The following is a 72,089-nucleotide window of genomic DNA, read 5'->3' as shown; positions in this document are numbered from 1 at the left end:
ATTTAAAGAACTTTAGAAAGAATCAGAATCAAATTGCTAACGCTTTAAGAGAAAATGCTCGTCGATACAACATAAAATTTAATGAAAACTTGAGGTTTAACAGACTTTTCATGCGATGCAGTTTTATTTGTTTCGAAGCAGGAAACGGCATTTACAGTAGAGGCCATGATGAGAGCGACTCCTCCTTAAATAGAGGGAATTTCAATGAAGTGTTGAAACTTCTAGTTTCCAGCAGCTCATTAGAAATGCAACAGAATTACGCTTCTATAAAGAAAGTTTTTAGCGGAGAATCGAAAACTATACAATGTGAGATAATAGACTGCATCTATACCTTCATTAGGGATGCTGTGAAAGAATAAATTTTAGACACCTCTTTTTTTTCAGTTCAGATCGACGATACAACTGATATCAGAAAGAAATCGCAGTGTTCGGTGACACCTCGGTATATTACCCATAAAGGAGCACTAGTTGAACGCTTTCTTCGTTTTTATGTTGTTAGTTCAGACCGTACGTCGATTAATTTATTCAACTTGCTGCAGACTGTTTTGAGTGAATTTTCCTACAAAACTAAATTGATTGACCGGTGTTATGACGGAGCTAGTGTCATGGCAGGTCATCTAAATGGTCTTCAAACCAAGGTCCAGGAAGATGCCCCTCAAGCATTATTTGCACATTGCTGGGCACACCGATTAAAACTAGTGGTAAAGCAAATTATTATCAACATATCCGAGTGCCGAATTTTTTTTACGTGGCTTGGTGGTATTCGTTCATTTTTTCACTAATTAGCCAAAATAACTTTCGTCGCTGATTCAGTAATTGCGAAGCGTATACCATCTGGTGTGGACACACGTTGGTCGTCACATGGGAAACTTCTGAACGTGGTTGTCGAGGAGTGGGATTGGGAGGGATTGAAGGGACTTTTGAAAGACTTATGTACAATCCTCAGTGAGACAAAAAAAAGTATTCGTTTATCAGAGGGCTCGTATAAGAACTTCAATAGCTTCTGGTTCACAGTTTTATCATTAGTAGACTATACAATGATTTTTGAGCTTGATAACATATTATTTAACGTGCTCCAAAAGAAGTCCCTGGATGTTCACTTCTTTCTCACAAAAATAACCACCACACGGTAACTGATAGGCCTACTAGGTAAGAGGAACGAAGAAACATTTAAAACCTATTTTCACATGGCTGAGAGAAAACCTAAATTGAAATGAAATGACATTCTGGTTTATAAAGAGAAAATTACTTTTTTCTTAACTATCGAGTGCTTTATTTTCAGACATTGGATTTAGTCTCCGTAGAAAGTGATACAAGATTTCAAGATATGCAGATGCTCCAATTCCCTTGCTTAGGAGATAGCTCTAAGTTTGAAGTACTATCTAAAATCCTCCCTCTTAATGCTGTAGAGAATTTAAAAATCTCGTATCCCACGATAATTGACAAACACTGGTTAAGAAATGAACGTCAGTATATCTATTCTGATTGTACCTACAAAAATACTAGTTTGGAGGAAATAATTCTGTCGCTCAATAAAAATGAACTCAAGGACGTGTCAAGGAAGCGTATAAATTATTTTGTTGAATACTTACTACACTGTTTACCACCTCCTCAGTAGAAAGAAGCTTTTCGTGCCTTGAGCGGATAAAAACCTACTTAAGGAATTCAACATCCTAGGAGAGGCTGACTGCGCTGGTAACCACATCCCTGTAGAAGTCACTGCTCAACGACTTGATGGATACAATGCCCTTTACGATGGCATCATTGACAAGTTCGCTGCTTCAAAGGACCGAAGAATAGATTTAACGTACAAGCAAGAGACGTTACCGAATATGAGAATTATTTGATTTTTTTAAGTTAATTTTATAGTTACATTGTGCTTTTTAATGTAAGTGCGTGAAAATGATGTAGAGGATGATTTGTAGGCCATTATCTTTCCAAAACATCACCCCAATACCTGATTTCCTCCTAGCCAGATTTTCCAGCACACCTATTCAAAATGTATACGCGCTTGTGTTGGGCTGCACCAAACTTACACCCCACGAGCCGCCACTGCTCAGAATATCACGAGTTGAGAGAATACGTAACAATGAAGTAATCCAATGCCTGAACAAAGAGTTAGAGATCATACGAAACATTTAAAAAATCTTGAGTACTTTGGCCATATCATTGAAAATGATAAAGATGAACTCATTCAGCTTTTCTCACAAGGTAAATTGAAGGAAGGAGAAGTACGGGAAAGGCTACGGAATCTACGAGAACGATATGGGCTCAGTACTCCCATTCCTGTCAGAGTTGCTGAGAACAAGATCCAGATCGCCCTGATGACAGCCGACATTCAATGAGAATATGCCAGAAGAAGAAGAAGAAGAAGAAGAAGAAGAAGCTTCCTTCCTAGTCCTAGCCGTGTCCTATCTCCTCTTCACCATAAGACCTATCTGAGTCAGTGCGACGTAAAAGAGATACAAAAAAGATAATTTTTACCGCTACCAATGATATGTCAGTTATATTATCATCCCATCGGACTAGCGTTAATTTTAACTCATATCCCAGTGTGGCAGGTATTCGAAAACGAGGCTTCAGTTCATATCAACTTTTCCTTCCGCGTTATACTTCACATTACCGTAACCCGTCTGACGTTTGGGAGGAAGCCAATCACGAAGCGGAACAGGCACAGTGTTGAAAGCTTGTTCCGCCCTATGAGAGCAGCATTCACTTCCTGAATGTGATAGGTGTAAGAGAACAATGAACATACTGAAGTAGCGAATTTAAATATTGAAACAAAGTAACTTAAACATTTACACTTCTGAAACATAATCGGCGTCAAACTTTGTGTATATCGTCCCGTACTATTGTCTTTCGTATTAAAATACTGCTTGTCTTAATCTGATCAAATCGTCGCTCCGGAAGAACAAAGACGCAACTACACAATTTGATCAAATGGAGTTACGTGGTCGTCTGGGCTCAGAAATACTTAGCGCGCACGTGTGAATATCGTTCGAACTGTAGTTATGCTCTAGGCCGCTGGAGGGCAATTGCGTCGTTGTAGAAATCTTAGCTGTTTGTGACCACACTTCAGAGCAATATCGCGGTATGTCTCAGTTATGTCTTTAACTTCGCGAGTGATCCTTCATGTCTGTTGGAACAATGACGTAAGTGTGATTCCTAGTCGAAACTTCATTGGTTGAGAAGCTCATTACACTTGACAATTTTGTTGTTTCATTACCAACTTTCAGTGTTTATAGTTTGTATTTCATTCATCCTATTTCGTTAGCAGAACGGTAGCAAGACGCAGCGTCTTTTTCTTCCTGATACTACTGACAAACTTCGTTACATACTGATCACAGTTTCAGAAGAACAATGACGTATCTGCAGAAAAGGGATCATTTTGAGCGAAAATAAAGTAATTAGTTTGAAAACATTTCTGTACCTTGTAGTGCGCTTGTATATGTTACAATTTTCCCTGGTTACAACTTCCTACAAAATTAATTTTTGGCATAATTTGAATCTTAACGAAAGATAAATCGGTTTTTCGCGTCTCGTGTACAATTGCAGTTTTGACAGTTATGTTATTGTTCTTCCGGAGCGACGAAATGTACTCTGGCATCCACTCGAAAATGTCATCTAAGTGTTCCCCGGATACACTGCCCAGTAGTTGACAATAATATGGGGTGGAATATTGGCATTTATTACAGCTTAAACAGCCGGGCTGAGCGGCTCTGGCCTTCTGACCCCAACTTCGCAGGTTCGATTCTGGCTCAGCCCGGTTGTATTTGAAAGCGCTCAAATACGTCAGCCTCGTGTCGTAGATTTACTGGCACGTAAAAGAACTCCTGCGGGAAAAATTTCTGACACTTCGGCGTCCCCGAAAACCATAAAAGGTATAATCATTTAGACTTGAATGGCCCGGGTATCTATTCATGATGTAATATTTTTGGGATTATGCCGTGTAATAAACTATATAAACGCACTCGACGTGCTTCATCAAGTGAAAACAGAAAACGGAGACACGAAAGCAACAAAGAACTTAAAATGGTGCCCTGAGATATAATAGGTGCGCCATTTTAGCCCAATGCTAGGGACTACGAATGGCAGCACTAAAGCATCACTTTCTGAAGGTTTCGTTAATAGGTAGCCATGATTCACTGAGGTTGTAGCCTGTATCGAGGTTGAAATTATCTGGGTGTTTACGTATTTTAACGGCCTCCCTGATGGGCAATATTGTGTTATACATCCAGATATACTGAACCGCGATACAGGCAACAACTTCAGTGAATCATGGCTACCTATTATCTGAACCATTGCTGTCATTCGTTGTCCCTAGAATGGGGATAAAATGACGTCCCTCTTACGTTTTAGGGCAACATTTTAAGTTCTTTATTACTTTCTCTTAGCAACCAGAGATGCGACGTGTTTCCGTTTTTTGTTTTCTCCTGACGAAGAAAGGCAGGTTAATTTTCGAAACGTGCGTTGAGGATGTTTATATAGTTTATTACACGGCATAATCCCAAAAATATTACATAATTAAAAATTAGTTTGGGGGACGTAAAAAGCAATACTTTTATTATTACACAGCTAGAATTCTGCCCGTAAGGCCACCTATCAGGTGTCGGAACGTCTCCTGGGGAGTGGTGGACCATTCTTCCTGCAGCGCTGTGGCAAGTTTAGTTTGTGATGTGGGTCTCCAAAAAATGAGTCGGAACAATAGTATTTTAGCCATATACCATTTTTCTTCGGTATTCGGGATAAATAAATGATCTTATTAAAATAAACTTTTCGTCGCCATAAGACCTATCTGTGTCGGTGCGACGTAAAGCCCCTAGCAAAAAAAAAAAAAACTTTATTTAGGCCTTCACTTAAACCTTACACATTACAGACATTACATCTTTTTGTTAACAAGACTAAAGCATAATGGATCAATACTTAAACCTTCCAACCAGTGGACGAATCTGTCTAAAAGTCGAGTCGACTATTTATAAACAGATTCTAATAATTTAAAAAATTACTGTCGCTAAAAAGAGAGCACATGGCATTGTGCAAGTTCCTCGCAGGTATACCTACTTTACTAAAACATTTGAACCTATAGACTGAATGTTTGTTGTTTACATGTTTTGATTATAATTAATATTAAGTGTGATAAAATATTGAACGCGAGGGACATACAATGCACTCATTCTTATCTTGAGTGACATAAGTAAGAAAAATGTGACCTTCCATTTAGGCATTTAGAACAGCTCGGTTTCTACGTAAAAATCAACAAGTGTATTAACGCTCTCTCGGTACAGAGGGCTACGATTAGCGACTGTAATTTGCTGGAGCATAGAAGCAATCTCACAGAGAAAACTTAACCATGCGTGTCGCCGGGAATACACGCAAGCACTGATACTACGTATAACGGGAATGTGGCTATCTGGGTTTTCGATTATCCGAACCCGGTGTAACGGATACTCGGGTATTTTCACTTCGGGTAACCGTTGTGACATTTAGTGCGCGATTGAGGAGTTCGAAAGGTAATATTTCCACTTCAATATTTCTTTTATTATTTCTTCCGCATGCATTGAAGTAGTTGAATAATGTCGGAAGCCATGAGCAATCTAGACCAGAAAGATATAGCCTACAACCTGTGAAAATAAAGTTCGGTGCATAGCCCTGTGCTATCAACAGAGATGAACAATGCACAACAATGACATTACTGACCTTCGCAATATTCCCCTCCCATAACTATGCACTGCTGAGATCGACGATACATGTCCTGGAAACTTTGCAAGAAGGCTTCCTTTTGCATGGTGTTCAAAAGCCTCTTCACGTTTCGACAGATGTCAGGAATATCGTCAAAAAAGCGAGTTTGAGTCGTGGGAATAGGAAGAAGTCTGGAGGATTGAGATCTGGCGAGTATGGGGGATGTTCAAGTTGCACCACCCCCTTTATTTACCTGAGACACCATGTTTCATCCTCAGTGACAATACAGACCAAGAAATTTGGTGTCGCATCCGCCGTTTCGACAAAATCCTGTGAAGCTTCTAAATGTGCCTGCTTCTGATTGTCAGTCAAGGGATGTGGCACAAGACGAGAACCCGTTTTCCTATTCCCTAGCTTCTGGGTAACGATTTGTCGCACGGATTCACGGTTAATCAGCAGTTCATCCGTTATCATGCGCACAGTTAATCGCCGATCATTTGTGATTAATGTCCTCACCTTCTCAATGTTTCCGTCACTGACGGCAGTCGCCGGTCTTCCGCTACGGGGGTATGCAGAAACACTTTCCCGGCCTCCTCGTAAACGGGCGTACCACTCGTACACATACTTCAAGGACAGTGCTTGATCTTCGTAAACACGCACCAGCATCGCATGCGTTTTTTTTCGGTGTCTTTCCGAGCTTAAAACAAAACTGTACATTGATATTTAGGTCTTTCATGTTCCTGTTCGCAGTTCAGAACCAACGCACAATAAACACGCATTGTGTCAAACAGGTCTTACACGGAAAACATACAATGCTCAACTGAACAACGTTGGGAGCAGGTGGTCAAAACCTGCTGCTGCGCATGTGCAGCGTTGTGTGTCGTTAGTGTTGCCGGATCGACCCTTCTCATTTCAGTCACCGAACATGATTGTCACAGGTTGCACTTCCTTAAGAGTAGTACCATGCCCGATCGTGGATACGTTCCCTTGCGTTTTTCCACAACTTTCTTAGGGTAGAAGTAGCGACTTTTGAAGAGACACTCATCGGTTATTATCTGATGACACAAAATCTTAGCTGCGCCCTAAATAAGTTTTGTTTGCGGACGAGTCAACGTGCTGCACCGTAAGTGAGAAGCGATGTACGTTCGCTTCGTTAGTGCTACGGTGGTGTTCATATCGACTGCTGGTAATTGAAATTCCTTGTCCGCCCCTCCCCTTCTGCTGTCAGCAGGCCATCCGGCGACTACGGTAGTGAGACAGGTTTAATTTCGCTCCCAGTAGCACAGCAGTAGTTACCCCTCCACTAACTTCCTTCGCCTCCTTTCCCCTCGAAGCTCGTGGCTTCGCGCAGGTTTATGCCATCCGATTGTACTCGCACTCTATCCGGATATCTGGATACTCAGTTAACCGAGTCTTTTCATCAACTCTACTTCAGACGGAAACTTGCCTAATTGAAGGGTCTGGTGAAAAAACGGGGTGGCTCCACTTTTTGGTCCAATTTATGTTTTGATTGTTTTATACCGTATTAAAGTTACCGGACCTGTTGGTACAAGAAGGGTGTCGCTCCGACCATCAGTTAGTGCGTTACGGCCCGCTGTTTGATTGCGTGCTAAAAGGATGTGGCTCCTGCTGGAACAACCTCGTTTTTGCTTCCAAGTATATGGTGAAATTGTTGGTCGTAAAAGACAAAATGAAGTAATAAGCATGTTACATTATTATTTTGAAAGCATTCTGGATAAAAGGAGCCAGGGACATATTCGTGTTTAGTGATAACTGTGCTGCACAGAATAAGAATAATGTGATGGTACAGTTTCTGTATTCATTGGTGAAGGTAGGGCGATTTGATATGACCACACATTGATTTCTTGAACCAGGACACAGTTTCCTCCCATTTGCTCGAATTTTTGGCATGGTAGAGAAGGATAAAAGGAAACGGGAACGTATGTACTTGCTTTGAGTGGCAAAACTTGGTAGCTAACACTTCAGGATATTCAACATAATCGATGCTACTAAAGATATGTTTCGCAACTTTAATGAGCATTTTACTGCAAAGTTCTTGAAAGTAGTTACGAACAAGTCCAAAGAGCGATTCAAAGTAAAAAGAAACAACATACCATATCTTTGAATACAATGTAAGCCACAAGGATGAAGTGCAATGAAGTCCAACCGCACCACGCCTTGTCAACCAACCATTCTATTTGGAACAACCAGGCAACAATGAGCTTACCCTTCCGAAAGAGGGACATTACATAGGACCACCTGCCAATAGATTCTGATAAACTTAGAGATGTCCTGAAGATGGCAACAAATATTTATCGACAAAGGAACTTCCTTTGCAGGGCCCTTGTTCCATTGGTGAACATTGTGTTTGTAAGTGAAGAACTTCTTCGTGTAAGATTGCCAGTTGGGGTATGTAGAATGACATCATTATCATTGCTGTTTTATGACACTAAACTATGCTGTGTGGGGTATTAGGTGAATTTTTGCTAAATTCTAGTCCCTCTCTGTGCAAAAATGGGACAGCTCAAAAATTTATTTACATTTAAATCATTAAATTTATGATAAAAAAATTAGTATTATGCTGAAATAAAAGGTCTTCATAGGTAGTATGTGTTGTAAACAAGAAAATATTTAGTCAACATTCTGATTTTCTGGGAAGTTTTTAGTTGTTCCCCACAATTTTATAAAAATGGAGCCACCCTTTATTTTTTCTTTTTTTTTTTTGCTATTTTGTTTTACGTCGTACCGACACAGATATGTCTTATGGCGACGATGGGAGAGGAAAGGCCTAGGAAGTGGAAGGAAGCGGCCGTGGCCTTAATTAAGGTACAGCCCCGGCATTTGCCTGGTGTGAAAATGGGAAACCACGGAAAACCATCTTCAGGGCTGTCGATAGTGGGGTTCGAACCCACTATCTTCCGATTACTGGATACTGGCTGCACTTAAGCGACTGCAGCTATCGAGCTCGGTCCCTTTTTCTTTCTTTTTTTTCACCGGAGCCTTCAATTGAGGGTTGAGCGATATATTACAAATTCTTTGATGCGATCAAGAAACATAAGGGGACCAGACGAGTTAAAAATTATCGTTCCTTTTGAATTGCGAAGAAACTCTTTCCCTTTAACACTTGATTCACCTGGAACTTGAATAGTTTTGTCTCGCGCACAGGATTAATACGCACTGAAGTCCACTGGAGAAGTGAAGGCTGAGCAAATGAAAATCTCATCTAAATGACTCGACTTATTGATGGGGGATCGAGCCCATTTCCCTCTGGGTAAACTGGGAGCGCGCTTCTACCGCCTCGCCTACCTAATCATATACGTATGATTCATTGTAATGAAATCTAGCTCCCTAATAGTTGCCACATCCGTCAGGATAATAGTCTTCCCTGTCATTCTTTCTTACTTCTGTCTTCAGCTTCCTTGTAAGCTTTGTTGATTGTAATGGTAACTTAATATCACACGTAATCTGATTCGAGATATCTGCGTTAGAGCCACATGCTCATCTAGCCCACCTACGTGCAATGAGTCCAATGAACTGCAGTTTTGGTTGTAGATAAACTGAAGAGCCCCACCTCAACTTCATCTTAAGGTTCCAAATCAGATAATTCATCTATGTGTCTATTTTCTCCTTTTCAGATGCATAGATGACGCCGCTTCTTGAAGAAAGGAGGAGTCGAACGGACTGTTTCTTTCTCGTTTTCAGGCGCGAGCGTCCTCTCGAGATGAAATAAACAGCGACATTTCCTTATTCCCTATTTAAATTATACGTTTGAGCTCCTAGCCACAGCTTTCATTGCGTGTAACAGCAGAGCCGAGGTATATAATATTCTAGAGGCCTCCAGGGAATCGCCTTCCTAAGGTTGGTTATATTTTTCAATTGAATTATTTTGTTTGCTGGCAGTTATTTCAAGAACCAGGCTGCTACGTTCTTAGACATCACTTGTCTACTTAATATTCATCTCCAGAGATGAAACTAGGATGGCTTGGTTGTATGATTTACTCTAGTTGTCATGGTGGTCTTAAGTGGTTACTACGATACGTTCCAATCGAGCTAATTGGGTATGCGGTGCGAGTCGTATAGCTGTAAGTATATATGCGGGGGATAGTGGGTTCAAACCTCACTGTCTGCAACTCTGAAGATTGTATACCGTGGTTTCTCATTTTCACACCAGGCAAATGCAGGGGCTGTACCTTAATTATGGCCATGGCCGCTTTCTTTCTACTCCTAGCTCTTTCCTCGTCGCCATAAGACCTATATGTGTCGGTGCGACGTACCCTTTGAGTCCCAAAAGTACAGAAAATGAAAAAATGAAATGTATGTCCTTAAAGGCTTTAAATAACACTCAAATAAGACACACAAGTAATATTTTAAAAATGCAACAATTCTAAATATCCATTTTTTTTCATGGTAATCTGAAGTACCCTCAGTCCACTAGTGACTGGGAACACAACCTAGCAGTTGAACTTTTAAGTACCGTCAGTCCACTAGTCACCCCTTCCACGTAAGTACATCAAAACTGCTGAAGTTCAAACATTTTTATTAACAATATTCTCAAAATGAATGAGAATCAATATTAGTGGTATACAATTCATAAACCATTATAAAATGAACATTTGAAAGAAGAAGTAAAATGAAAGCAATCAATTTGTCTGATGAAAATACCAAATGGGAACATTTATTGTGTTCTACACGTCTGTTTGGTGGTATTCCACAAAGCAGTACTTCTTCTCGTTGACACAAATACCTCGTTGACACATTGTAGTGACTGCACTGAGAATGTGAACGTGACTGGACCTATTTCTTACTGCACACCTCATATCGCCCATAAACCTCTACAAATTTAGGCCAACGAATGCCCATTTCCCATTCTTACATCTTTTGGGACAGAGTGCTCCGTCTTCTTTCCTCTTGCAGGCAGGGATAGAGGTGACCCAGGGTTGTCAAGGAATTCCTCTTGTTTTTGGAGTTTTACTTTGACAAATGTTGTTTTTCCACCATCCTTCGAAACTGGAGGACCGTTGTCTTACCGAACATTTCACAGCATAGTCATTTACACACATGTCAAGAAAACACCAGAAGAGCCTCAGCCATCATTTCTTCGACTTCCTGTCAACATCATACAGGGTTCTAAAATGGTCGGCATGGTCACCTCTTCCCATGTGCAGATTGTAGTCATATACAACTACGGAACATGCTGCACTCTGTTTGGATCCATCTTTCTGAGTTCGTTGCAGTGTTAGGTACAATTTTTGAAAGTGTCATGAAGTTACACACAGTGGCCTGAGCTTGCCAATCCCCTTTTAGAAGAGATCAAAAATGAAAGGTCGATTCCACTATATCGCCGAGCGTTAATAGAAACGGCTTTCGCAAGTATCAACTCAATATCGATGCGTAAGAGGAGGAATGCTCCAGTAGATAAGTTCTGACTCACAAGGCAATAAACTCAGCAGAGTGGAGCGCAGAGGAAGGTAATATACACAAAGCCGTACTTCGGAACTTTCAAAAAACAAAAACAAAAAAAACAAACATTAATGGTGGGCCATACCCAAGAGGAGTTATCGTGGTAAGTGCATGTTAAATCGTAGGAAAGGAATACCAGAAAATAGAACTCCCAAAACACAGAATTCGTTTTTAAAAGATAACATATATATCGAATAAAGTTTCCAAAACAACAAGATATAAATCCACAAAAGAGAGATAAACAAATCACGGGGGACTATTACAATGGTCAATAATCTAGTTTAGATAGGCACACACAGTTACAACAAAGGGTAAAAATGACCCGTAAAAATCAACATTATCTTTGGTTATGAGGTACAACCAAAGGGGTAAATGCCCCGTGAATTACAAATATCTTGACTCGTACAAATTCGAGTGAAAAGGTTAAACCTGAGCAAATCGATGTTCTTGTTTACATACAAGCTCCCATAAGAGGGCCATTTGATGAACTGGAATAAGATAGTTCAAAAAACAATTGGTAGTAATCTTAATTGAAAAAGAGGTTTACAATACAAAAAAGGAGCACTTTGCAAGATACTACCACAATCCCCCCAGATTCGTGGTTCGGCTTAGAGAATATAGGACCGAGCTCGATAGCTGCAGTCGCTTAAGTGCGGCCAGTATCCAGTATTCGGGAGATAGTAGGTTCGAACCCCACTGTCGGCAGCCCTGAAAATGGTTTTCCGTGGTTTCCCATTTTCACACCAGGCAAATGCTGGGGCTGTACCTTAATTAAGGCCACGGCCACTTCCTTCCCACTCCTAGCCCTTTCCTATCCCTTCGTCGCCATAAGACCTATCTGTGTCGGTGCGACGTAAAGCAACTAGCAAAAAAAAAAAAAAAAAAGAGAATATAGGGAAACATATGAACATCGAACATACCTAGAGTAGATACATCATAAAAGGGTTAGCAGACCACGATACACCATCTTAAATAACAAAGGAAAAACAAAGGATAAAAGTAATAAAGGAAGGGAAAGGCAAAGGAGGGCAATGAGGCGAGGAAAGAAGAAAAATCAGTAGGGATAAGGAGACAAAGTGCTGATCAGGCCGCGAAGCTTCCAGATCACATGAATGGAAGGCAAAGATCACACATCACACATGGCGAGTTCAATCCACATTCTCAATTCACCTTTCTATCTCGAGTTCGGAGTTTGAATTTTAGCACAGTGTCAATTTTGTAATGCCCTTAATAAAAAGGACTAAAGTTCGGATTACAATAAACAAGCCGAAGAAAAAGGGCAAAATAGAATGAAAGTTAATATGAGGAGAAATATAAAGTCTGCTCACCCAGTACGTAGAACGGAGAAATTTAAAACCAGTATGTACACGGGTCAGCCGTGCACACTTCCAGAGCTTCCACTGCCTATTACAACATTTGATTCACACCTGAACATCGAACAAGCACACGCAGCCCGTATATATACGGAACCGAGGTCGCTGTGGAACATGCTAGAAGCGATGACGTCACAAGGCCTCGCGTGGAGCGATGAAACAGTCCATGCAGTCAAGCGGCAGGCGTGAAGGCAGACAGTTCGTGTAGCGAGACGGTGCGTTGGGTTTGAGCGAAGAAGAAAAATAAGGTAAGCGATTTGAAGACGTTACATATTCCGCCCACCCGAAGAAATCCGAAGGATTAGAGATACTGATGACGAAACGGCGATGAGGAGTAGAGATGAGGAAGGCGGTCCAGGAGATGCCAAGCGATGTGGGAGTAGATGAAGAGTAGAGAATCCGATGACAGCATAGGCGACGGCAGGCGGAAAAGCCGATCCGAAGAATGATGAAAGGGCAGACAGAGAGCTGCAGGTCCCACGAAGACGCAGCGCGGCGCCAACTCGAGGATAGGGCAGGCAGAAGCAGCAGGGCGAAAAGAAAAGAAAACGGAGAGCATGAGTGACCAGATAAAAGATAAAAGAAGGAAAAAGAAAGGGGGAAGGACGGGGGGGGGGGGCAACGGGAGAAGGGCAAGGGAACGATCCGGATCGACAGAGTAAAGGAACATAATTAATTAAAAGTTCTGCATAACACGTTTAGCATAGAAACGTACAGATTATAAAAACAAATACACAAAAAAGACCACATGAAATATAAAAAGGGGGAGGATCAGGCATGAAAATATAATTTTAGGCAGTGGGAGATGGACCTGGGTGAGCAGAGACAAAAGAAGAGAAAAAAAGGGGGTAAGGGAGAACAAGAAATGTGAGGGGAAGAAGGTGATGGCAAAAGAACAAGCCAAAAAAGAGAATAATAACTAACCTGATCAATACTCATCTCCCCCTCTGGGAGAAAAAGAGAATGAGTAAGGGAAAAAAGGGGGGGGGGGAAAGGAAGGGGGAAGGTATTAAGTATGAAACGGCTTTAGAAGAGAAAAATGAGCCTTTCGGAGGTCAGTAGGGGATTCCACAGACTGGAGCTGAGCGGTATTAGGCGAGGGAAAAGAAAGAATACGGAAGGGACCCAACCAACGAGGGGAGAGTTTAGCAGAAATATTCTGAGGTGCAGAGCTGAGGGGGTTGTTTTTAAGAAGAACTAAATCAAACAATTTAAATTTAGAAGGTAAGACACGAGAATTACAGTTTCGTGTGAACTTCCCTGGCCTGAAGGAGCTTTTGATAAGCGGAATGCAATTGGGAATGATTAAGACGATCAGAGGGGGTGTCCAAAAGCGAGGGCAGATCCCACGTTAGAGCAAGAGGGGTATTCAACTCACGGCCGAGAAAGAGTTTAGCCGGAGTGCAACCGGTAGAGGAATTAATGGTGGAATTGAGGGCCAGAACAAAAGAAGGAAGTTCGGTGTCCCATGATTTCTGGTTTTGGGAGTGGAAAATAGATAGAAACGTTTTCAGGTTACGGTGGTAGCGTTCAATGGTATTTGCCTGAGGGTGATACGGGGAAGTGCAAACTTCTTTTATGCCGAGAGAAAAACTAAAATTATAGAACTGTCTAGAGGTGAAAATCGAAGCATTATCAGAAATGAGAACTTTAGGGAGACCATTGATAGGAAAGATGTAATTAAACAAAAGATTGATAACAATTTGTGAGGAGATATTTCTCAAGAGACGAACAATAAGAAATTTAGAAAAACTATCTAACAGAGTGAAAATATATGAATTGGATTTAGAAGATTTGACAATAGGCCCAACAATGTCAATGTAAAACTTTTCAGACGAATAAGTAGCAGGAGAAGCAGCATAGGAGCCGTAAGGAAGGTGATTTAACGGTTTATGTCTCTGACAAGAAGGGCAAGATTGAACCCACGAAAAAATGTCTTTATACGCATTTGCGGCCCAAAAAATTGGGAGGCAAGGCAAGCGTAGGTCTTAGCTCTCCCAAAGTGGCCGCCCATAGGCGAATCATGAAAATATTGAAATACCATAGATCGGAGAGTGGAAGGAAGTGCCAGACGCGGAGTAGCTTTAGGGGTAGGTTTAAAAAGAAGGAGTTGGTGGTGGACCCGAAATGGGCCAGAATAATTAGGAGAAGTAATTTCTTGAGAAATTTGTTGACAGTACGGGTCAAGCTGTTGATGGTGCAAGAAAAATTGAAAAGAGAGGGGAAAGTTAGATAAAGAAGAGACGGAAATAACAGAGTTAACGGGAAGGGAATCAAGTTCGGAGGGTTGAAGGTGGTGGTCATCAAAAAGACGGGAAAGAGCATCGGCGACAGAATTATTATAACCGGAAACGAATTTTAAGGAGAATTTGAAACGAGACGGGCGGAGTAACCAACGACCAGTACGACCAATTTTTGGGGCATTATGTAGTAGCCAAGAAAGAGCCTGGTTATCAGTGCTGACAATGAATTCACGATGGTCGAGGTATTCAGAAAAGTGTTCTATTGAAAGAATAAGAGCCAGGGCTTCTTTTTAGTAAATAAAATACTTTTGTTCAACAGGGGATAACAGGCGGCTAAAATAGGCAACAGGAAGCGTACGATCATTAACAGTTTGTTGAAGGACAGCGCCAATGGCAATGTCCGAGGCATCTGTGGATGGTTCAAAGGTAAGGTTAAAGTCCGGAATTTGTAAGAGGGGAGCGTGGGATAATTTAGTTTTGAGAAGATCAAAGGCCATTTGTTGCTGAGTGGACCAGTGCAATTTCACCCCTTTCCTTTTGAGTTTATTCAATGGATCAGCAATGGATGAAACATTAGGGATGTACTTGCGTAGAAGCCGACCATTCCCAAAAAGGATCGTAAATGTTTCAAGTTAGTAGGAGGGTGTATCTTATTAATGGCGGAGACACGGTCAGGGTCAACAGCAATACCATCAGAACTCAATATGTGGCCAAGAAATTTAATCGAGGATTGGGCGATCAAAACTTTAGAGGGATTAACGGTGAGACCGACGTTGCGAAGACGAGTAAGGACTTCGCGTACATGAGACAAATGCGATTCAAAATCAGTAGAAAAACTAAGATATCATCAACGAAAGGAAAAAGATATTTATACTTAATGTCAGCAAAAAGGGAGTCCACAAAACGCTGCATTATTTGGGAGCCTAGATTAAGGCCAAAGGGAACTTTTTTAAATTGATAGAGCCCATTAGGAGTAATGAACGCCGTATACCGAGAACTGAGGTCATCTAATGGAAGCTGATTGTAGGCAGAATTGAGGTCGAAAATTGAGAAAAATTTGGAACCGGAAAAATGTTGGAATGCCGAGTTTAATTTAGGCATCGGATAGGCATCATAGACAATTTTCTCATTGAGCTTCCTGTAATCAACAATGAACCTCGCAGAACCATCAGGCTTATCTACCACAAAGGCGGGGGGGGGCATAATCGGAATATGATGGAATAATAGTATTGTCTTTAAGAATTTTCTGAAGCAACTGATTTAAAACTTTCATACGAGGAGGGCTAAGAAAATAAGGCGAAGAGCGAACCGGAGTAGAATCCACTAAATCGATATGTGCAAAAACAGTTCTTAACTGTTCCCAAATCCGAGGTAATAACATCAGAAAATTCGGTAAGTAAAGCTTGAACCTGGTCAGAATACATAGTTAATAGTAGGAAGTAGTGAATGTGAACAAAAAGGAAAATCAGAGATGCTAATCAACGGAACAAACTTGTCCGGAAAGGAAAAAGAACTTTAGACTGGGCGGAATAGAGAAGGAGACCAGTATGCGAAAAAAAATCATATCCTAAGATAACCGGGAATGACAAGTCCTCAACAATCTGAAAAGTGAAAGGCCAAGAAAAGTGCTGTAGTTTAATATGTAAAAAGATACTACCCAAAATTTGTAAGGGTTGATTAGAAACCGAAAGACATCGAAGGGAAGATGGAAGATATTTCAAATGAGGATTATCGTGAAGTAAATCTTTATAAAATTGGGAACTAATAAGTGACACTGCCGCCCCAGAATCGAGGAGGGCGACAGAGGGAAGGTTATTAACAGTAAGCAAAACATGACAACTCGGGGGTAAAAGGGAAACAGAATTAAGAATGGATTGGGAAGATGCTGATACGGAGGTAAGCTCCGAAGAATGAGGCAGATTTTCCCCCATGTAAACGCCTACTGCCTAAGGACGCGGGTGAAGGGCGTTTCCCGAAGGCAAATTAGTGCATTGACGGGCAATGTGGCCCGGTAATTTACAGCGATAGCAGGTTATGGAAGGACGAACACTAAGGGGTGGGGGTACTGCAGGCAAAGAAGAACGTAAGGGAGGAGCAGTAATAGGTGGAGGAGGGACGGAAACATAGTAGGAACGATCCCCTAAAGAGTTTATGGTATGTTGTTGAGCGAGATTGTAGAGTTGAAGGAGGGAAACAGGGGGAGCAAGAACATTAAAAAGCATGCGGAATGATGGGGCGGCATAAAACTGAATAATAGAGATCAGTTCGGAAGTATTACATGAAATATTTAAAACATCACTATAAGTGATAATAGAGTCCAAATAGTCGTGCGCCGGTTCGTTTGGTAGCTGGTGGCGTCTGATGAACTCGGTACTTAGTTTGTAAGGGGTAAGACATAATTGTGTATCGCATGTCTCAATTCATACCAATTTGTAAAGTTTGACATATTATCCATCCAAAAGGCGAAAAAAACCCGTAGTTTTGGTGGAAAGGAGGCCAATTAATTGGGGAAAAGAGGCAACTGTTATGTTTAAGAACTTGCGAACCGACAACAGCCAAATGGTAAAATTTCGGGGATCTGTCGCTAATAGTTGGGGAACTTGTAATAACGACTGCTTAATAATTTGTACCTTAAGTGCACTATCAACAGAGGAGGTAGTAGGTACTGGTGGTTGAGAATAAGGGGGAGGGGGGGCATGTGATGTAGTAAAACGGAAGGTTTGGTATCATCAGATTGAAAATCAGGTGTGTAGTTGGATGAAGACGGGTATAGGGAGGGAGAAGACGGAGCAGAAGAAAAGGAAATTAAATTCGGTACAGGAGGGTTGGGCAATGATAAATTTGGTGGTAGCGGAGAAGATAATAATGAAGAGTCTTCCCCTAAAGGGAAGTTATCGGAGAAGCAAGCCATAAATACGACCAGGAAGAAGAAAGAAAAAAGGAAGAATGAAGATAATCAAAATAGAGGGTAATCTGCTACCATATGTTAGGTACAATTTTGGAAAATGTCATGAAGTTACACACAGTGGCCTGAGCTTGCCAATCCCCTTTTAGAAGAGATCAAAAATGAAAGATCGATTCCACTATATCGCCGAGCGTTAATAGAAACGGCTTTCGCAAGTATCAACTCAATATCGATGCGTAAGAGGCAGAATGCTCCAGTAGACAAGTTCTGACTCACAAGGCAATAAACTCAGCAGAGCGGAGCGCAGAGGAAGGTAATATACACAAAGCCGTACTTCGGAACTTTCAAAAAAAAAAACATTAATGGTGGGCCATACCCAAGAGGAGTTATCGTGGTAAGTGCATGTTAAATCGTAGGAAAGGAATACCAGAAAATAGAACTCCCAAAACACAGAATTCTTTTTTAAGTTAACATATATATTGAATAAAGTTTTCAAAACAACAAGATATAAATTCACAAAAGAGAGATAAACAAATCACGGGGGACTATTACAATGGTCAATAATCTAGTTTAGATAGGCACACACATTTACAACAAAGGGTAAAAATGACCCGTAAAATTCAACATTGTCTTTGGTTACAACAAGGGATAAAAGCCCCGAGAATTACAACTGTCTTTGAGGTACAACCAAAGGGGCAAATGCCCCGTGAATTACAAATATCTTGACTCGTACAAATTCGAGTGAAAAGGTTAAACCTGAGCAAATCGATGTTCTTGTTTACATACAAGCTCCCATAAGAGGGCCATTTGATGAACTGGAATAAGATAGTTCAAAAAACAATTGGTAGTAATCTTAATTGAAAAAGAGGTTTACAATACAAAAAAAGGAGCACTTTGCAAGATACTACCACAATCCCCCCAGATTCGTGGTTCGGCTTAGAGAATATAGGGAAACATATGAACATCGAACATACCTAGAGTAGATACATCATAAAAGGGTTAGCAGACCGCGATACACCAACTTAAAAAAACAAAGGTAAAACAAAGGATAAAAGTAATAAAGGAAGGGAAAGGCAAAGGAGGGCAATGAGGCGAAGAAAGAAGAAAAATCAGGAGGGATAAGGAGACAAAGTGCTGATCAGGTCGCGAAGCTTCCAGATCACATGAATGGAAGGCAAAAATCACACATCACACATCGCGAGTTCAATCCACATTCTCAATTCACCTTTCTATCTCGAGTTCGGAGTTTGAATTTTAGCACAGTGTCAATTTTGTAATGCCCTTAATAAAAAGGACTAAAGTTCGGATTCCAATAAACAAGCCGAAGAAAAAGGGCAAAATAGAATGAAAGTTAATATGATGAGAAATATAAGGTCTGCTCACCCAGTACGTAGAACGGAGAAATTTAAAAGCAGTATGTACACGGGCCAGCCGTGCACACTTCCAGAGCTTCCACTGCCTATTACAACATTTGATCCACACCTGAACATCGAACAAGCACACGTAGCCCGTATATATACGGAACCGAGGTCGCCGTGGAACATGCTAGAAGCGATGACGTCACAGGGACTCGCGTGGAGCGATGAAACAGTCAAAGCAGTCAAGGGGCAGGCGTGAAGGCAGACAGTTCGTGTAGCGAGACGGTGCGTTGGGTTTGAGCGTAGAAGAAAAATAAGGTAAGCGATTTGAACACGTTACAGCACATAAATTTGTTCTGACCCTTGGTAATTGGATACAAAATGAACAGATTTGTTGTCTTCCCACTTGAAGAAGTCCAAGCCAGTGTTAGAAAATCTGTAATCATGCCCTCTTCTTATCAGGTTCTTCTCAGTTTTAGATTTCTTGGACAATCCTGCCTGTCAGATCTTTCTATGCCACATGCCGAGGTCTTTTATAGTTTCAGCGTTTCTAAAAGTCGAAGATAGGTAAAATAATTGTCAAAAAATACAATTTTGTTCTTGCCCCATATATGTTTTGTCAGAGATAAAAACCACCCTCTCACCTAACCTGTGCTCTACGAACTCTTATTCAAGACCCTAATTCTTCCCCTATAGCTGCAGTCGCTTAAGTGCGGCCAGTATCCAGTATTCGGAAGATAGTAGGTTCGAACCCCACTGTCGGCAGCCCTGAAAATGGTTTTCCGTGGTTTCCCATTTTCACACCAGGCAAATGCTGGGGCTGTGCCTTAATTAAGACCACGGCCGCTTCCTTCCTTCTCCTAGCCCTTTCCTGTCCCATCGTCGCCGTAAGACCTATCTGTGTCGGTGCGACGTAAAACAACTAGCAAAAAAAAAAGCATTCTTTCCCTGATTCATCTGAAATGCGAGGATGAATCCCAATGAATCCCTTCTGGTCAGCTAAACACCAGAGTTTGTAACCCCGCTTGATGGGTTTGGCAGGATTGTACTGTTTTAGAGAACTGCGTCATTTGAATAGCACAACATAATCGCCCACACTTACTTCCCAAGTCTATTTCTATACAGATTGAAACGTCTTATTACTATGAAAGGTCTTACTTTGTGTAGCCTGTCTGTCTTCTCTATCGACACTGCACTGTTATCATTCACATGAATATACGATATGATCTCTTGAAATCTTGCCCTCGTCATTGCATCTGCAACTAAATCCACACCAAGGTCTCTAGCAGATGACCAGAAATGTTTGTAAGATGGTAATCTGTGGTAACCCATCATAAAATTAAGACCAATAAATGCTAAGAGCTCACTGTCCTCATTTCTTCTGTCTAGACCACGTGTTTTACACACAGTCTTATCATCACTATTAAATTGATAAAATTCATCATAAATATTGCAATCCGTCACATCAGATAATGCTCCATTATCTGTTATACCAGCCAGTAAATCGCTGAACTTACGTTTACTCATGATGTTCTGTTATACAGTTCATGTATATTCAACACAACATAAAAAAACACAGCCTGCAACAATCACATATGATCAACTTAAAAAACCATGGTTACCAAAGAGAACAAGAAGAATGGAACGCCTATAGCTCTGTCGGTACTTAAAAGTACCTACTACATTTCAAAGAATAAAAGCTAGTTCAAGTGACTCTGCAGCACGCTAACTGTTAAACTGCATACTTTACAATGTCCCACGTAATAATATGAAAAATAATTACATATTTCTGGCTTCCATGAACTAGAGGGAAACGAAATGTCAGTGCTTGGATACCATATGAATGTTTGAGTAAACCAAGCTAAGTTAGTGCTTCTCTCTGGTGTCATTATTATGAATCACACCACAAAACACACTGTAATGTCTTCTGTAGGTACGGGCGAGTACCTACAAAACACAACACAACTGACCTTGCCTACTATAGTTTTTTATAGAGGACGAAATATGAGCCGGTACTTTGAAGTACCGGCAGGACACAAAGGGTTAGACCCAGGCTGCTACGTTATTACACATCACTTGTCTACCTAACCCTCTTAGTGCCAGGCCCAGTAGCTCACAATATGCCAAAAGTGCCAGACAGATTTAGAGAATTTTGCAGGTTCTCACTCTCTGGACTATATAGTTCACAAATATTATAACTATGACATGAAATTTTTATTAAATGTTAACAAGAAGACATTCTTGGTGCCGAACTAAATTACAGCACTAAAATGCTCTTGGGTATTTAGAAAAAAAAATATTTTCCAAACAATTTTAAAACACCAAAAATTAAAAATCAGAAACAAAACAGAATAAAACAGAGAATTCAACTCAACGGTAAATATTGATGACTTCTTTGCAATTTCCTATTTCAGATGAATAAACACGCAAAGTTTCACATTTTTATCTTGAGTATTTTAAGAGTTATGTACAATGGTATCGTAATATACAATTGGCATGTTCAACAATGGGGTCGAAACTGGCACATGTGTTGTAGTCAGGGTGACAAGATGGTGATACATTATCATTGTTCACAAGATGAAAGAATCTCAAGATCAATTGGAATCTGTTTCTTGAGAACATATTTCCAAACCATAGAACATAACGGGAGTTTTGACCCAATAAGAAAATATGCTCGACCTTGTATTTATACCCATTTCCAACAAAACAGCAATGAAAGCCTTCATTTAAGTCAATGTAACCAGGAGCCACTGCTGTGCTCTGGCATGTGGTGACAAGACATGATTTCTCATATCTGCTTATCTCTGTAGTTATGAGGTTCAATAATTGAGCCGTGAAAAATAAAATAAAAATATTCTATAGGTTTGCGTCTGACGAAGGGGCCAGGAGTGTCATAATAATCAGGTTAGGGTTAGGGTTGGTAGTTTGCATCTTGACCTAACTGAATTTCACGAAAAACAGGAAATTGTTGCTATTGGATATTGTTACAGCCGTCATAATCATCAGTACCGTCACTCAGACGGTCATTACTGCTTTCAATGTTTACACTTGGACAATGAGCACGTGAATGAATTCCTCATCAGAGTCTTCATCATCCTCTTCTTCACTAAAAATTATTAAGATATACAGCCAGTTCGTCATCGTTAACAAAATAACTTCTCCCGCTAGTCGCCATTTTACTCACGCGGCATGGAGATCAAACGTCGTAGATGAACACGGACTTTAGAAATTCAGTGCATGATAGCGAATGAACTTACGCACTAACTAGCGGCGTAGTTAAAATCTAATGACAATTCTCTATGGACTCGACACATAAGATATTGCAATCTGACGGCCCAAGTTGTACTAACTCGTATAGAATTGCGCGCTATCCAAACAACGATATATCGTGGTTGGCACTTTACGCGTATATAACAAAACAACGATATATCGTTGTCTGGCTCTCTACGGGCTAATATTCATCTCCAGAGATGAAACTAGGATGGCTTGGTTATATGATTTACTCTAGTTGTCGTGAGGGTCTAAGCGGTTACCACGATACGTTCCTATCGAGCTAATTGGGTATGCGGTGCGAGTCGTATAACTGTAAGTATATATGCGGGGGATAGTGGGTTCAAACCTCACTGTCTGCAGCCCTGAAGATTGTTTACCGTGGTTTCTCATTTTCACACCAGGCAAATGCAGTGGCTGTACCTTAATAAAAGCCACGGCCGCTTTCTTTCTACTCCCAGCTCTTTCCTCGTCGCCATAAGGCCTATATGTGTCGGTGCGACGTAAAGCAACTTGAAGAACAAAAGTGTTCTACTGCCGTCAGCCCTGAAGATGATATCCTACTTTAATACCACGTAAATGTGGAGGCTATTCTTGAATTAAAACCACGGCCACTACCTTTCTCAACCCACTGTGTGTGTGTGGTATAGCGACATTAAAAGAAAGAAACGTTGCTCTCTCGGTATGATTTTGGACTTGATATGATATCGGGCATGCCTCGATATCCTAGAAGTGGTTTCCCATGATTTCTCACATCAAATCGAAACAGATATTGGAATGGTACATGACTTAGGTAATGTCACGTCCTTCTTATTCCTAACACAGTTAATAACGCCCATCACTGGAGCATATATTCAGAGCACTGTCATTCATTTCACTGTTTCATTCATCCACGGTAAATCTCAGCATCGCTGTCGGCCAGTCGTTTTCCGATCTCGTCTGACCGCACTGGTGTTTAAGAACTTTTACATATGAACCGGAAGCCAATGATACGGAGTTGACACACTCAAATGCCACTCTTCTCAGCTGGGATTTAACCTGCTTGTTACCTTCCCTCGTCACGCCCCAACACATAATTTCCGTCGGTAAAATCGGAGATAAAATTCGTGTTAATTAACAGTTTTATTTTTTTAGTATTTCTATTGTAAGTACTTAATATACCTGTTTTTAGAACTCTGTGTAATGGTGAGCAGTGAGTAGATTGAATACTAAGATCGATTGGATAATTTGTAATTGATTAATTCATCAATTTAATAATAATAGTAAATAACCAGTTCGGCCGATGACCTTCGATGTTAGGCCCCTTTAAACAACAACAACAACAACAAGAAATAACCAGTTCCTATGTCCTATTCCCAAAGTAAAATACACTGACTGACAGAGCAAATGCAACACCAAGAAGGAGTGGTTCGAAAGGGATGAAAGTTGGGGAAAAAACAGAGACGACACGGACGAATAATTGATGTTTATTTCAAACCGATATGCAGGTTACACAATGCGAACGGCATCGACTCAGTAGGATGTAGGACCACCGCGAGCGGCGATGCACGCAGAAACACGTCGAGGTACAGAGTCAATAAGAGTGCGGATGGTGTCCTGAGGGATGGTTCTCCATTCTCTGTCAACCATTTGCCACAGTTGGTCGTCCGTACGAGGCTGGGGCAGAGTTTGCAAACGGCGTCCAATGAGATCCCACACGTGTTCGATTGGTGAGAGATCCGGAGAGTACGCTGGCCACGGAAGCATCTGTACACCTCGTAGAGCCTGTTGGGAGATGCGAGCAGTGTGTGGGCGGGCATTATCCTGCTGAAACAGAGCATTGGGCAGCCCCTGAAGGTACGGGAGTGCCACCGGCCGCAGCACATGCTGCACATGCTGCACGTAGCGGTGGGCATTTAACGTGCCTTGAATACGCACTAGAGGTGACATGGAATCATACGCAATAGCGCCCCAAACCATGATGCCGCGTTGTCTAGCGGTAGGGCGCTCCACAGTTACTGCCGGATTTGACCTTTCTCCACGCCGACGCCACACTCGTCTGCGGTGACTATCACTGACAGAACAGAAGCGTGACTCATCGGAGAACACGACGTTCCGCCATTCCCTCATCCAAGTCGCTCTAGCCCGGCACCTTGCCAGGCGTGCACGTCTATGCTGTGGAGTCAATGGTAGTCTTCTGAGCGGTCGCCGGGAGTGCAGGCCTCCTTCAACCAATCGACGGGAAATTGTTCTGGTCGATATTGGAACAGCCAGGGTGTCTTGCACATGCTGAGAATGGCGGTTGACGTGGCGTGCGGGGCTGCCACCGCTTGGCGGCGGATGCGCCGATCCTCGCGTGCTGACGTCACTCGGGCTGCGCCTGGACCCCTCGCACGTGCCACATGTCCCTGCGCCAACCATCTTCGCCACAGGCGCTGCACCGTGGACACATCCCTATGGGTATCGGCTGCGATTTGACGAAGCGACCAACCTGCCCTTCTCAGCCCGATCACCATACCCCTCGTAAAGTCGTCTGTCTGCTGGAAATGCCTCCGTTGACGGCGGCCTGGCATTCTTAGCTATACACGTGTCCTGTGGCACACGACAACACGTTCTACAATGACTGTCGGCTGAGAAATCACGGTACGAAGTGGGCCATTCGCCAACGCCGTGTCCCATTTATCGTTCGCTTCGTGCGCAGCACAGCGGCGCATTTCACATCATGAGCATACCTCAGTGACGTCAGTCTACCCTGCAATTGGCATAAAGTTCTGACCACTCCTTCTTGGTGTTGCATTTGCTCTGTCAGTCAGTGTATCTTAGTGACTAGAATGCCCAGGAAACTGCACGTTTGCGTGAACATTATTTTGTAATTGAAAACGATGTAAAGAGCTCACACTTCGTATTCTTTGGCTACTTTTTAAGAAAATTCAAGAATTTGTCCTTTTAGTTAAATTTATTTATATTCATTTTCAACATCGGAAGTAAAAAGTAGGACTATAAAATCAGCGCTATTAATAACGTATTTACGTCCTTCGTTCTTTTTATTTAAATATAATACATGATTTTCATTTATGAAAATTGTTTTTTGTGTTACAATTGGTTGAGGGTGCGCATCATCCAGTTTTACGAGACTACGTAAACGATACTGTACATATATAAGACTGTTTTTAAAGTGATTTGATAGAATCTGAGGATGTTCTTGTAGAACGAAATATGTCACTCTTTGTTTGTTAGTGTGTTTTTACAGGTATGTTTATAGTGTTATAATTTACATTGTATTTGCTGTGTGTTTGACAGGCTGAAAAGCCTTTGTTACATTTTAAGAAAACCTACCTGGCCAGTTTTGATTCAGGAATTCATTGAAGGGATAGTATGAAGAGTTCCTAAGTTGTCAAATAAAAATTCTCGAAAGGCTGGAGTGCCTAGGAAGTTGCAAACTGCAAGCATGTAGGAATTTATGGGGATCTCAGTAGAGTAGGTTTACGAAAAAATCTGAAATTGTAAAAGAACACTTTCCTTCCGGCGCACTGCCTTACCTTTCACACTCACAATACGACAGTTCCCCATCATCTGGACTTTGTTATAACCATCAGCAAAGAGCGAGGGAAATCCTCCAGCAAGCCTTCAGGATAGAAAAAAGAAAGGAGTGGGAAGGAAGCAGCTGTGGCCTTGAAGTACAACCTCAGCATTTGCCTGATGTGATAATATGAAACCACGGAAAACTATCTTCTGGGCTGCCGACAGTGGGATTCGAATCCACTATCTCCCGAATGAAAGCTCACGGCTGCATGGCCCTAAACGAACAGCCAACTATGTCGGTAATAATATTAATAATAATAATAATAATAATAATAAAAATAATAATCAAAATCAATCGTTAATGTTGCAGGAGAGTTAATTCATGTATTTGTCCTCTTAGTTAAATTTATTTATATTCATTTTCAACTTCGGAAGTAAAAAGTAGGACTATAAAATCAGCGCTATTAATAACGTATTTCCGTCCTTCGTTAATTTTCTTTAAATGTAATACATGATTTTCATTTATGAAAATGATTTTTGTGTTACTATTGGTGGAGGGTGCGCATCATCCAGTTTTACGAGACTCTCTCTTCACCACTTCCCTGTGAAAGCTATATTGCGATAGAGCCTGTCTGCATTTATTAAAAAGGATATTTGCACAGGTAAAGTTAAGGCGACACAGCGGGAATGGAGACGACTTGAACGTTAACTTTACCGGGATATTATGCTGAGTCGTTTCTTTTTTCAAGTGTTGATATTGCTTTCATTTACTCCAATCCTCGTTAAATACCTTACATATTTTCTTTCAATTTTAACATTAAAGCTGCATCACACTGTCTCAAAAAATAATTACGGGAAACTTATGTGCTAATATCACCGGTAACTGTTGCTTATTTCTCTATAACGACTTATTTTGTCGGAGCTGAAAATTGGATACCTGCACGCGGATAGCGAGAGGCCACTAGTTCCAGGGTCACCGCTTGGCAAATTAAAACGATATCGGTATAGGCCTCGATAAAATGTGTTGAACAGGGGCGGTGCGTGGTATTGTTGCACTGTTGCACAACTCCCAATAATGTTACACTTCATTTGTCGCTATTTCTTCTAATTTTTTGGTTTAACAACCCTAACATATATTCTAAAATCTGTTAAAATCAACCACCTTTGATCGTTCGATGTACTAATGCTTCGTAATGGGCCAATAAACGCTGCCGGATTCGAATCAAATTCAAGGGGTTTGCGTTCCTACGGCAACTCCCAAGCGGACAGCGCGGCGCAATGTAATTTCATCAGGGACGAGCGTAAGCCTGTACGTAGCATCAGGTAGCATGCTCGCCAGTATCGGTTCTTGGTTGTTGCACGAGAATATCATTTTCATTTTAAATTCCGCTGAGTTGCCATGTTTCATTGTCCGCTTCATCCAGTTTCAAATTTTCCAAAATCCACTCGCCGATTACGTAGGGGGCGGGTTTCTGGAATACCTCGTTCTGTGAATGTGATGACAGCGAAACTTAGACACTACAGCTCAGTGGTAAAGCCAGAGGGTCTCTACGCTTCAGAGTGCCTGACAATGAATAAAAAGGGTGAGCTTCAAGATCTCGAAAAAAAGGAGAGGAGAATCTTAAGGAAAATTTTAGGACCACAGAAAAATGCTGATGGGGAGTGGAGGAATAGGAAAAATGATGATCTCTATAAATACACCGAAAAAATCACTGTCACCATGCGAAAGCGAAGGCTAAAATTCTATGGGCATCTAGAAAGAATGGATAAGAAACGGCTAAGTAAGAAAATATTCAAGTACATCACTGGACTAAAAGTTTCGACGAAGTGGGTGGAAGAGGTAAAAAGAGATGCAATAGAAAGTGGACTTACAGTGGACAGAAAAGAATTTAGAAGTCGAGTGGACAGCATCAAAACATTCCAGGAGAAACCACCAAAATGTAGACCCAAACTGGTCATATCTGAGAAAGAAAGGAAGATCAGAAGTGAAAGAATGAAGAGGTTCTGGGAGGAGGAGAAGAAGAAGAAGAAGAAGGAGGAGAAGAAGAAGAGGAGGAGGAGAAAGCCTTAAGTTCAATGCGGTCCATAGGCGGCCAAATTCGGAAACGAGAAGAAGAATGTGATAACAGTTGTATTTTTCATTTCAACTATCATCCTTTCGTAATGTCTTTATTTAGCTTAGCGTATAATACGCTGAACACTTTAAACAAGTAGGTTTTCCCCACTTCACTGTAAGGCTCCACACTTTTACACACTTCCTCGAAGTACGTGCTCCTCGTGCCAAGGCTTACGTGGAACGTCTCACACGTGCGAAACATTTGTTGGAGCGTTCCCTCTGCTATGTGTTAGACGTAAAGTGAAGGGGGAATCAGGGCGGCTAGCTGGCGACCAGGAATGTTATTAGGCTGACCGTGATTCCTCTGGTTCATTCTGAGTGCCTTATCTCAGTGTTGTAGTTTATGGATGTAGAAAAATAAACAAATAAAAAGCGCAGAAGTGGAGACACTTCGCAATGCATTATATAGGTGTGGGATTTACAGCCTTTTCTCACGTCAGACGAAAACAATTCTAAATGTTCTTTTATGCCTTCGAACTATCGCTGGGCACTGAAAATGTGCAATAGGACGCCAATGTAATGTTGTTCACAAGGATGAATCTATATAAATAAAATTGTAGGGGGTCCGCTGTCTGTAATTTCTTTTGTTTTGCCAATTTTTGAGATATTTATCCGTTTTAGGTCAACTCAAGACCGAATCGGTGGTTTTTACGTTTCGTGTCTGTTTGTCTGTCTGTTTGTTTGTTCCACCATCACGTCGAAACGGCTGGATAGATCTCAACCAAACTTCATATTTAGAGTATACTCATCCCGGGGAAGGTTTCGATATGCATATCATTTTAAAATATTTGAATACACGGGGGTTTCTAGGAAAACCAGAATGGTTTTTCCACCATCACGTCGAAACGGCTAGATAGATATCAAACAAACTTCATATTTAGAGTATACTCATCCCGGGGAAGGTTTTGATATGCATATCATTTTAAAATATTTGAATACACGGGGGTTTCTAGGAAAACCAGAATGGTTTTTCCACCATCACGTCGAAACGGCTAGATAGATATCAACCAAACTTCATATTTAGAGTATACTCATCCCGGGGAAGGTTTCAATATGCATATTATTTTAAAATCTTTGAATACACGGGGGTTTATAGGAAAACCGGAATGGTTTTCCCACCATCACGTCGAAACGGCTGGATAGATCAAAACCAAACGTCATACTTAGAGTATACTCATACCGGGGAAGGTTTCAATATGCATATCATTTTAAAATCTTTGAATAGACGGGGGGTTTATAGGAAAACCAGAATGGTTTTCCTCCACTTTCTCTTATACTATTGATTTTCTGTAAACTTCATTTACCGTAAGTGAAACGTCTCTTCATTATAAACAACTTTCGTTATGTTCATAATTTACCTTACTCTTCACATGACGTAGAAATTTACAATTTTCCGCTGGTATCATGCTCTGCATTGAGTGACCGACAGACCGACAGCGAACCTACAGGTTACCATGGCAACGTCTCTGACTGCATGCCAGCAGGGAAGTAACGTATTGCCATTTTCCTCATCATGCTTTTAAATTCGTGGTTGTTCCTTGGGTAGAAGGAAAGGGAGGCGTCAATCAGCCTATATTGCGGGATATTGGCGGAATATCGTTGGATGTTATAACCGCCCTCGAATAAATTAAATAATAACACCATTAGTCATCTTCTTCTTATTTGTTTACCTAGGAATCACTGGACCTAAATTTCTCCTCTGTTACCGCTTTATTATATCCATAACTCACACTAGCATAATTTATTGAGGCGCATTTGATTTTCCAATACATTAACTTGGCATTTACATACTTGTCGTTATCCGGCTGTCCTCAGTTATAATCCATTTTCTATTACTTTCAACTTTCTTAACTGTATTATTTTCTTCCTTAATTACACCGATGTACGCGAGTGCTACAAGCTACTGGATGTATTTCCACCAAGACTCATATTTAGAATACACCTGTCCTTGATAGGTTTTAGGGCAAATATTGTTTCTAAATCCCTGAACTGACTGGGGTTTATACGAAACCGAAACAGTGATTTTGCACTTCCACAAAATATACACAACCAACGTTAATTTAAATCTACCTGCCTTGGTAGAAATTAATTTCTAAACCTGTTTTTCTCATGTGCATCATTTCGATACGAGGATTAATACGGGAGATATCATTAACGGACCGTTTTTCTGTACAAGTCCCATCGGACTTAACTCACGAGCGGGTGCGTGTAAAGCGTATTCCTTACAACTTGAAAACTACTGAAGACATTCGAACCAAAATTTATATTTAGCATCCACCTGTCCAAAGGTAGGTTTTAAACGTAAATAACATTTCATGTTCCGGAATGGACTGGCGGTTTATAGGGAACACAAATGGTGAATTCACTCTTCCACAGTATATACAGAACAAGACCAACCTGACTGGAAATCGACCAAACGTGATGGAATTCCACCTCTAAACCTTTTTTTCATGTGCATTTTTTATCAGGAGGATTAATAAGGGAGATATCATAAATGGTCACTTTTGCAGGTTAAGTCCAGCGGACATAGCCCAAAAGGTGTTTTACATGGAGCAGATTCCTTATCTATATAAATCAAATCGTAACGACTGTGTGCCTCTACACTGACTATTTTGGCGAAATTTTCGTACAGCTTTCCGTTTAAGGGGTAATAATGACCATCTGCATAATTTTTGGTTTAGTTTCCTGAAAGTCCTAATTATTACCCGCCTGGCCCAAAATCCAGATTGCGGCATAATCTGCCAGAAGAAAAAGAAGATAATTGAAATTTGACAAAATTATACGTTTTAGCCTGTAACGAACGGAAAACATCCAAGATCATTAAATTTTTCATTTTTATCCCCGAAGAATATCGAAATACGCAGGCAATTTTAATGATGGTGCAGACCTTCGGAAATTCCTATCACATAACGGATTGCACAATCTCCGTTCAATTTGGAATGATCTACAACCTTGGTCTTATGACTTTTTGCTGTATCTGTATCCCTTTTACGTTTGATTTTTTTCTATTAATCGATGTTAAGTCAATTTGGATTTTTCACATGCATAATTCATACTTTCGATTACTTATATGAAATACAGAATCATCAAACTTTTCACGAAAATTGGCCCACCCAGTAGCCATATGTGAGCCAAATGCTATGTATGTAGCTGTCACATAATTATCCGAAAAGTAATGTAATGTGAGATAATCTTACAAAAACGTTACCCTGTTCCACGTTTCTAACTCAATCTGACCCAAGAATAGATGACATATCATAGGACCAGCCATTTAGGCCACTAAATCCGGCGTGTCTTATGGTATAATCCTTTGTCGATATGACGTACGTTTAGTAGCAGTTAATCTGTAAATGAAGGTCTTCAATATTGTAAACACGCATATACTTTCGTATGTCGATCTATATATATTCACTGATGTCGATTTTTAGCGATCGAGAAAGGGTGGGTCTGCTATTGTAATCAGTACTCCCCACACCGACTTTGACTGGCAGTATGAAAGGGTTCCTTCTCCAACTCCTGTGTAACTGTCATTAGTAAGGAAGGCCTACAATTGTAATGAATAGTTCACTTCTCGATTTGACTCGCAGAAGGCAAGTGAGCATGCAGTTTTGTTTAAAACTCCCCTACCCGATTGTGTTTGGCAGTAGGCAAGGGTGCCCGCCATTATAAAGAAATGTCCTCATCTAAAATGTGACTGGCATTAGGCATAGTGGCCTGCTATTTTGATGGAAACTCACCAACTTGGTGTGACTGGCAGTAAGCTGGCTGGCAGTAGGAAAATGGGCCTGGCATTATAATGATAATTGTACAACTCAATTTCGAGTGATAGTAGGGTAATTGCCTGCTATTATAATAAAAACTTCTCAACTGTAATCTGTCTGGAAGTAGGAAAGGGGGCTGCCATTTTAACGAAAACTCCCCAAATCGATTCTGTCCGCGTAGTAGGCAATAGGGCCTGCAATTATAATGTAAACTTCCCAACTTGATTGTGAATGCCAGTAGGCAAGTGAGCCTGCCGTTATATCACAAATCCATAACAAACACTTTACATTGGAAACAACGTATGGGGACCTCCCCATGCTCTTTCTCGGATAACGCTAAGAGACATGCAATTTTAAAACAATCTTATTTACTGCATGTACACTATTTACTTCGATATTCGAATACAATGTAGAATACCGTAGCGAAGCACGGGTACATTCGCTAGTACTATAATATAGAAGGAAAGCACGCGGAATATAAAACAACATATTTTGAATATCTCATAAAAACGTTCAATGAAAAAGTCGCTACATGTAAATCACATCACAAGAAAACATTTTCATCGGTCAAACAGTCAACATATATGTCGTGGAGAAAGGAATTCAGGAATGTGTGAACACCGTGTGATGCCGCGTGCAATTCTCTTCCCAACCAGTCATCTGTCTTATCCCAGTGTTATTTTTGATGCATATAGAAAAATAAGCGACGAAGTAAGGAGTTAGAGACGCAAAGGGGTTAATAATAACCAAAGACCGACTGCATCATCGCTGTGCAATTATGGTATGTTGTGGTATCACGTTTCTTGCAGCGAGTCGTAGGAAGGGTTTTGAGGAGTAGTTAGAATGTAGAAAATACTTCTTAACGGACAACATAGGGGTCCCCATACTACGAAAAACGTAACATTAAGCATTTACTCAATTGTGCCGAAATTTGAAGTGCTAAAGGGCCCGGAAAGGTTTTGAATTGTGAGTCAAACTTTAAAAAATTCGAAAATCACATCCGGCCTAATCGCTTGTTTCCTTACTCGTTTTCTTTTTGATTCAAATTCTAGCCAAATTAACTTATTTATATAATTCATTCCTTGGATAAATACCCTCAGGAGTTTAATGATTTTTGAAAAATATCCACACCGAATGCAGTTATAATGGCTTAGGTGAAACTCTACATTGACTCACATTAGTGCTCGCAATGGTAGAAAAAGGCAAACTGTTAATCAAATCGACCGAATAACGATGATTAAGAAAATGATTGTAATTTTAGGAATAAATAAAGAATACGTTCTCATACTTTATTTTATTTTATTTACCTAAAATTCGTAGCTTATATTCCTAGGATGTTTCCAATATTGAGTTCCTTGCCTGAAGGGAACTGCGGTTTTTTTTTCATCCATAGCCTACCTGCGTAATGCGAGACAGGTATAGCGGGGGAAGTTAAGAATAAGGTCTCCAGACATTTGCGGTCACCACAATATCACGTACATTTGCGGTCACTGAGATATACTTGTGCCCACTCACAGAAATTCTCCAGCAGCCACAGGAGATTTCCAGTCACTGCAGAAGCGGTGGGGCTCATTAAAATAATCTCGGGGTATCCGCGATAACCTGCCTGGGCTCCTGCTCGCTCCCTTTGAAAACAAAATTTTTCTGTGGCGTGCATTATTTAACGACTGATAGCTTAACCCATCATTGTGCGCATTACAATGCTTAGGCCTATATGTACAGAAAGTATAGGGAAAGTCAACATCGGATCGTCACCGGTGTGTGTCTGGAGGAGAACAACAAATCATGTCTTTTTTTTGGAAACATGAGATTCTGCAGTTTATAAGCAAAGTATAAACCATCGTAATGTATATTGTGTTGAAAGTTGGATTAGATCAGATAACGGGTTTTTAAGTAACAGTGTCTTAAAATTGACGCTTGGTTGAAACGCATTTGAAAACGAATGCTTTTTGCATTCCATCTGCGATAAAAAATATTAACATATTAACAAATTCAAAACCTGACGTAAAATGAAACTTAAAATGAAGCAATGAAAATGACATCATTGGATTTTCTGTAGAGGCCTATTTCTAATTTAACGAACATGCTCTAAATTCGAATATATATCGTCGCTCCTATGCCAAAACCACGAATGTGACAATGCTCTTCATATCCGTTATTTCCCTTAAGACTGGTCATGCTTCCCAGCCACATATTGATATACAGTCGATCAGAACAATTTTCGATTAGTTCATATACCAATACGCGGGTGTAAAGGAAAATGAACCTTAATGTACCGTACACTAGGAATGTATGTTTGCGTGACATATTTACCCACTCCTAGAGTATGGTGTATTTAAGATTCATTTTTCTTCGCAAATGATCATGTGAAAATTAACTCAACCAAAATTGTTCTGATGGACTGCGTATCAATATGCGTCTGGGAGGCGTGACCAGTCCTAAGAGAAATAATGGATTGGAAGAGCATTGTCACATTCGTGGTTTTGGCTTAGGAGCGACGATATAATAATTTGGTCGTCAGTAAATTATATGACATGACACTTAATCCAGAATGTTAATCTAGAACGAGCGAGCAGGAGCCCAGGCAGGTTAGTGGGGATATCCTGAGATCAAGCTAATGAGCTCCAGTCCCTGCTGAAGTGACCGCAAATCTCCGGTGACTGCTGGGAAATTTCTGTGAGTGGGCACAATTATATCTCAGGGCCCGCAAATGTCCGGTGACAGCAAATGTCCGTGACCGCAAATAACTGGCAATCAAGGGTAGGAGTGGCTGGTAAGGGTCCAGTGCGTTCGAAAGTTCTTCACAGGCGCGCGTTTCTTGGCCGGCCCGGAGTTAGGAGCTGTCTAGCCGAGACGGTTAAGCATGCTCGGCTCACTAGGAAGAAAAGGGGGTGTTTCCATGTTACTGGTTTTATGTCGCATTTACTCAGGTTTCCGGCGTTGATGGAATAGGAAAAGACTAGGTCTGGGGAGAAAGCAGCCGTGGACTTAATTGATGTACAGCTCCCGCATTTAACTGGTGTGAAAATGGGAAACGGCAGAAAACCACCTTCAGAGCTGCCGATGGTAAGGTTCGAACCTACCATCACCTGAATGCAAGCTTGCAGCTATGCGGCTCATTTCACGAGTCAGCTCGCTCGGTTACATGGGTTCGTTCCTCATCAGGAAGTGGAAACATTTAGAAATGAGATTTCCAATTCTGGAGGCGCAAATTGCCCTAAAGTTCAGTCAATCTACACCAAAAATGAGTTCCAGGTTTATTACTGGGGGCAATGGGCTGGACATAGAGCGACGAAATCTATACCTCTGAATGCCGAAGTAAGGGATGGTGAAAGTCTTCAACTACCATTCATGACCTGAAAGGTTTCGGAATAATAATAATAATAATAATAATAATAATAATAATAATAATAATAATAATAATAATAATAATAATAATAATAATTCCGTTTACCCTCCAGGGTTGGTTTTTCTCTCTGTTTCAGCCAGGGATCCAAACTCTAACGTCTCAAGGGCAGTGTCCTGGAGCGTGAGACATTTGGTCGGGGGATAAAACTGGAAAGGAGGACCAGTACCTCGCCCAGGTGGCCTCACCTGCTATGCTGAACAGGGGCGTTATGGGCGGATGGGAAGATTGGAAGGCATAGACAAGGATGAGGGAAGGAAGCGGATGTGGCCTTAAGTTAGGTACCACCCCGGCATTTGCCTGGAGGAGAAGTGGGAAACCACGGAATACCACTTCGAGGATGGCTGGAGTGGGAATCGAACCCCCTTCTACTCAGTTGACCTCCCGAGGCTGAGTGAACCCCGTTCCAGCCCTCGTACCAGTTTTCAAATTTCTTAGCAGAGCAGGGAATCGAACCCGGTCCTCCAGGTGGGGCAGTTAATCACACTAACCACTACACCACAGAGGCGGCTATTACTATTATTATTCCTGGATCAGGCAACGGCAGCCTAACCACGACAGTTGACACACTAATTCACTAGCAGACAAAATTTTTGACATTCGGAAGTGCGACTGTGTTACTAATGGAACATTTCACACTGAAAATGCGATCGGATTTATTCTGTCACTCATAATCTAGTTGTGTATGCCGCCGCACGCTACATAACAATCGGCTTTCCTCCCTTTCGTTTCCTGATATTTATTTACTGTATTATCTATCACGTACATTTTGACGTGATTGCCCGGATTGTTCAATACGTAGTGAGATGGCTATATGGAACGGTCATTCAGTCGTAAGCGTACATTGTGTGTTGGGAAACCTACTGTCAGCAGTCTTGAAGAAAATTTTCCGTGACTTCTTCACTTTCATCCCCAGACTAATTGTGGAACTGTACCGTAATGAAGGCCACGGCTTTCACATTTCCATTCCTAGCCTTTTCCTACTCGAGAGTGGTTAGATGGAGCGATATAAAACCGATATCGTTAGAAAATTAAAGAAATGGATAGAAGAACGTGATTGTTCCTCGAAATACATCCAAAATGTTAACATTCTCTGTTTACGTACGACTAAAGGTAGAGAGGCTGGAATTGGAGCTGATATGTTAGAAAATAATTGCGAATTGGTTACAAAAGTTCATGGATAACAGGTAAAGGACAATTGAAGGGACCGAGCGAGTTGGCCGTGCGGTTAGGGGTGCGCAGCTGTTAGCTTGAATTCGGGAGATAGTGGGTTCTAGCCCCTCTGTCAGTAACACTGAAGATAGTTTTCCGAAGTTTCCCATTTTCACAACAGGAACATGCTGGTGTTTTACCTTAATTAAGGACACGGCGGCTTCGATCCCACTTCGAACCCTTTCCTATCCTACCGTCGCCATAAGACCTGCTTGTGTCGGTGCGATGTAAATCCAATTGTAAAACAACAAAAAAATTTGAAGGGTACCGTATGTTGAAAATGGTACGTCATGTACAACAACATTTTACAGGACAAAGGAAATGATGAAGATTGTCGAATGTACATGGGGTTGTGATGACACCATCTTCATTGAATGAAAATGAAAACCTACAACCTGTTTTCCAGTCAGTGACCGGATCAGGGATGGAATGAATGATCCCCTATCTTGCGGCGAGGATAGCCATTGTGCCGGCTGCCGAAGCCTGTCACACTCCTCTGGGGCAATGATTAATGACTGACAGATGAAATGAAATGATAGTGGGGAGTGTTGCTGGAATGAAAGATGACAGGGAAAACCGGAGTACCCGGAGAAAAACCTGTCCCGCCTCCGCTTTGTGGAACACAAATCTCACACGGAGTGACCGTGATTTGAACCACGGAACCCAGTGGTGAGAGGCCGACGTGCTGCCGCCTGAGCCAAGGAGGCTTCCAATGCATTGAATATCGTACAATATTTGACGTAATACAGCATGTATAGATTTCTGTATTGCCATATTGTTATTTTCGCGGCAGTTATACACTAGGCTTATATTTACCTCGACTCATATCAGTCGAGCTTAATAGCAAGGAAGCGCCCTGAATTTCACGTAATGTCGTAGTAAATTAATATTAATCATATCCTGGATGCTATATTCCGGTTTCTTGGCTGAATGGTCAGCAGAGTGGCCATCCGTTTGGAGTGAACTGAGTTTTATTTCTGGATGGGTCAAGGAGCTCAGCGCGCCTGATTAATTCCTCTTCATTAACACACATCACATCATACTTCCAACAACCATATGTATGTGTGTGTGTGTGTATATGTATATATGTTTGATACTTGTTTAACCCATGGAAGGTTTTCGTCAATGCAGATGTGGAAAATGGCTAGGATTGGGAAGGTAGCGGCCGTGGCCTTAACTAATGTAGAACCTCAGGATTTGCTTGGTGTGAAAATGGAAACCCACGGATAATCATCTTCAGGTCTGTAGGCTATAGAACTATCTCCCGAATGCAATCTCACAGCTGCACGATCCTAACCACACGGCCAACTCGCTCGTTCCACCAGCCATAGAAACACCTAAGAGTTGACTGCATCTCTCCATACAGGATTGTAATTGGGAAGGGCATCTCCATCGTGCATAAAGCACTATGTGAAATATTTCTGCTTAGAACATTGGCCGGTAAGGTTCTGTCATTTAAGGTTCAATGTTGAGCGGATATGTTCATTCTCGCTCTATATGATATATGTGCTGCGGGTCAGTATTTCTGCTACAACATTTTCACAAATGATTTTTTCAGGTGTAATTGCGATTTACAGATGTATTATTATTAGAGCCCGGATTTTTGTACATGAATAGGTTATAATGTAAACTTACTGAAACGAGTAGCAAGTAGACTATACTTTAGCCTGCGCAACGATAATGCTATGAGATGTGCAATGATGGGAAGAGTACAAGGAACAGGTAACTGTGCTCGGTTACAGTTACTTGAGAAATGTTTTACTCTGTTACGATTAGAAATTACTTTTTTTCAAAAAGTAATCAGTAAAATTACAAAAAGTAATACAATTATTTTACAGAATATTTGTCGTAAGAATATCTCCGTTCACTGAAGCTGGTACTCCTCCTGAACAAGCTGGGTTCAGACATGGACGCAGCTGCACCGATCAAGTTCTTGCCCTAACTACACATATCGATGCTGGTTTTCAAGGACAACTAAAATCAGCAGCTGTTTTCATCGACTTGACAGGTACATATGACATTAGCGACAGGGACTGATCTACAAACTATAGCAAGTTGTACCAAGTCTAGAAATCGTGGACATAATAACTAGCATGCTTAGTGAAAGACAATTCGAAGTTTTTTCAGGCAACACTAAAAGCCACAAACGAAAACTAAATAACAGTCTACCACAGGGATCTGTTTTAGCACCATTCCTATTCAGTTTGTACATTCATGATCTACCAACCACAACATCAACTAAGTTCATATATGCTGATGACATTCACTGGTAGCACAGAGTAATGACTTTGAAGATGGTGAAAAAATTCTTACGGAGGACCTTAAGAAGATGTCAACTTTTTTAAAGATCTGGAGATTGATCTCCAGAACAACCAAAACTGAAATATCTTGTTACCATCTAGCGAATCGTGCTGCAAACTACAAACTAAGGATTCTGCTCAACGGACGAAAGTCGAGGTACCATCCTTTTCCAACATATCTTGGAGTTACTTTAGATAGAACCCTGAGCTACAAAGAGCACATCATTAAGCTTTCTCATAAAGTCGCCGCAAGAAATAACATACTACATAAGCTCTGTGGTATCTGCTGGGGAGACTTTGCTGATTGTCTACGTTTAACTGGCATCAGTCTTGTCTACTCGGCTGCTGAGTACTGTGCTCCTGTCTAGTTGGGAAGTGTACATGTGAAGAAGGTAGACACAAAATTGAACGATACATTGCGTTGCATTGATGGTACCATCAAATGAACTCTATATTTATGGTTACCTGTGCTGAGTCACATACCTCCATCTCACTTAAGGAGGAAGCAAGCTCTAGTAAGGGAAGCTAAGAAAATCTTTGCGTCAACCTCTTTGCCACTGCAGCAAGAATTCTGCCATCCGTCACAGCAACGGCTGCAATCAAGAATACCAGCAAGTGTCACTGCAGGGCAACTCATTGCGGATGGATTTGATGTAAAATAAAGCTGGAAGAATGAGTGGTCAACAAAAACATTGGGAACAAGTGTCCACCAACTTGATCCCACAAAGAAGCCAAACGGTTTTGACCTACCGAGGAAACTCTGGTGCCGTATCAACAGGTTAAGGACTGGACATGGTTGTTGAAATTATTTCAAGTACAAGTGGGGTTGCATCAGTTCACCAATGTGTGATTGTAACTTGGAAGGACAGATGATTGAGCACCTGGTCCAACGCTGTCCTTTTCATTCGTACCCTGGCACTCCTGACGATTTGTCAGCTCTCACACCCGGTTTATCTGAATGGCTGAGAAGGATGGACTTTAAAGTTTGATTTTGCCTCGTATACATTTTGTATAAAATCACCATACGATTAAATAAATAAGGAAATCACTGCTCTTTTCGTTTGGGGTTAGAATAATACAAAATCTTGAAAGGAAAAGGAATATATTACTCCACATTGTGCGTGAGTTTTCTGTTTGATGGAGGCATTATGGGGCTGTCATCATTACAGTCTGTTTGACCACATTTGAGATTCGAAGAAAGCAATCGCAAGCACGCGTATTCTGAAGTACTATCTGTTCCAAAACATTACTCTTTCGTTCATTTGACTGTTTCGCTTGAGAAAACCGTTTTAATTGCCTATGTGGAGTACAATAACCCACTCGAGAATCCCCTAAGAAGTCCATCTTTACTAGATTCTATAGTTTCATGTATCCAAATTTTTGTAGTAGTGTGTCCTGCATTTATCCACTTTTCATGAAGGAAATAAATAGATCTATCCTCCTCACGAAATTTCTTTATCTGACGTAAATACTTCCTTCTCCACAACATTCTTTAATTCTTTTCAATTTGCGCCCAATGGCGTTTTCGAGACATGTAAGGAGTTTCATAATTTTTAAAAGCCTGTGAAGATTTGCACGTGCAAATTTAGGCAATGTATCGTCACTATTGCTAACATTTTATTAAGAGTAGGTATTTCATTTCTTAAAAAGAGTCTGAATTCTTTTTAGGAAAATGTCTTTTGTAAAACCGTCGTATATTTCACTTAGCTTTGTCGCTTTACGTGTTTTCTTGGGAGTAACCGGGGACGCCAAAATGTGGCAGACGTTCGTCACCCAAGTCGTCCTAGTGTAAGTATCGAAGCCATAAGATTCGTGAGCTGGCCCAACAGACCGGATTAGCGCATACCACTGTGCTTTACATTCTAAAGAAGCGCCTATGCATGAGAAAAATTGCATCACGATGTGTTACGCGTGATTTGATGGAAATTCAGAAATTGTTACAGTACGACGGTACTCGTAATCACTTGGAGCACTATAAGCGCGAAGGAGAGGCTGTCTTACGCCGTATAATTACGCTGGGTGAGACATGGGCCAAATAGTACGAGCCACAACTGAAACGCCAATCGAACGAATGGCGTCGTTACGGGTCACTCCAAAGAACGAAAGTTCGTCAGAACCCCAGCAATGTGAAATTTATCGTTGTTCTCATGTACGACTGTGATGGTATTATCCTAACGCATTCCGTCCCTCCACAACAGGCCGTCAATGCGCAATGTTACTGTTCATTTTCGGAGCACAACCTGCGACCACCTTTGAGATAGAAACGGTTACACTTTCTGCAGAACCCACACATTATTTTGCACGACAACGCTCGGCCGCATACAGCGCAAGCTGTGGCTCATTTGTTCGGTCGATGGAGCTAGAAATGGCTGTACCATCCACCATACTCTCCGGACATAAGCCCTTGTGACTTTGACTTCAACACTAAGATTAAAGAACCACTTCGTGGCATTCGCTTCGGAACTGTTCCAGAGATACGTCACTGCTCCATTCGAACTAACAACACAACAAGTGCTGCTACTTATTTATTGTGTGGATATAAATTGCAATTAGGCATGTAAAGTTGATACTTTCTTAATTTTATTCTTATGTGTAACCGAGCTCGATATATACAGTCGCTTAAGTGCGGCCAGTATTCAGTTTTCGGGAGGTAGTGGGTTCGAACCCCACTGTCGGTAACCCGGAAGATGGTTTTCCATGGTTTTCAATTTTCACACCAGGAAATGCTGAGTCTATGTCTTAGTTAATGCCACAACCGCTTCCTTCCCACTCCTAGCCCTTTCGTGTCCCATAGTCGCCGTAATACCTCTCTGTGTCGGTGCAACTTAAAGCAACTTATAAATATAAATATAAATAAAAAAGGCGCTGCTAAATACCTATATCCCACGACTTCTACATCACTGACAACGGTTTGTACACAATGCTGGTGACTACTTTGAAAGACAGCAAAACTTGGTGACATGTATCTCTTTTGTATAAGCTGTAATTGAATAGTTGCCACTATTAAAGTTCTAATCCTCTTAAATTACAGAAAATACATTTAAAATATGACCTTACATATCAAGAAACATAATTACATTGTAGACACTTGGAATATTTTGTAAATGTTGGGTGAATTTCTATTACAAACAGTGTACCACAATAGTCTAACAGTTAAAAGGCAGTCACATATAAATTCATACACTACTTAAATATTTACAGTGCCTTAACACTAAGGCGTGCGGTAGATTGAGCTTAAAATTTAGAGAGGACACAATTACATGGAAATGTACACAACATTTACAAGATACTGGAGTCTATTATTGAAGCATCTTATCTATTCTGGAAAAGGCTCTAAGGCTCCCTGCCATAAAACCGGCTCATGTCCTGATGTGCAATGCAGATCAGATCCGCGACCACATCAGGTTTGTGAAAAAGTGGCTGAGGAAAGAAGTTAATTCTGAATGCTACTCATAGTTTTCAGTGTCGACTCAGTTAATATAACTTTAAACGTTTCAGTATGTCGAACACTAACAGTATAACACTGTAGCACTATAATATACCTTCTTAAAACTTATTCAGCCAATTAGGCAAATTTCGAAGCCAAAAGTATCAAATCGCTAGAAATCCAAACCATTCTTTTTCTAATATTGTGTTCTTTTACAGGTATATTATAGTGTTACAGGTGTTATAATTAGTGTTTGACAGACTTTAAAATTACATTTAACCTACTAAAATTCTACGTATGTTTAACCGCCTGATTTACTATACTAATACTACCGCATTTTTTACAATTGGCTTTACGTCGCATCGACACAGGTATGTCTTTTGGTGACGATGGGATAAGAAAGGCCTAGGACCGGGAAGGAAGCGGCCGTGGCCTTATTCGAGGTACATCCCCAGCACTTGCCAGGTGTGAAAATGGAAACCACGGAAAACTTTCTTCAGGGCTGCCGACAGTGGGGTTCGAACGCACTATCTCCCGGATGCAAGCTCACAGCTGCTCGGCCCTAACCGCACGTTCAACTCGCCCGGTCTGCTATTAATAATAACAATAATGTAATACCGAGCGAGTTTGCCGTCTGGTTGAGTACGCGTTGGTATGAGCTTGTATTCGGAAGATAGTGGGTTCGAAACCGATCGTCAGCAGTGCTGAAGATGGTTTTCTTTGGATTCCCCTTTCCACACCAGGTAAATTCAGGGGCTGTATCTTAAGGCCACGGTCACTACCTTCCGAATCTTAACCCTTTGCCATCCTTGCGTCGCCGAAAACCTTCGATGTGTTAGTGCGAAGTTACACCACTAGGATAATAATTTCATTAGTTCTACGACCCACGGTAACTAGAAGGGATACGATAGGTGTCACGCTCAGCCGGCTAGAAGCATGTGACGTCAGTGGACTCCAGTCTGCCAGGCGCTGTAACTTACTGCAAATCAGTGTGCTGAACCGCCCCGCTTGTCTTCCTTATCGCAAATACGCTTACGTTGTAATGTAATATTTTCACATGAAAATCACTAAGATTTGCATAAAGTTATCATTTAAAAATTTTTTGTTTGTGAGCTTTTGTAAACATTGCTGACCTAGTTTGAAAACCAGAAAGTGAGCACTTTTGTTAATATGTTTAAAAATCAGTTTTAAATGGTCCAACATACCGTAAATTTTAGTATTTACAGCTCCCAGTTACTCGAAAATCTTTAAAATAAGAACCCTATACACGTACAGATTAAAAAATTCAACGTTTAACAATAAAGAAATAATATTAACCGATGAAGCGGAAAAAGTGTGGGAATGTTTTGGAAAGGAAATGTACGTATTTTAAACAAGTGCTTAGTGAGGCGGGGAAGTGGGGGCGCTAACAGTTCAGGTTGTAAATCTCTTTCAAAATCAGAGAACAGACAATGTTCGGAGTGTATACTGTACGTGCGATTTTAGAGTTAAAACATATTTTCTTTCACAAAAAATATACCCAATGTTTGTGCAGAGTTGGGACTTTCGGGAATATATAAAAGGACAACTTACTATATGTTTCTTTGTGTTATTGAGATGGGTTGTACTGCCTGAAACTTCACAGCTCGGCATTTTAACAGCACAAGCATGACATACACACTGGAGTTTACGTCACTCACGAACGATACGCTCGATTTCACGACTTTTAAAACATTCCCAAACCTCGAAATTAACTAAATGATTAAATAAATAATGTGCAGACCACAGACGAAGAGCAATGCACCGAATTTCACAGCTTAGAATGAAAACACTGGCACCACAGTGTATATAGACTGACAGTAAGACGCAAAACAAGGCGTACTGCAATGGGAGGGAGAGTCCAGTCACGTCACAACCACGCCACTCTACTGCGCATCTGTCTCTCTTCTAGTTACCGTGCTATGAACCACTAACTACTTTTCGGTTTTCGTAGGCACTCAGGTGCCAGAATTTATTCCTACAGAAGTTCCTTCGCGTGGTGGTCAATTTACCGATACGAGACTGGAGTATTAGATCGCCTTCAAATACCACCGGACTGAGTCGGAGTCAAACCCGCCAACGTGGGTCTCAAAGTCAATGTTCCACCGCCTGTGTCATTCAGCGTGGTTGGTTGACTCTAATCTTTGAGGATGTCACACATTATTCAAACAACACTCGAGGAAATATGCGATTTTCGTATATTTTCTGTTGCGGTGCCAAAAGTTCATAATAACTTCCTTCATCTGCTGACACGCATCGTGCAACGTTGGGGACATTAACATAGTATGACCATGCACGTCGCAACATCTGTTTCGACTCTATAATTTAGAAATTAATATATGTTCTTTTGGAAAGGCATTTGTGGTATACATCACATCTTGTTTCAATGCATGGGATACGAACATCAACGGAGTGAGTTCATAACCAAACTACTGAACTCAGGCTACCAACTTCCCTTAAATGTGTCATGTTTATTGGACCATGCGACAGTTCACATTGCAGAATTAACCAATTTGTTAAATGTATGTAATATCGAATTGAAAAATCTTCCTTTCAAGCAAGGTATATAAAATAAAATCCTATAATTTTTTGTGATCCGGTCTACTTCGTTCGCAGTAAGCCATCGTGACGGATCACACAGACGCTAAGACTTATAATCTTTTGTCCCAGTGTTATGGGTCAATTCCAAATAACAGAAACCTACCAAAATGGTAATTAACTAATTTAGTCACTTCCAATTGTGAAATAATCCCAATAAATAGATCTCTCTTCCTCTATGTTATGCACCTAACTTTTTCATGTTGGCACCTACAGTAGTATATTACTAACCCGCAAAACCAGCGAATGGACGCAGCATTTTACTAAGATGTCAGAAAACTAATCAAGAAGAAGAAGAAAAGTAAGAAGATAATGTGCCCACATTGCAGTGAGTGCGTATAACATTCAAGAGGATAGATCAACCGCTGACCGAGGGATACAGCTCGTGATTCGTTTCTTGAATGCACGACACATAAAACCAGCTGACATTCATCGGCAAGTGAGTGAGGTGTATGCAATGACGGATGGAATGATGAGAAAATGCGGTCGAATGTTGAATGAAGACCATCAACATGTGCATGACATCCAGGGAGTGGCCGACCGTCCGTCCTCGTAGGTGGGTGTGGTTGAAGCGAAAGTTCGTGAGGACAGACGATACACAATTCAGTCACTTTCTCGGTTTTGGGTCGTTCTATGACGAAGGCATACCATAATTGATGCCCCGTTCAGCCAGGTGAGGGGCTGCCTGGTCGAGGCGGTGAAGGCGTGCTCGGTTTACTCGAAAGGATATTGTTTCGATTCCCCGACAGGAAATCGAACATTTTAAGAAACGAGATTTCCCCTTCCGGAGGTCCATATGGTACCGAGGTTCACTCAGCCTACACCAAAAATTAGTACCAGATTAATTTCTGGGCTCAAAGGCGGCGGCGTGTTGAGCTAACCACTCTACCCCATCAAGTGCCGGGGTTATGGATAGTGAGGCCTTACCTTTCACCCCTCCAAGGGCCTTCATGGCCTGTACGGAGACAACTTCGCTTGACTTACTTCGCCAATTGTCTTGATATTGGTGGCGACTATGTGGAGAAGTGGTTTAAGCTGTGTAGAATCCAAAGAAAATACCTTTCCAAAATAATGCTGTGTTTCTTTGAAGAATCTTTCTGCATTTACACAAGAAAACGCGCCTCGTATCTGACAGAAAAGGCCGATCTTCTGGCAAGTGGTGTTGTAGAATGATACAATACCTGAATGGAACATTAAAAGAAGACCTGTAAATTTTTAAATTTGAATTGGCAGTTGGGCGATTATTTGAATACAATTGTCAAGGGTAGAATGTTTCTGTTTGGCAATGTTGTACTCTAAGTCTGTTGGCATGTTTCACATGCAGCAACATTTCCAGGGTATAATTGTGAATAGTAAATATTTTGGGCTTGGAAATTGTAGATTTTGTTCCATTCTTGTTCTTAGATATTTTCTATGATAGTACAGAACGTGACATCGATCATCTTTGAAGTTCAGACAGGTCACATGGGCTACGTGAAAATTACATCAATCCATTCACGTGTATCATTTAACAGTTCATTACGATGTTCCTCTTTCGGGATTACATCATATAGTCATAACTATTAGCCAGTTTCTTGGGAAAATTATCAGAGTTTGAGCCTTCTGTTCAGAGGGACCTGGGCGGAGCTTGGGATTTTACCCACATATGGTTAATTTCTCTGGCTCGGGGAGTGGGCCCTGGGTATGTTTGTTCGTCTTAATACACTCTTCTAGATATAGACACAACACACCACGTTAACAGCCAGTACACAAACACGCAACAGTAAATAAATTCCTTTACGCAGAGTTAGCGTCAGGAAGGGTATCACAGAGCGTGAAGGCTACACGGTATGTGTCACGCAGCCGTGAGCTTGCATTCGGTAGTTAGAACGCCACTGTCTGCAGCCGTGAAGATGGTTTCCCATTTTTCTCCACTTTCACACCAGGTACACTGCCTGACAAAAGAAATTCAGCACCCAGAAGAAGAAGTCCAATATTATCTAATTTCGAAATAGATACATACCAATGATGTGTGAGTAAATGATTAGATTTACAAGGATCTGTAATATGTAGAACTTCAACCAGAGTGCATTTGTCATGGCACCGTCCTGTTGTTGATAGTTGTTTTCAGTCAACTGCTGAGAGTCAGACGTACAGAGAGGACTACGTACAGTACGAAGCAGCTACGATGCCTCGCAGACGCGTTAAATAGCCTATCCACCAACTGACAGCATTTGACAGAGGCCGCATTGTGGGACTGCATGGGGCTGGTTGGTTATATCGTGCAATTGACAGGCATGTGGGTCATTCAGATGACACAATGGCCCGATGTTGCACTCAATCGGAACATGGGGCACCCAGTCACGTCGTGCAGATTTGCGTCGACCAAGAAACACCACCCCAAGGGAGGACCGTCGTATGGTGCGCCAAGCAATTCGAGATCCCATAACTTCGGCACCCGCCATCCACGGACATGTACTGGAGACTATGCAACACCCTGTGAATTCCTGCACAGTGTCTCGACGAATCGTATCCGCCGGATTGGGGTCCTACCGCCCCATGCGTCGGGTGCCATTGACACCAGAACACGAACGCCTACGTTTGAAGTGGTGCCTTGCCTGGGGGGCATGGACAAAAGACGACTGGCGTCACATCGTGTTCAATGATGAGTCCCGCTTCTCCATAACCTCCGATGACCATCTTGTGCGGGTTTGGCAGCGTCGAGGGTAGGAGGCAGATTCTGCCCATAGTGTTGGAAGACACACAGGCGTAATACCTGGCATCATGGTGTGGGGAGCCATAGGATATGAGTTCAGGTCACCTCTAATAATGCTTCGGCAGACTTTGAAGGCACAGCGATACGTCACAGACATTCTGCGTTCCCACGCCCTACTCCTTATGGTACAGCACCCTGGACAGTGTTACAACAACATAATGCACGTCCACACACAGCACGTGTGTCTACGGACTGACTAGAGCATGTTGAGGTCCACCCGTGGCCAGCAAGATCCCCGGACTTCACCATCATTGAACACGTGTGGGATGACATAGGAAGGGAACTCCGTCCCAGTACAAACCTACGGGATCTGGAGGGACATCTGCAACAACTGTGGACGAACATGCCTCAGGAGATGATCCAAGCGCTGTTTGACAACATTCCGAACCGCATAAGGGCATGCATTGCGCTCACTGGGGGTGTAGGTGTGGGGCTGTGTGTGTGTGTGTGCAACACCCTTCTGTCCTGGCGCCAACATTAGCATATGTAGTTTCATTCACTTTCAAACTCTCCTTATGGGTGCTTAACATTTTTTGTCAGACAGTGTATCTTAATTAAGGCTAAGGTCACATTTCCTTCCCAGTCCTAGCCCTCCCATCACCTACGGTCGCCATATGATCTACCTGAGTCGGTACGACGTAAAACAAAATAGGAAAAAGATACAGTGTCTGTCTTATAAACTCAGACCGAACGTACGGTGGTTGTATTCTGCGCTACGGTAGCTGCCTCAGACAAACTTATATCGCGCGTGGCCGCCCTGCCTTAAGCGTGTATACAATCTTATATGAAATCTTACCTGATAAAAGATGCTGGAAGTGATACAGACATTATATCTGGTAGCCACATTCTGGTTGATGCGAGTGAGTTCTATCACTGTATTGTTTCTGATTTAATTCGTAATATGTTCTTTCAGTTCCTACAAAGTGTGAGCATTTGTTCGATACACTTTTTCTTTCAGTTTACTCCATAAGTAGAAATAGCACACTGTTAGATCTGGAGAACGAGGGGGTAATAAGCCAGTACTGGTCGCTCTGTCTGCAAACACTTCCGAGATTGTAAGAAGGGAATCTTCTGCTGTATGAGTAGGGCTGACTCTTGTTGAAACCACCCACGCGATTTTTCTTCTTCCATTAACTCTGGAAGAACGGCGTCACAATGTCATCTTGGTACCTCTCTGCATTTACTGTCGTCTGGATTAAATAGGACCAATTATTCTCTTGCACTAACAGCACACCAAACACCAATATTTCTATCATAAGGAGGGTTTTCTTAAACGTCATTATGATTTTCTGCACACCAATAGCAAGAGTTATTACAGTTCACACGGCCGTTAAGATGAAACAAGGACTTTTACATACGAAAATACTTTGTTGCGATGATAACTGTCTCACAATGTTAACAGCTGAGATTCAGACTGGCAACTCATGCTTGCCAGGTCGAACTCGTGCTTGCAATGCAAGAACTATGCGCACGCGTCCCATACTGCAGCTGCCGTAGCCCAGAGTACAAACACCGTGCGTTCGGTGTGAGGTGCTTTGATGTGACTTCGACAAACACCAGTAAAGACAGTGGAAACTCGTTTAAAACACGGCGCCATTTGTACCTTTAGCATATAGAAGGCAGAGTTCTGGCACACGGTAATAACGTGAGGAAGATGATGAAGACTTAGGTGACGAACGTAGTTTCCTGAATACTGCGGTGTCGGTTTTCTGTCCACGCAAAATTGTCTAAGTCCAAATAGACCCCAGCCCAAAAACATGTCCATGTTAAAGGAGGGAAGGGCATCCGACCGTAAATCTGTGTCAGACTTTCATTTACTGTCGACCCCAAGTAATTGGATAATGGCCGAGAAGAAGAAGAACAACAACAACAACAACTAGAAGTAGAAGAAGTAGAAGAAGAAGAAGAAGAAGAAGAAGAAGAAGAAGAAGAAGAAGAAGAAGGTCATATCGCAAATTTGGACAATGGAACTCGTGTACTTCATGAACTGGTCTACGAATGGACTTGAAATGCATAGAACCCATATAACCCATTTTCACATCGCACGTTTTTCTACCTTTGAAATGAAGAGGTGGAGAATAAGAGAAGAGAGAGAGAGAGAGATTGATTGATTGATTGATTGATTGATTGATTGAATGGGAAATATGTTGAGACACTCAAGACTTTCACAGTTACTTTTGGTGGAATGCTAAGACATGCTCTTTTTTGCTATTTGCTTTACGTCGCACCGACACAGATAGGTCTTATGGCGACGATGGGACAGGAAAGGGCTAGGAGTGAGTAGAAAGAAATCGTTGCCTTAAGATACAGCCCCAGTATTTACTGTTGTGAAAATTGGAAACCACGGGAAATCACCTTCAGGGCTGCGGACAGTGGGGTTCGAACACACTATCTTCCGAATACTGGATACTGGCCGCAGTCGACTGCAGCTCTCAAGCTCGGTGATAAGACATGAATATGACAAACATATTAATGTACGGTAGATGTAAAATAAATTCATTAATTACACTGAGACGAAAAGGTGAGCATAGAGTGATGCGGAAGACTGTATCGATTTAATCATTGGACGTACGATCAAAAACAGAAACAACATACAGATCCACGCAGGTCTTCAGAATAAATCAGTATGGATGTAGGTTACATTTTCAAAGGATGAGGAAGCAAAATAATGTCTTAATATCTGCAGTAAATGAAGACTGTGCAAAGAATTGTTCTTGTCTGCAGCATTGTGAGGCACGTTGTTTGCCCACTTACTGTACTTTTAGCCTGACATTCTCTGAGTGCTTTGCGTGATATTCGGTTTAATAACGTCATTTGTAAGCATGGCGTAGTTTGGCGCTTTTGCTCGTCTGCTTGTTTTATTGCGCAGTTTCACATATCTCTCCAGCGATCTCTGATGATAAATTTGAATTTATTTTTGTATGAGCTTCATTTGAGCTGCGTCTGTGAAAGTCGAAAATTACCTTCCTAGCTTATTCACACAGTACTGTTTCTCTTTGTGGTAGACAGGAGATTGGTTAATTTTCTTCTCCTGGCCTTAACTTGAAGTACTATGGTAATACGAGCCACTGTTAAGTATATTCCTTTACTTTTATCATACACCTCAAACAAGTTCGGAATATTGTGGAATTAGGCACATTATGTGGTAAGACGTATGAGTCCTGCTGTAAGTCGTAGAAAGCATTGTAAACACACAAGTTATTCAACTTCCTGTTTACAATACAGCGCATGTCTTTCCCTACGGTCTGTGTTGAGCCTGGGGTGAAATACGCCACGTCGGGTAAGACTGGTAGTCGTGTATAAAGCGCAGTACGAGTTCCAGCTCGTGTGCTATGCGTATTTCACAGTTTGACCGAGCCACGATTGTGGCATAGATTCAGCGTGGACAAACACAACCATCAGTTTCACGCATCGTAAGGATTGCCCATAGCGCAGTGTCAAAAACATGGACTAGGTACCTTGAGACCAATGATGTGACTGACGGACCGAGGGAAGTTCGACCAAGGGTAACAACGCCATGTCAAGATAGGTGTACTCGTGTTAAAGTGCAAATTCGGCTGCTCTACAACTAGGGGACGACTACCTGAGGGCAAGCGGGGTCTGCGTATCTTCACAATCTGTACGCAATCGGCTGCATAGTGCCCAGTTAAGGTCATTTCGACCGATATGACATGTTCCACTGGAGAATCGTTATCGTGTTGAGAGGAGAATACGGGTCACGCAACACCTTTGTTGAAGGTTGGATGAATGGCGTAATGTCATGTTTGCAGCTGAAGCACTTGGAGGTGGTGGTGTAATGTTTTGGGCAGGGCAATCGTACACCTATGACAACAATTCGAGGGATGTTAAGTACCTAGCGGCATACCGAAGGAATTCTTCGACAATTTGTGTAATCATTTAGTGATGGATTTCGTGCTGAATTCATTTTCGGCGACGACAATGCTGCCCCTCATCGAGATGTATCAGTGAAGAATTTAATGAGAGAGGCGGGTATCAACTATATGAACTGGTCATCTAATTTAGTGGACTCGAACTGCATTGAGCATTTTTGGGACAGATTGAAAACGGCTTTTTTGATCGTCCACAACCTCCACAGACATTCTCAGACCTCATTAGAGTTGCCCAGATTGAATGAGAATGACAGCGTGTCACAAATCTGAACAGTTCCAGAGGAGGCTATATACAGTATTAAGGCAGCGTGAAGAAGGGACAATATTCACTAAACCTACATTTCCACATCGTGTGTCTCTGTGATACAATAAACAACATTCTATAACTTTAATATGCATTGCATCCTTGATATCCCAAACTATTTGCACTTTATATTGCAACTGTCACTGTGACTTACTTACTTACTTACTTACTTACTTACTTACTTAATTTCGTTACGACTGGACTGCGAACTTCACTATTCGAGGTTCAAATCCCGCCATTAAAAGTTGCTATCCTGTATGTGTTTTATCGAACCTTTTAGACCTAACACTGCAACCACATTCATACATCCGAGCGAACACTAGCTGTCAGAAGACGATATAGAACAGAACAGGACAGCGCTATATTATCACTCCACGTCCGCTATATGGCAGAACCATCAGTCTCCCACTACTGTTACGGCGCTTTGGTGTATTTCATTACAAAGTATGCTGAAATTGACTGGAGTGGCCCGATCTGCCTGTAATTTACATAAAACTTCCTACCCGAATATTTAAATTCCTCAGGAGTGTACGGCTGCACTGTTCAGAGACCCGACTCTTGTACACTCTTGCTAACAGAACATACTCTGAAAGTAGATTTTTCCCTTGTTTCTTCATCCCCACCCTTACTCCCTGCAAACGTTAACCATTTTAAACGTGGCGAGCCTATCACCTTAGGCTTCTACTTAGCTTTTCTCCAATTAATTGCGATTGGCGCTGACTCTAGTTTTACACCGATTGCCTTTCCTGACGCCAACCCATAGTAGAGTGCTTCTGATACTGTGGTGCGTGTTGATGACGGGGTATGCATTAAGACGAACACAAAAGGCGAGATGTAACGCGACCGTGAATCGAACCTGCGACACTCTGATCCGAAGACGATTATTCCGACCATTCAACCAAGGAACCAGGCAGGGACACCTAGTTATTTTGGTATTATCTATATATTAAAAGCACTAGGCTGATTTTAGTTACATCGATTTTGAGAAAACAGCTAAAGCAACCGATGTCTTAAAGCATTCTGACGAAAGCTCTCGGCCTATAGATTTGCAGGGTATCTTTAAGAGCTTAAACATTTCTTGCCGTATATTTTTAAATTATTAAAGAAAAATGTAGCATTCTGGTTGGCTATTGCGCTCGCCAGTACTTCAAGCCCTCCTGAACCGCGAGACGGTTGAGTAGCAGGCATAATAGGGGAGGTAGTAGGGGAGTAGAAACGCATGCTCAGTCAGTGTCTTACTGGTCAACTGTATTGTACTTCGTAGAGAGGAATAGCCGCTGTTCTGCTGCCCACCTGTTGAACCGTGAACATTACATTCAAAATTTCTTTAAATTAAAATGGCAGTTCGGTGTCTGGATTAGAATTACATTCCAAAGCAGCTGACGATATTCGATAAGTACAGTTCAATATGAGATACAGCCCCAATAGCAAATAGTCGCTCATTAACATTTTCCGGTCCAACGTCGAGTTGACCTCGACATCATGGTTTATTGTAACTGGTCCAACGTCGAGGTCACCTCGACATTATGTTTCGTTGCATTTAAGAAGTTATTTATAGAAGTTCTTTGACCTGATTGAGATCGATCGATATCCCCGAAGTTTTTAGAGCAAATTTGTGTGCACAAAGGAAGCCGTTCTGTTATCTCCATGGAAAAAATACGAGATATATGTAGCCGTGTATCGTCATGATTACCCGCGCGGCCTGTCAGCTGTGTTTTGCTTACATTGAGTAGTGTGCACACGTGTGAATGCGAATTGTCTCTGTTGCATTTGCGATATAAAAGCAGCAAATGTGAATGTAGGAGAAATACGTATGCACGTTTATTTAGACGGAGTGACGATGATTATATTTTTGAATTAGACGAAGAGTTTATAGAACTGTCAAGTGAATATGAAGGACTTGTGAACTCTATCATTGCAAGTAAACTTCGACGAATGGACCTGTGCGTAAAAAAGCAAGGAATGATCCCGGACCATCATATGTTGTTCCTGAAGATTTAGAAGAGAAAGTTCCAGTGACTGCTACAAAAGCAAGAAGACGCACGAAGGTAATGAGCCGGGGTGGAGGAGGGGATACGGATACGGCAATGACGACGCTTCTCAGGTCAGTATTGATCATCTGAGTGACAGTGATGCTGAAAATACTTCCGCACATACAAATGTGAATGCAAACGACAGTAGGGTTTACCGGAAGGTAACATTTCATGATAGTGAGCCTGCTAGACTATTATTCGTCAAGTCAGGAAACTAGAGGACCGCAGGTTCCTACTAGCTGCATCACTCCACTTCAGTTTTTTATGTTATTTTTCACTCCTTCACTGACGACTTCCGTGTAAACCTGTAAGTAACTCATTAGACTCTTGTTTATGTAATATAATAATCATAATTTTATAATTATAGTTACTAATAAAAGTTCTGAGTTTAATCTGGGATGGAAAAAATGTGCAAAGTTATTTTGGACCAGACTGTTGGAACATGTTTTAGAAAATTGGGCTGCAAAGGGTTAAGGTGTGTCAACAGTCTTCTAAACTATATCATAGGCAATGATATTCCATTCCTTCCGTTGGGAAAATTAGTCCTCGTGAGGGGATTTCATAAAGGTTTTGCCTTTCTTGTAACATGCTTATAACCAAACAATTATTTATTTATAATTAAATATTCTCCTCTTTGACCCTCCTTCAAAACGCTGCCGCTTACATAAAAATATGCACGGAAAAGCAAATACAATTGAATTCGCTGACTTTTTGCAAGAAATCAGTAACGACGACTACCCCTCTGTAGATGGTGACGGATCAAATGTCATTGAACTACCAACCAGAATTTTAGCACATGATGATATCGTGATTGAAATTCATAGCAAAACGTTCACTTCTGCGAAAGATGACATAATTTTCTCGAAAGTTCCCATTCTTAATTAATTTGAAAGTCATAGGTCTTATACCTGTTTGTTCAAAACCGTACGTCAACAGATTATACTGAAGATGAAAGCCAGCTACTTCACTTTTCTTAATACTTCTTGGATTCATTCAAATTAATGGTTTGCCTCCACATATTCTAAAATTTAGAGCCATAGTTATGCTGCTTAGAAATAGGAACGAGATTATGGCCTAATTCTAGGAAGTATGTACGAAAATGGTTTAGATTTGGAAAGAATGAGTGGAGATGAAGTTAGACAGAGAGCTTTAATACCTCGAATTAACGACATCCGATAAAACACTTCGTTTTCCTTTCAAGAGGCATCAATTTCCAATTCGCTTGGAATTTTTTACCCCGGTCAATAAACCTCAAGTGACGTGAAGGTCTCTGTTTACCTCAGCCAGTTTTCAGCCATGGCCAGTTAAATGTTGTAATGTCGGGAGAGCGATATTTTAAAGTTTCAATAGTGCCGAAAGGTATTTGTACAAGGAATGGATCAAGCTAGTGACTGCGTGGTTTGGCACACGTAGCTATCAGCTTGCATTCGGGAGATACTGGATTCGATCTCCACTGCCGGCAGCTCTGAAGACGGTTATCCGTGGTTTCCCATTTTCACAGTAGGCAGATGCTGCGGCTGAGCTTTAATTAAGGCCACGGTCGCTTCCTTACCACTTCTAGCCATTTCCTATCCCATGGTCGCCGTAAGACCTATCTGTGTCAGTGCAACGTAAAGAAAATTTAAAGAAGTACAAGAATGTCGTATGTAAGGAAATTCTTCAATAAATATTTACCCCATTGACGGGTTTCAGCTAGTAATTCAATTATTATAGTTAGACACACTATGACAGATTGACAGTATGATGATAGTTCTAAGGGAAAACGTGAGGAAATCATCACCTGATATGTTATAATTTTAGGAAAAAATCTTACTTCTCTTCATTGAATCATTTAATAATAACAATTTTTGATTCATTTATTTATTTATTTCGTATCGGCTAACTTTCGACGGTGTCATTTCAACTGCCTACTTCTGGCTTTGATGCCTGTGCAGTACTTCCGTATGCTTTCTCGGTGTCGCTCTTTCCTCTCCTGTGTCCTATACCTTTCCATCTGAAGGACTTATTTGATTATTGTTTGGTCGGAGGAGCTATACCAGATGAATGGAGAGTTGCTATAGTAGCCACTGTGTATAAAGGAAAGGGTGATAGACATAAAGCTGAAAATTACAGGCCAGTAAGTTTGACATGTATTGTATGTAAGCTTTGGGAAGGCATTCTTTCTGATTATATTAGTTATTATATTAATAACTGGTTCGATAGAAGGCAATTCGGTTTTAGGAAAGGTTATTCCACTGAAGCTCAACTTGTAGGATTCCAGCAAGATATAGCAGATATCTTGGATTCAGGAGGTCAAATGGACTGTATCGCGATTGACCTGTCTAAAGCATTTGATAGGGTGGATCATGGGAGACTACTGTCAAAAATAAGTGCAATTGGACTAGACAAAAGAGTGACCGAATGGGTTGCTATATTTCTAGAAAATAGATCTCAGAGAATTAGAGTAGGTGAGGCTTTATCTGACCCTGTAATAATTAAGAGGGAAATGCCTCAAGGCAGTATTATCGGACCTTTATGTTTTCTTATATATATAAATGATATGAGTAAAGGAGTGGAATCGGAGGTAAGGCTTTTTGCGGATGATGTTATTCTCTATAGAGTGATAAATAAGTTACACGATTGTGAGCAACTGCAACGTGACCTCAAAAATGTTGTGAGATGGACAGCAAGCAAAGGTATGTTGATAAACGGGGTTAAAAGTCAGGTTGTGAGTTTCACAAATAGGACAAGTCCTCTCAGTTTTAATTACTGCGTTGATGGGGTGAAAGTTCCTTTTGGGGATCATTGTAAGTATCTGGGTGTTAATATACGGAAAGATCTTCATTGGGGTAATCACATAAATGGGATTGTAAATAAAGGGTACAGATCTCTGCTCATGGTTATGAGGGTGTTTAGGGGTTGTAGTAAGGATGTAAAAGAGAGTGCATATAAGTCTCTGGTATGACCCCAACTAGAGTATGGTTCCAGTGTATGGGACCCTCACCAGGATTACCTGATTCAAGAACTGGAAAAAATCCAAAGAAAAGCAGCTCGATTTGTTCTGGCCGATTTCCGACAAAAGAGTAGCGTTACAAAAATGTTGCAATGTTTGGGTTGGGAAGAATTGAGAGAAAGAAGAGCTGCTCGAGTAAGTGGTATGTTCCGAGCTGTCAGCGGAGAGATGGCGTGGGATGACATTAGTAGACGAATAAGTTTGAATGGCGTTTATAGAGGTAGGAAAGATCACAATATGAAGATAAAGTTGGAATTCAAGAGGACAAACTGGGGCAAATATTCATTCATAGGAAGGGGAATTAGGGATTGGAATAACTTACCAAGGAAGATGTTCAATAAATTTCCAATTTCTTTGAAATCATTTAGGAAAAGGCTAGGAAAGCAACAGATAGGGAATTTGCCACCTGGACGACTGCCCTAAATGCAGATCAGTATTGATTGATTGATTGATTGAGTGATTTTGGCTTGTACCCGGCCTGCCTTCACTGCTTGTATTTTACGTTGAAAAACCTGTTCCATGGTTGTGTTTAAGGAATCGGAAAAATTGCAAGATCATCTGCAAGGTCTAGGCAATCAACGTAAAAATTTTAGCATTTCCACCATTGCCTGACTTCGATTTGAACTCCTTGATTATTCAGTTCCTTGCGCCACTCCCGGATTATCTTCTCAAGGCCACATTTGAAGAGTAGAGGTGATAGTCCATCTCCTTGTCTAACTCCTGTCTTGATTTCGAAGAAGTAAGAAATCTCTCCCCTGAACTTCACTTCCGAATGTTGGTCAATGTTTGTTGGAGGATTCCTTTGGTTTTCATGCCTAGGCCTAATTCCCTTAAAATTCCGATAATAATAATAATAATAATAATAATAATAATAATAATAATAATAATAATAATAATAATAATAATAATAATAATAATATCATTATAATAACTTATAATTTCGTGTGGCTATTTCTAGCCGAGTGCAGCCCTTGTAAGGCAGACCCTCCGGTGAGGGTGGGCGGCATCTGCCATGTGTAGGTAACTGCGTGTTATTGTGGTGGAGGATAGTGTTATGTGTGGTGTGTGAGTTGCAGGGATGTTGGGGACAGCACAAACATCCAGCCCCCGGGCCATTGGAATTAACCAATGAAGGTTAAAATCCCCGACCCGGCCGGGAATCGAACCCGGGACCCTCTGAACCGAAGGCCAGTACGCTGACCATTCAGCCAACGAGTCGGACATAATATCATTCATTTCAGGTAGTTGAGACATCATGGTCTCTTGACCTGTGTGACTGTGTTATGCACCTTAGTATCCAACTGGAGCTAGTATTGGGAAGTGGTGGGAGGCTACCTAACACAGGTGATAAACACACACTCGGTTCACCTGGAAGGACTTGGGTTCGATTCCACATCAGAAATTAGAGAAATTTAGAACGTATTTGTCCATGAGGTCCACTCAGCCTACGCTATAAATGAATAGCAGCTCAAAGATCACCAGGCTTAGGGCTAATAAATTTGTACTTAGTACTGAGGTTAGAAATAAGAGAAAACTTTACCTTTCATTTCTCCGCGGTTGTTCATGTGATGACTTTGCTTTTGTTTAGGGTTGAGAGTGGAACGATCATGGCCTATACAGGGTGCTCGGAAACTAAGATATTCAAGTATAACATTGTTTGTTTGAAGGTTAAGCTGGCCCCGCCGTATAGGGATAGCGTACCTGTTTTCCGGGGTTCGATTCCTGGCCAGATCAGGGACTTTTTACCTGGATCAGAGGGCTGTTTCGAGGTCCACACAGCCTACGGGATTACAATTGAGGAACTATCTGACGGTGAGATAGTGGCCCCGGTCTAGAAGGCCAAGAACAACGGCCGAGAGGATTCGTCGTGCTGACCACATGACACCTCATAATCTGCAGACCTTCAAGCTGATCAGCAGTCACTTGGTAGGCCATGGCCCTTCGGGACACTTGTGCCATTTTTTTTAAATATTTGAAAGCCATTTATTTATTTAATTCGTTTACCCTCCGCGGATGGTTTTTCTCGCGGACTCAGGGAAGGATCCCACTTCTACCTCCTCAAGGGCAATGTCCTGGAGCGAGAGGCATTTGGTCGGGTACACAACTTAGGTCGAGGACCAGTAACTCTCCCAGGCGGCCTCACCTGCTATGCTGAATATAGGCCTAGTGGGGGATGGAAAGATCGGAAGGGATGTACAAGGAAGGAAGGAAGGAAGGAAGGAAGGAAGGAAGTGGCCGTGGCCTTAAGTTAGGTACAATGCCGACATTTACCTGGAGAAGAAGTGGGAAACCACGGAAAATCACTTCGAGGAAGGCTGAGGCGGGAATATAATTCCCTATACTCAGTTGACCTCCTGAGGCTGAGTGAACGCCGTTTCAGTCCTCGTTCAAAACATTTCAAATTTCATGGCAGAGCCGGAAACCGAACCCGGGCCTCCAGGGGTGGCAGCTCACACTAACCACTGCACCACAAACGCGGACTGAAAGTTATTAAACATATTCATTAACATAACTGATAATGAAGTTAATATTGGTGATACTATATCACAAACCATGTTCAGAATTATTCACAAGTGAGTAAGAAAATTAATTTGACATATTTTTATTATATCTTGCCTTTAGCACGCCATAATGTGCCATGAATGTTAAATTAACATACATAGCTGAATACAGTACTCTGGTGAAAAGTATGAGGGATATTAAAGCCGAGAAGAGGAGTGTAATGCTCTTGTGAATCCCTCGTAACTTGGACTCTGTCGGTATGTTCTTTGTATATTAAATTCAAAGGACTCTCAAAAGAAAAGATAAAAATATCCACATATTGGATGATGAACAGTTTGAAATAAACCTGGCAGTTAGTTCTCTTCTCACCTGATTAACGGTGTTCTAAAATACTACACTACATTATTGTGGAATTAATTAATCAACACTGTAGCCTCCATGTCTCAGGCGAATGCGCACCAGCATCTCACCGCAGGGTTCCGGGGTTCAAACACCGATCACTCCATGTGAGATTTGTACTGGACAAAGACGAGGCGAGAAAAGTATTTCTCCGGGTACTCCGATTTTCCCTGTCATCTTTCATTCCAGCAATACTCTCCAATGCCATTTAATTTCACGTGTCAGTAATTTATCATTGCCACAGGGGAGTGCGACAGGCTTCGGCAGTCGGGACAATTCCTATCTTCACCGCTAGATGCGAGCTTCATTAATTCCATTCCCGCCAGGTCGAATGACTGGAAACAGGCCGTAGATATTTTATCATTATCAACCCTATCACGCGGTGCATGAGGTTGTTGTTTCTTATCCGGGTATTGTATGTTTGATTCCTGACGTGTCCAAGTGGTTGAGGGTTTGAGCGGAATTCGCTTAATATAGTGAGATCACCTGAGAACTGTCTGGCATGAGAGTCAGTGAATCGGGTGGTCAAAGTCAAACGATGCAGTTGAGAAAGTTGCAAAGCCGACCACTGGACTCTCCAGTAACTGCTAAAAAACGAAGCAGGCAATTTGACCATTGAAATAGTGGTCATAACCAAGGGATTATATTTTTTGAGATGGAATGCGAAGCACAAGAACGTAAATGATCATTTCTAAAACTCCGCATACATTGGTCGGGATTGGAACCACGAGCGTCTTGGTGAGAAGCCAGTGACAATGACACTCGGATATCATGCCCTTCGAATACCCCAGGCTGGTCATTGCTAGTTGCTTTACGTCGCACCGACACAGATAGGTCTTATGGCGACGATGGGAGAGGAAAAGCCTAGGAATGGGAAGGAAGCGGCCGTGGCCTTAATTAAGGTACAGCCCCAGCATTTGCCTGGTGTGAAAATGGGAAACCACGGAAAACCATCTTCAGGGCTGCCGGCAGTGGGGTTCGAACCCACTATCTCCCGGATGCGAGCTCACAGCTGCGCGCTCCTAACCGCAGGGCCAACTCGCCCGGTACCAGGCTGGTCAGTAATCACCTTGGTAGGGCTAATTATCTTAATGGGCTTTATGAGAAAAATAATTTTTCCAGTGTTGTTAAAGACATACACATCTCGGTTCTGCTGTTTGAGAAAATAAACCCATTTATTGGCTAATGTCCAACTTTTATCTCCCGCTGAAGAATGTACTTCATAATGTACCGTGAAGTGATTGAGTTACACGTGTCTCAAGTTATGTCGAATAAATTGTAACAGACAGCTGCCACTCACCACATTTCTCCTCTCAGCGTCCGGTATTACATCCAAGAGGTTAGAAAATTCACATCCCATTGAAGCGGGTTAAGTTCGATTCCTTCCTCTACCACGAATTGAGCACTGTTTTGAGAGACAGGACGGGTTGTATCAAGTCTCAAGGAGTTGAAATTCCTCTCTCAATCATTCCAGAACGTTGAGACAATACCGTCCATCTCAACAGTTTTCTATTTTATCGCGTTTTCAAACGTTTTTACAATTTACTGTTATTTTACAAGATTTTACAGATGGCAGTGCACTTGTGTGACCATGTATACTCGTGAATTCGTCGGGAAGAGCGACGAAATGAGTTCTTCTTAAGCTGCCAGCATGGGTAGCTCAGGCGGTAGAGCACTGGCCTTCCAAATTCAAGTTGGCGGGTTCGATTTCGGCTCAGTGTGGTGGTATTTGAAGGTGCTCAAATACGCCAGCTTCCTGTCGGTAGATTTACTGGCACTTAAAAGAACTCCTGCGGAATAGAATTCAGATACTTCAATGTCATCAAAAGCCGTAAAAGTACTTAGTGGAAGGTTAAACTGACAACATCGTAGTGTTATCTCCCTAAACTTCGCTTTTCCTCCATTCAACGACGTTTTTCTTGAATATCTTGTGTATGTTTTAAGTAGTAACGTCTCAAAACACATGAGTCCCAAATAACACGACGTAAATTTAGTAGAAAATTGATTTAAAGAACACAAATACGAACTATTCCCTAATTAAACCTCTTAATGAGTTGCTAAACACACGGCTCCAGGGATTAGGAACATGCTTGAGGGCAGTGGAAGTGTCCACATACCTGTTTAATTGATATATCATATTAAATAATATAGAACTGTGCAATTGTGAAATATACACTGCGCTTCCACAAAGAGGGAAACCTGAAAGTCACCTTACTGATCACTCCGGTATAAAAGGGTAAAACTACCAAGAATACAAAAAGAGGTTTTAATGAAGTGGTGATCATAAAAAAATCATCCTCGAGTACACTGCGGAAATAAGCCGCGCATATCTAAAGTATGTTGAAGTACGTTCTCAGGACAGGGGCGAAATATAAAACGTACAATACGCCTCCGTGAAGAGGAAACCGTGATGGTCATCTTCTGAACACTCGGGATGGTAGCAAGACTGTTGTCAAATAGAAATTAAGACGTTCGCATGAACTAGTGATATGATACGTCATGTCATCACGGGAGACACAGTAAAAATAGGACATGTATATGTAATGTATGTAATAGAGAATTTCAAACGGAGAATAAACTCAAGAACATTGAAGAAACGTCCGCGACATTCGGATGAGAAGGTATGGAAGAACGAATTGTGCAAGAGTACGCTTTCACCAAGAAGGAATCTCAACCCTCCTTGGGGAAAATCTGTACAATTGCCAATAACGTAACAGTGCGTTTTCGCGAATTGTTGATTTCAAAAAACACAATTGCATCCACTCGGAGGTGAGCTTACACAAGTGTATAACATGCAATAATAAGTTTTCACGAAACAAACTAGGAAATAACCAATATAATAATGCTCTTCAAGACCTGCTCATCTGATGAATTAAAACTGAGCACTGTCCCTGAGTTGCAGGAGGCCATAGCCCTTAGGCGATTCACAAGGCTATTTATTTATTTATTAAATAATGGGCCAAAATTTGGCGTTCAATAATAATAATAATAATAATAATAATAATAATAATAATAATAACAACAACTTGAAGGTATCATCATAACGTATTGAGCATGATTTGAATTCGGTTACTAAATTTTACAGGTTGGTTTTTAAATAGCATGTTTTGTTACAGGCGCAGTTAAATACTTTTACTGATGAACATACGGTGATTCACCACGCGAATTGGCTGCGTGGTACGAACCGCTTAGCTGTAAACTTGCATGCGAACCCCACCATTGGCAACCCTAAATATGGTACTCCATGGTAACGCACTTTCACACCAGGTAAATGTTGGGGTGTAACTTAATTGAAGGAAATGTGCGCTTCCTACCATTTCCTATCCCTTTTCTATGCTATCATCACTGAAAACATGAGTTTGTGCGACGTTAACCCACTAGAAAAAGAACCAGTCAACGGATTTACGTTGTTATGACCCACTATGTCATATTGGACATAAATATATATCAGATGTGCACAAGTATTGATACCTTTACTTGTATTAATTCATAGTAACTGTTAATGTGTGTAGCATACATTTTTTGGCATAGTTATCGTAACTTATAAAATATTTACGTTTAGTAACATGGTGTGTCGTAAAGGCAGAAAGTGTTCAGTATGTGTAATCCCTTTAGTTAATAGTCCCACAGTATTAGAAATAATGTGCGAAAAGCAGTTGGAATATGCATATATTCTGCTTTTTTAAATTGAAATATACTATATCGGGATTTCATGGAACTGCATGTATGATTCTTGTGTGGTGTCTCATCATTTTGAAGCAAATGTAGTAGAAGCGTGGTAAATGCTTAATAAAGAGTTGTCGTGATGACACCAATTACGTCGACATCATGCTCGTGCAGGAACATATTATTTTTTCGCTCTTCTTTAAGAGAAGAGTGGCCGAAATAATTTCGTCATAGTTACTTGACTGAAGTGCGTTTCTGAAAAAGATTTTATTGGCCAAAATGGAAAAATTAAATAAATGAATTAGGATATCGTTGCGCTGACCACATAACACTACAATATCTGCAGGACATCTGGATGGACAGCAGTCGTCTTGGCAGGTCAGTGCTCTTAATGGACTGTTGCGTCACGGGTTTTGTTTCTTTGCTTGAATAATTTCGAGTTATGTTTTTAATGGTTCGCTGCAAAAGGACGGCGAATCAACCTGGCCTTCGGCTTATTTCGAACAACCCGCTACATGCGAAGCAGGTTATTCTTAAAGTTCTTCTCCGTGTCAGGTATGGCCTGCGGGCCTTAAGTTGGACCATTCTGGTCTAACCTATCGTGTCGGTGCTACTTTTAGGAACAACAGTTGCAACATGAAGATGAGACAACCTGCATGAAATAAGGCTTATCACATTTTTGTAAAACGAGTGTAGTTTTAACCTTAACAATTAGAGGATTGTTCATTCGTTATAGTGAAGGCGTGGTATCTTCACCCGGAAGTACGTAAGTTCGGTTCATTGTCAGGAAGACGTTTAGAAACTGGTCTTCTACTTCTGGCAAGGCATATAACCATGGAGTTCTCTCAGTCTAGGACGGTGTGAATACGAGGTTAATTCATGAAGGGAAAGTTGGCTAACCATTATACCACACATAGTAGCGATGACGGAAATAACAATTTGATTCATGTATCTGATTCGTATTTCCAACAAACGCACCCTGTTTCAAGGATGATAAGAAAATGTATTTTGTGTACTATTTTATGAAAGATTACAGTCGTCACGGACAGTACAGTGGTTCAAACGTTCCTTTAGAAATTACTACTGTACTTTGTTTCAGGTAACTTGAGTCGAAATTGGAGATTACATTTCTTGAATTTCTGTTGAGAAGAATTCTATAGTCGTATCTGGGTTTATTTAAGATTCCTGTTGACACACTTCCATTAGCAGGCTATTTCCTGAATGTGGAACCCGAAAACCCTTTCAATGCTCATTAGCAAGTTACGTGGCTGTGGTAATGTAGTCCTGTTTGTTGTATCGTATTTGCAATCCAGTTCATTTTACTACGCAAACCACTGTGTAGGCCTAGAATCTGCACGGCGGAAGCACACCCACGAAGATTCTCAACATTGTATACTTTTGCCCAAATCACACACAATGCTGGTCACATTATCGCACTATAATATGATAAGAACAAATTATAGAATTAATTTGTCAGAAGTTACCTTTCTTTATTGAATTTATAAGTTGAGGCCAAAAATTGAAACGTTAGGTCTTTAGGTTCTGGTCCCTCCGTGTAACTTGCTGGTGATTTCGCCACGCTTTAGGATCTTTTGTGACGATGGGATTGTAAAGGGCTAGCGCCGGAAAATGAGCGGCCATGATCTTAATTGATGAATAACCCAAACCTTTGGTTGGTGCGAAAATGAAATCCAACGGAGGACTATCTTCAGAGCTGAGAGTGGTGTGGTTCGAACCAACTCTTTCCCGGATGGAAGCTTACTGCTGCACGTGTTGTACTACGCAGCTAACTCACTCGGTGATACCCTCACGCTTCTTTTGGAAAGCAATTTATTTCATGCTATCAAACTGGAATGATTCTTTTTTTGCTAGGGGCTTTACGTCGCGCCGACACAGATAGGTCTTATGGCGACGACGGGATAGGAAAGGCCTAGGAGTTGGAAGGAAGCGGCCGTGGCCTTAATTAAGGTACAGCCCCAGCATTTGCCTGGTGTGAAAATGGGAAACCACGGAAAACCATTTTCAGGGCTGCCGATAGTGGGATTCGAACCTACTATCTCCCGGATGCAAGCTCACAGCCGCGCGCCTCTACGCGCACGGCCAACTCGCCCGGTACTGGAATGTTTACCAAAGTATCTATCTCAGTACAGAAGAAATCAGGACCAGGTGTCTGATGTCACGACAGGTCTCGGGGAACTTCACCGGAGGTTCTCCACAAATTGCCACCGAGTATTTCAATGAGATGTCCCACTAATAAATTAACTATTGCTCCGCGTCTTTACATGAGTTTTAAATTGTACGTATGCACGAAGTCAGGAGATTCAGTGGATGCCGGCGGATGGCAGATTGCATTCGATATAGCGATACCGATACATATCGCGACGTCGCTGCGACCGTGAAGGAATATCGCTGTGCCCTGTTATTGTAACATAAAGCTTTAAAATGAAGTACACAATTCAACAGCGTGCTTTTATTGTGGAGAATTATTGGCTCACCAATTCTGTTACCACCACATAAAGAGCTTAACGACGTGAGTACGGTGATCGCGATGTTCGTGATCGAAAGACAATTTTAAGATTAGTGGAGAAGCTGGAACGAACCGGTTCATTATTCAATGAAAAAGCGAAGCGTAATCCACCGTCAGTATTGCCACAGCGCTCTGTAGTTCGTGAGGGATTGCTTCGCTACCCACAAAAAGTCTTAACGCCGTCTGTCACAAGAGACCGGCTACTCGGTAACGATGTGCCAAAGAGCAGCAAAACATGTAAAACTCTGGCCATACAAAGTGACAGCACTACAGGTGCTGGCTGAAAGGATCCGACAAAATGAAGCGTGTGTGATACTGCAATTGGTTCCTCAACATTTTCTAAAGAAATGAAGACATATTGAAAATAATTCGGTGAAGCATAGTGTCATGTCTCAGGATAAGTAAATGTTCAAAACACAAAGGTATGGGCATCAGCAAATCCTCATGTGTTCCACGAGACATCAATTCATTAAAAAAAATGTTGGAGTGTGATGTGCAATATCCGGTCACATTGTCATTAGAGCAATTTTCTTCGACTAAACTGTTATTACGGATGTGAATAAGAACATTTTCACGGAATTCGTGGAGCAGGTAGACCACATCGAAGTTACGCAGGGATACTTCCATCGGGACAGTGCCACATACCACACTTAAAATGAATCCATGGCACATATCAGCAGCTTCTTCGACAACCGTGTTATCTCTGAAGATTTGTGGCCTCCAAGATCACCAGACTTGATGTCTCCGGAGATTATTTTCTGTGGGGCCATTTCAAGGAAAGAGTCTACAGAAACAAACCACGAATCATCCAAGCTCTCCGGTGAAACACCACAACAGAAATAATAATTCTCGACGTCGACATGCTCATACGCGTATCTGAAAACATGGTGAAGTGGGCAAGAATGTGTTCCAGTCCTGACGCCTTAACGATTATTATTATTATTATTATTATTATTATTATTATTATTATTATTATTATTAATATTATTACTTACGAAAGTGAAAAGCAAGATGTAGGCCTACACCATGAGACACAAATTGATCGACTCCTAAATGTAGATTGCTATTTTGTAGTGCGTTCTTTGTTACGGAGGGAGACTTCTGCGGAGGACATTTTAATAACTCGACCGAGGATAATAATATTCTACGGTATTTCATGAAGTATTTCATAAAAGCACGAGATTTACACTTCTGTGTTCAATAGCTTACAGTTCAGCTAAAAATATACATTTTAAATCAATTTCAATAATCACAATTTCTCTTCCATTTTCTTTGATCTTAGAAACGTAACCTCAATAACCTACAGAGGTTATTTGAAGTGAAGAGTGTATTTGAAGAGCATATTTTTTACTATTGCAATCCTTCCTTCCTTCCTTCCTTTCTTTCTTTCTTTCTTTCTTTCTTTCTTTCTTTTATCTTTCTTTCCTTCTTTCTTTTTTTTCTTTTTTCTTAATCCGATTACCGTCCAGGGTTGAATTTTCCCTCGGGCTCAGTGAAGGATCACATCTCTACCGCCTGAAGGGCAGTGTCCTGGAGCGTGAGATTTTGGTTCGGGGATGAAACTGGGGAAGAGGACATGTACCTCTCCCATTGAGGCCTCACCTGCTATACTGAACAGTGGTCTTGTGGGGAGATGGGAGAAATGGAAGCGATAGGCAAGGAAGCACCAGTGGCCTTAAGTTATGTACCATCGCGGCATTTGCCTGAAGAAGAAATGGGAAACCATGGAAAACCACTTCGATGATGGCTTAGGTGGGTATCGAACCTCCCTCTACTCAGTTGATATCCAGAATGTAAAATAAAATAGCCGAGTGGCATTGTCACTGGCTTCTGATCAAGGTGGATGCTGTTCGATTCCTGGTCAACACATGTGGGATTCGTTAAATAAAAAATTCGCACCGCTGTGGTTCGGATTCCAAGTCATATTCGAGGTGGCGTGACTATGATCACGATATCAGTATTGCCGTAACACTTCATATTTCATGGTGTTCAATATTCATAGTAACGAAACATTTGTAAATTTCATTGTTAATGATTTAAACGAAAATTTACAGGAGAGTTCTCAACATCTCAAAAGGAAATCTTTCATTTGAACAAAGTTCGTCAGTTCGTCGTTCTCAGACCTAGTTTTCTCGGAATCAGAAATCTAACAAACAACCAGCTTTCCCCTCTGCTTTAAAGCAGGGGTACTTCAAGTGCAAACGTTAGGAAGACCCATACATATTCTGAAGTCCCAAAAGGTCTAAAAACGATGAAAATCTGACGTTGCTTTGTTCTAGAAGTTCAGGATATTGCGATCAACAGTCTCATATGCTTTCTGTTCTAAAATATGATAACTTGTGTAACTGGTGGGTTTCTTTGTAATTAATTGAGATTACGATTAGGAACGACGTGGCCGTGGTCTAAATGTTAGGTATCATTCTGGTATCCACTTCAAGAATGACCAAACGTGGCATTTAAACCTGCATCTCTTCACAATTAGCCTCATGTGGTTGAGCATACCTCGTTCCTTCAATTACTTTGTTTAGCATATGACTTCTTTTTAGTGTCAGGAATGTCCGAGGATACGTTCGGCTTCCCAGTTCTGTAGAAGCTTTTCCCGGTACATCCCATGGGGGTGAACTGCGTGTACCACTGTGTGGGGGAGTGTTGTATATGGGTGTAGGTGGAATTGTTCGGTCTAGGGATGGAAAGAAAGTGACCGTTGTCTCGAAATAGAGGCGTGCATTATTCGATCATGAGACGGGTAAGCAAGACGGAGCAAGATGGGCATTCTTACATATGCAACCAACATCATGCAAGAGTGGAGGGTGTAATCTAAAAATTCCCGAGTTTGCTCCAATTCATTCGACAGGGCTTGTTCGAACCAAAGGTTGCTGACTAGCGAGGGATGATCTTGCTAGCTCTTCTGACTTTGCAAGGGTTTTGGTTCATCTAGAGATGATTAAGCCCTTGTTTAGAAAGGGCAAAGGCCGGGAATTGTGAGGTATAAAATAATGATGGAATGGTTGAGTTAACCATTAGTTTTGAGCTGAAGTTGACCATGCCACGTGCATCGACGATCAGCGATATGGATAAAATTCAAAGCAGTGAATATAAATTAATAAAAAGAGGTGGGCTCAGTTCTGATGTTTGGAAGAAGTTGCTGCTTGAGGTCACTGCAGACAGTCAGCAATCAGGGTATGCACTGTTAACAAATAAATCTGGTAAACTCAAATTGAAAGAAAACAGGTTTGTAAATTTAATCTTAGCGCATTCGCCAAGCATTGCCTGTTAATACAAAGCAACCCGTAACTAGCGCATGTGTTTTCATGCTTGCCAAAATTTACCGACCATTGAACGCTGCTGCCGGAGAAGCCTTTAAAGAAAATTTAACTAGGTTCCTCCGCCACACTGAGAAGCATAGAAACATGGGTTGTTTACTTTCTAGCCTATTTAATAGTATACATAGGTGGTTGCCATGGTTACCATGGTGTCGGATATTTGTCAACGCAAAACTTTCCACGCTAATTCCAGATAGATCCCAGGCCAAAAACATATTCATGTTAATTAGTGCAGGAACTGATTAATAACGGTTCTAATGTTGGCAATTGCTGATGTATTACCGCAGCCTTCCACCATTAGTAGAGAGGGAAACTCTTCTACATGTGACTGAGATAGCGCGTGAAGGAGCGAGTATCAAGGGGCAAGTTGGCACGGACGTAGATCACCTCGCGTTTGAGAAGCAAACTTCGGTCATTGCCATGCTCGACAAATATCAACTGAACTTGGAGCATGTTTTTCATGCCACTAGTCGAGAAAGGTATCACCCGGAATTTGCATGTAGTTCAAATGTAGGTAAGGGTTATTCTGCCCTAAGGCAGGTCCGAACCTCCGCAGAGGTGTTCCTGAGCCGCAGTTTACGTACGGTAGGGTGGCCACTTCCTTTCCGCTCCTCCATTCCCTTACCCCCCACCAACAGCACGTGGCAACCCATCCAACTCCTGACCACGCCCAATGTTGCTTAACTTCGGAGATTTCACGGAATCCGGTGTTGCAACACGGCTACGGCCGTTGGCAGTTCAAATGTGAAACCACGGAAAATTATTTCGAGAATGGCCGGCGGGGTAATCGAACCCATTTGACTCCAGAGTAGCCTACAAAGCTAGCAACCATAACTGGCAGTGCCGGAGCTGAGTAAGTCAATGGTGTCCCTTCAATCATGGTCAGATTTTAAACCTTCCTGGTATAAAGTGAACCTCGGAATACCGACAGTTATTTCGTGTCTGATACCGGAAAGGTGCAGGCTATCAGGTAGTTACCAGTTACAAATTCACACGGAGATGATCACTGATGACGTCACTAGTCTCTAAAGTGAATCAACAAGACAAACTGATTACAGATTGTTTTGGATCAGGGTACTAATTTAACGGAGTTTCAAGCCTTAAGGGATATACACATGAAGCAAATCAGTTGTTACCGAAGAAGGCTGGCGCTAGTAGCTGCTTGTGTAGTGAACTCGCTTTCTTTATTTTGTCTGAGATCACCGGGTTGATCCTGGGTGTGGTTGATGAATCACTGAAGATAAGAACATTCTTAATCTATCCTGCTGGCGTGAAATCGAATATTAGTGTGTACATTACTATAGGCGTGTATTCTGCGTACTAATCCAACTACACTGCTGTCTTAATCCTCAAAGGCATATCTCAAGAACTTCAAATTTTGGCAATTGAGCAGTTTCCTAAATTACAAACCGCATCAACGTTTAAATCAATGTTGAATGATTTTACTTTATGTACTGATATTGATTGCACTTTGTAGGAAAAGGAAAATTGTACTTGAAGGAAGAGATACGCCTATTTTGCTTAGCATATTTAGTTATAAAGCAGCAAGATATTAATTATCTGTCTGGGTTACTAGAGACTGTAATACTCTTGATTTTACGTCCCGAGTAACCAAACCAAACCAAACCAAACCAAACCAAACCAAACCAAACCAAACCAAACCCCATGACACTACAGTCCTTGAAGGGCCTTGGCCTACCAAGCGACCGCTGCTCAGCACGAAGGCCTGCAGATTACGAAGTGTCGTGTGGTCAGCACGACGAATCCTCTCGGCCGTTATTCTTGGCTTTCTAGACCGGGGCCGCTATCTCACCGTCAGATAGTGCCTCAATTCTAATCACGTAGGCTGAGTGGACCTCGAACCAGCCCTCAGGTACAGGTAAAAATCCCTGACCTGGCCGGGAATCGAACCCGGGGCCTCCGGGTAAGCGGCAGGCACGATACTCCTACACCTCGGGGCCGACACGTCCGAGGAACTACTACTAATGTTTGACGGTTTTTCGGAGACGCCAAGGTGCCAGAATTTTGTCGTATTTGAACATCTTCAAGTAACACCGACTCAGCTAAAATGGAGCCATGGTTTTCCGTGGTTTCCCATTTTCACACCAGGCAAATGCTGGGGCTGTACCTTAATTAAGGCCACGGCCGCTTCCTTCCACTTCCTAGGCCTTTCCTATCCCATCGTCGCCATAAGACATATCTGTGTCGGTGCGACGTAAAGCAAGTAGCAAAAAAAAAAAAATGGAGCTAGAGCTTCAACCGCCTGCACCACTCAGCCCGGCTTAATATAATTTTTTTTCTCCAGATTTGTCCTTTGCATATTAGTAATTTCGATGTGGAAACCCATACAACACTACTTTCTGATTAGATAGGGAAACATTCATTCTATATCTTTTACGAATCAGCTATTCAGATTTACAATTGCCCGTACTCCGAAAAGAAGCAAGCAAGCAAGCACGTAAGTTTTTTGTCATCGTAATCATAGCCATAGGACATCCCCTTTTATGGGGAATTCGAACTACTGAAATGTGACCTTTTATTTTAGAAAATCCCACTTGCATTGGTTGGGATTAACCGCGGCCCTCCTGGTAAGAGGTTAGTGACATGTCTCTCGGCTATCACGCCCCCTCTTCATATGAATTAGTTATAATATAGCGAAGCGGAATTGTATTCATGACAAAGCAAAATCAAAGCACAGAAGCCATCTCCATACAGACCATGAAGGCCCTTGGAGGAGTGGAATCTAAAGGCTTCCGCTATCCATAACCTCGGCACTAACAAGCAAACATTCAGGGAAGAGCAAATAAAAAGGTTGAATTTCTATTTTTAAAATATATTTACAATATAAACATATACTCTGTATCCATGTACCTTTCATTCCACCCGAGCGTTGTTAATTTGCCAGTGAACACGAAACTGCTGGCTTGATATTGCGGTTGGGAAACAAGCTGAAAATATTCTTTCTTACAAGCCAAATAGTCCATACAGGTTAAATATCCTCAATATTCAGTTCATTCCGCAACATATCCACTGCAGTAATGTTAATTTAGAAATACCCTTCTCTTCTTTTT

The sequence above is a fragment of the Anabrus simplex genome, chromosome 2 (assembly GCF_040414725.1).
Source record: "Anabrus simplex isolate iqAnaSimp1 chromosome 2, ASM4041472v1, whole genome shotgun sequence".
Classification (NCBI taxonomy): Eukaryota; Metazoa; Arthropoda; class Insecta; order Orthoptera; family Tettigoniidae; genus Anabrus; species Anabrus simplex.
Note: the sequence above shows the minus strand (reverse complement) of the source record.